Source organism: Cupressus sempervirens, chromosome 7 (genome assembly GCF_028749045.1).
Source record: "Cupressus sempervirens isolate cs-2001-9-10 chromosome 7, ASM2874904v1, whole genome shotgun sequence".
Classification (NCBI taxonomy): Eukaryota; Viridiplantae; Streptophyta; class Pinopsida; order Cupressales; family Cupressaceae; genus Cupressus; species Cupressus sempervirens.
In genome coordinates this window covers 477,707,382-477,779,470 of record NC_143124.1, presented here as the reverse complement: position 1 = coordinate 477,779,470, position 72,089 = coordinate 477,707,382, and the positions used below count along the sequence as shown (strand labels likewise).

At 33.5% G+C, this 72,089-nt stretch overlaps 1 long non-coding RNA gene across 2 annotated transcripts; it reads right to left on the bottom strand.

Moving 5' to 3' along the window:
* Positions 1 to 27,994: 27,994 nt before the first annotated feature.
* LOC149547619 (uncharacterized) lies at positions 27,995 to 67,750 on the bottom strand. 2 transcript variants are annotated; one of them, XR_016354413.1, is made up of 3 exons: positions 67,386 to 67,750; positions 66,885 to 66,982; positions 27,995 to 28,288 (listed from the first exon to the last, which is right to left on the bottom strand). It is a non-coding gene; the product is annotated as an uncharacterized LOC149547619 (long non-coding RNA). The 2 variants fall into 2 exon arrangements; XR_016354412.1 differs by lacking the exon at positions 27,995 to 28,288 and having other exon boundaries at positions 66,596 to 66,982.
* Between the last annotated feature and the right edge of the window lie 4,339 nt (positions 67,751 to 72,089).

Here is a 72,089-nt window from a genome sequence, read left to right as displayed (position 1 = left end):
AGATTATAGGATCTCCCCATGATGATACACTAGGGTGGATGAAACCCTTGTCTAGAAGTTCATGTAGCTTCATATTTAATTTATACATCTCTATGGAGGTCATGCAATAAGGAATTTTTGATTGTATTTCTACTCTTGGCACAAGATCAATGGAAAAATTAAACTCCCTTTTAGGGGGTAGTTAAGGTAGATCATCTGGAAATACATCCCCAAATTCCTGCAAAATGGAATAATCCTCTAAATTAGGTGGTATTTCTTCCATGTCCTTGACATGTGCCATATATAATTGACATTCCTTTCTCCTTCCTTTCTTTAATTGTATAGCAAGGATTTGTCTTAGTTCAAGTGGTAATTTGACACCATTTACTATCACTGAGTGACCCGTGTCATCAAGGCATTCAATTACCTTATCGTGATAGTTAACTAAGGTTTTATGTTCACTTAACCAATTGATGCATATGATGACATCATATGAGCCAAAAGGCACTACATATAGGTTGACCTCTATTTGGAAGCTAGGGAGTTCCAACTCACTACAAAATAAGCATTTCTCTACCTTACACTCAGTCCTATTACCATATTCTATAGTCTAAGGTTCAACCATATAACCATACCTAATAAGTATCTTAGCTACTAACTTAGGGTCTACAAAGCATTTAGTAGCACTAGTATCTATAATAATTGAAATAGGGTAACCAAAATGTGTACCAATCATTTGTGTGGGAGTGACTTGATAATATGTTTGTCTATGATTAACTACAACATGAATGTGATGCTAAGCTAGAAAATACCTTCTGTCATACCACTAAGGGCATTTAGCTTGACAAAGTGGTTACTACCACAAACAAAACGTATCATCCTAGAACCTCTCTTGTCATCATTCTTGTTCTAATCATCTGTGTTGTTTCCATTTCTTCCATTCCTATCCCTATTGTTTCTGTTGTTTTGGTTCATGTCGTTGTTCCATTTTTCTTTGTTCTTATTCCTATCGGAATTCTCTTATGTATTTTCCTTTATGTTTCTAATTTTTTGTTTCTTTCTACTTCCTTTTTGTTTGTCATCCTGATATTCCCTGTTATACTAGTATGATTTGTTATCTTGATACTTCCTCTTGTAGTTATAGTTAAAGGATTTAGATGAGGTTGCATCCTTCAATCTTTGCTCCTATTTAAGAGCCTTATAGAGTACAAAATATATGGTCTTAGGCTCCAACATTTTGACCTCACTGTACATCTCAAGTCGCAAACCCATGATAAAATTCTAGGTTCTAAATAGTTCATCATGCTAGTATTGAGGAACATACTTCACTAGGTGACAAAAACATTCATGGTATTGTGTTATGTTCACATTTATCTGAACTAGCTTGTAGAAGTCTGATGAATTTTTGTCATAGAACAGCTGAGGTAACCACCTTTTCCAAAATAGTTGTGAAATTTCTTCCCAAGTTACTTCAAAGTGTTGAAGTTTCTTTTTGGCCATCATGTTTTTCCACCACATTGATGCCTCACCCATCAACTAAAATGTGGCCCAAACTACTCTAGATTTTCCAGTATAGTTTTGAACAAGGAAATATTTTTCCATACTAGTAATCCATGCTTATGCATCCTCCCCAGAAGATCTACCATGAAATGTGGGTGGGGTGACTTTCTTGAGATATTTGCTCAAGTCAGCCACAATCTGCACCTTGTCAGTATTAATTTGAGCAATTTGACGGTCAACTTCCTATCATGCCCAAAAATTGAGGCAAAAACAAACTAGTAAATATTTTTATAAAAGTAATAGAGACTATATTTAATACATACTAACATTGAATGTGTTGTGAAAAGATGACAACAAGATTAGTTTCGAGTTATAAGGTTTCACAATTAGTTTAAAGAGCTCAAAGGTTTCAATCTTTGATTATAATCTCGATTAGGATAAAGGTAAGTTATTACTGATAGAGGATTTCATTCTTTGTTTCAAGAGTTAGACAACCATTTGAACTTCGATTACATTTCACATAGATATAGGGTCGGTATTCTAACACACTACATGGGTTCAAAACCCTAGGTTCTAATGCTATAGGAGCTCCTCAGATGGGTTGAGTAAATTGGTTGATTAAACCATAGTTAAAGTATGACATCATACTCAAGAGGCAATTTATATTTCATATCAAAACATCATTCGATCCATAAGTTTCCTTAGGTTGATACGATACCTTAAATTCATTTCATTATACTAGTTCAAAAGCTTCCAGTCCCGTAGACCCAAGTTGTGGTCTTTTGTTGGACATTAATAAAATTATCCTTATCCTCGGCGAACTAGTTCTACATCTTTAGGAAGTTGACCTTTTCCTTGAATACTTGATCTTTATTATAATCATAACCTATCTAAAACTATTTAAAACATTAAATATTTATCATTAAACTATTTACGACATCTAACTCATCTTCGATCATAACCTGACTCATCTTGTCAAGTTATCTAGTCAATTCTAACTCATAACACATCCTATCCTTTAATACTAATCTTTTCACTAACAACCTTCCAAATAGAAAATTCTAATTAAATTTAGATGCATAACTTCTAATACTAAATTTATTACATAAATATTTAGAATCTAAAACAAAACTACTAATCATTAAATTCCCAATTAAATTAATTTCATTCCTATCCATTACTTACTACTAAGACAATGCTTGTCAAATAACAATCATTATTATCCCCTAGCATCAAACTTTAAACCCATAAATACAATTATAAATATCACACACATGACCAAAAACCCCTTTCCAATCTCTCTCTACACACACATAGCAATTCAAATCACCAAGAAGAACTAACCTAAACACTCATTATAACTATACCCAGCTCACTAACCATATACAACTTACTACTATAAATCTTGACAATAATCTTATTATTCAAACATAAAACGAAACTAAACCTTAAATAACTACTTTTCTATGTATCCATGACACTTTATACACCTAAACAAAGAAATACTAACCTCAAACTATCTCCTCAATTCCTACCCAATACAAATGGGCCACTTGGCCACTAAACAACCAACTTCCCAAGTACAGTGCGCACTTCCCAAGGGTGATTTACGCTGATCAAGGTCTACAGAAAGTATGTATGCATGTGGGAAAAAGAGGAAAGGTCGAAAAGTTTTAACATAAAGAAAAAAACTTACCAAGTCTCCATTAAATGGTGAGGTGGAGTGCATTGTTGTTTGTTGTTTCCAACGCAAAAGTGAGGAGGTGGGCACTGGCTAAATAGCCAAAAATATGCACCTCTTTGATTATCGTGTCGCATGTTCCATTTTCCTCCTCGCATGTAACCATTTGATCATGCATACATGCATTCCGGTACTCTTGTCCGCACACATCTGACATGCTATTAATATGGCAGCAACCAAGCCTGCTGTTAATAATTTTAGGTTTTAATATTATTTCATTTTCATTTAATATTTAATTTAACTTGATGAGAAAAATGTTTAAGATAACAATTTTATGTTTTATATTTATAAATATTTAAAATGTTGATTTTATAATATGTTATATAATTTTTTATAATATATAATTTTATTTTTCATATTTCATTTCTTAATTTTATTTTACACAATTAATCATTTGATATCTTTCATTTTCAAAAATTAATTATTTACATTTTTTATATTTAGTTTTAGATTATTATTTTATCTTGAAAAAACTATAAGAAGAATTATTATTTTTTAAACTTTTAAATGATTTTATTTTGATATGTAAAAGAAATACATTGTAGGTTTCATAGTTTTTACTACAGTAACAAGAAAATATACATATAAAAACTATAATAAAACATTTGTTTATGTAACAAATAAATCATGAAAAATGGTAAAAAAAAAATAGTAATATACAATTTAAAATTTGAATTTAAAATATTAAAGAATTTTTTTTTTTAAAATCAATACTTTAAAAAAAAATATTAATCTTGTTATGATTTAAAGTTTCATTATTTTATCTTAAAAATATATATTTTTATATCATATTTACTAAAGAAGTAAAAAACTATGATAAAATATTTGTTTAAGAAATCATTGAAATAGTAAAAAAATTATTAATATACAAATTTAAATTTATTAATTTTTTTAATTATAAATATTAAAAAAAGATTAATCTTGTTATGATTTAAGTTTCATTATTTTATCTTAAAATTTAAATTTTTTTAATATCATATTTACTAAGAAACTAAGTAAATTAGAAGTGAAAGTTTAAAATATAAGAATATTAACAAGTTGTAAGTATCAATATCTATACATAAGAACATGATTCTTAATCTTGCCCCTTTCAATTTACAAACATAGACATTATAATGGACTTTCTTTAGAAACTTTTTTTATAAATGTGAAATTTACATCTCAAAATAAAATAAATCTATTGTCAAATGTAAAATTTATCTATAATTTTTTTTTTAAAAATACTATTATAAAATAATGAATTTTAAAATAAAATGTTAGTATGAAAATGAGAATAAAAAATAAATGCAAATACTAGATCTTTAAAATTTAAAAATTTGATATAAAAATATGTATTATTAAAAATTATATAACTATTATAAAATTAAGAAATTAAAATAATTTTTAAATAAACAATAGAAAAATATTATATTAAATATGAAACAAAAACTAAACAATATTTTTGTTGTTGATTTATTTTTGTTTTAAAAAACTTTTATAAGTTTAACATGATTTAATTTTAGTAAAGTAAAATTAAAAAAATGATATGCATGCATGAGAGTAATTTTCCTCCTCGCATGTAACCATTTGATCATTGATTTGATTTTAAAGGTTATAATATAAATAATTTTGTTTTAAAATACTAAAATTGTTAATATATTTTATATTTATACTTTAGCATTGGTTTGCTATTGATGACATATTAGATCAGACTATCAATTCTACAATCCCAGTCGTCTGGTGTACGAATATGTATGTATGGCCATAAAATTACATGTGATGAGGAAAATGGAACATGCTATAGGAAAATCTAAAGGGTGCAAATTTTTAGCTATTTAGCCAGTGCTAAGGAGGTGGAGTAGGCTATGGGGGGGGGGAGAGAGAATCAAGTTGAAGGGGGTTTGGGAAAGAGGATTGTCCTATCAATCATAAATGTCCTTCAAACTAGGCAAAATAAAACAAGAAGAATAGCACCTCAAAGTCAATGTGTGTGTGTGTGTGTGTCAGGGCTTGCATGTGTTTTGGGTGGGAAGTAACTACCTTGTGTGGGATTGGAGCACTAGTCACTAGGAGGGGACTTAAGGGAAGTGTTGGGGAGAGTGCCCACCAAACAACTTTCCCACTCATGAGTTCCTACAACATATTTTTGTTTGCCCAAGCCTTATGTGAGTAAGACTAGCATGAGTTTCTAGTGACTGGGGGTGTGGGCCCCACGTGGGTCACATGCCACTCCCATAACTTGCCCCCTTTGTTTTTTAACATTTAAAATTTATGTTTGATGATTTTTTTTTTTTTTTGGTTGGGGGGGGGAGGGGGACTATTATAAATTATTTTGCATTTATGTTTGATTTTCTTGTTGGGTTCTATGATACAATTAAAAATTTGAAATAATTATAAGAATATTCTTTGCAATTTCACTTTTAATGGAAACACTATTTACCCATACATTTTGGAGAGCAATTGTGCTCTTCTAGAAAATGTATGGGAAATATGCATGTTTTGAGGGGCTTTCTCTTGCTTTCTTTATATTCTTTCCTAGATAGCATTGTCATCAACTTTTGGATTTGTAGGTATTGAGAAGGGCATAAGGATAATAAAAGTTTGCTATGCACTATTTAATTTTAAAGGAATTAGATAATCAATTTCAACTTTTATCTCTCTTTTTTTAATACATTTTTCTTTTCTTCAAACTTGGGTTTTCTCATGGATTAATTTACACTGTATTTGTTTATTTTCTTATAGTTAAGGGGTGATATAATGCAATTTTACAAATGTTTTCAATTAGGAATATAGTTTGTCATTTTAAGCATTGAATTCTCTAGGTAAGTAAAGTGCAATATAGTTGAATGTGTAATTTTGAATATTGAAACTTTAACAAGAACTTATAGAGAAGTCTATATATACATTTCACTTGACTTTCCTTTGTCCACAACCATGACTTTATCAATATCAATTCTATTTGCATTCATGATTGAATCTAAGGATTGCAATAGGTTAAATTATGAAATAATCTAGCATGTTGACACTATGTCATTCCAATGCATCTAAAGCAAAAATAGAAGTGCATTCAATTTGAAATCTTATCACCATTTTATACAATTTCTCATAAAATAATCATCTTTCTTCTCATTGAAAATGAAATCAATAACATAGAATACATTTCGATAGATCATAATGAAGGTATGAATCCTTTCTCTCAACACATTAATACAATGATGCAACAAGAGAGATGAGGCAAGGGAGGAGCCTCAAAACATGACATCAAGAACACCATTGATCCAATCCAAGATTTCTCCCCTATTCGAATCCATCAAAAAATTTCAAACACACACAAGGTACCATGGAGAGCTCACCTCCCAACCAAGGCCTCAATGTGAGGCCACATGTTGAGCTTAGGAGAATGAGTAATTGACCAGGTGACAATTAGATACACTCACATGACACACTCAATAAAAATATCCCATCCAAGGTATGCACAACAAGTTCTGTATTAAACCAAGACTAGGGAGAAGGTGGATTTCTCCAGGTAGGAGATGTCAATCGCGAACAAAAATCATATCCCTCTTCTAAGGCTAATAAATCACAGTAAACTTTCATTCTTTCTCTCCTTATTTTTTCAAACAAAATCAGTTTGTATTAATAAGGGCCAATAACACCTTACTTTCTCCATGTCCTCATCATGAGGAGAGACTCTGCACTAACCCAGTCCAACTAAAGTCCTCCTACTATACATGACCACTTCTACCCTATTCAAGGGTGAGTAATGCCAAAAGACCCTTCATGGATTCCCCAACAAAACCAAAAGGAAAATATGAAAGGAAAGAAAATAGAAAACTCACAAACACATAATACACACATGCAAGAGATTTACATAAGCAAGCAATGAACAATGCATGAAGAACGTGGTCATGGAGAATCCTACCTTCACAAAGGTTATGACAATGGAGTTTTGAGATGAGCTAAATCCTTCTTCCACTTCAATTCAAAGTTTGACTTCTCTAAATGTGGAGAATGGGTCAACAACCTTCAACTCTCAAAATGACCACTAAATAGACTTCTAAATTCATCCACCCAAAATAACAATAAATCCAAACTTAACTTAAGCCTTATATGGTCTTCCTACTTGTTCCTACCGTGAAGACAACATTTTAGGACATGGAGATGATCAATTTTCGTGCTAAAGGGAAAATGAGATATTTAAGGGGTCATAAAAGTCAACAAAAGGATCTAGAAGGGTGGAAAAGGTTCCCAACCCATACACATACCCCTTGGGCACTTGAATTACATTAAATGTGGCCTCTAGTATCATTTTAGGACCTATACAAGTGACTTGAAATAGTCGACCTTTTAAAACCCTAAGGATGTGACCTTTCCACTAAATCTTAAGTAGAGTAATTAATCTAGGTTACTAACTAATCAGTTTTAGATCAACAGATTACTTTGCTAACCCTAAATTGACATGTCAACACACATATGCATATAACGAGTGTTAGGTGACACTATATGATTTAATTTTAAATAACATTCAATATGTCACAAAATACAAAATGATACACACACATTCAAATTATGATAAAAATAAAACACTTGACAATGAGGTTCAAATCACTTTATTGGATTCAACGTTAGTCTTATAGTTTGTACATAGGGTCAATTATTGATTCTCTAATAATTTCCATGGTTAATTATCATGCACACTCAATTTGAATATTAGTAATTTGATAACATCACATTCATATGTTTAAACCAAATTGCATAATCACATTGATCAAAATATTAAACTTTCATTTAAATAACCTTTTTTCTTTTTTTTGCACACATATTTGATTATCACAAACCTCATATTTGCACCATCATAACATATTCATCAATTCAAACTAAAATACTAAAATAATCATTGTAATGTATACATATACCTAAAACATCATAAACATCATCATAATAGGGTGGAACATCTCATATCATTGTTAGTACAAATCAATGTTTAAAAAGTCAAACAATGTAGTAAGTTTCGAATCACAAAGTATCAAAATATGAATGTATCAATTGATCTCAAATTTCCACGAGGACACCTAAACCATAAAATGTTAATTCATATCCACCATCATAATTATTATACATTAGATAGCCATAATTTATCATGATTTCCTCTACATGGTTTCTATCAAGAACAACATAATTTCCCCATAACATCGCCTTGTTGTTCTCATATATCCATTCAAATCTCCTATGAAGAATTTTAAAGAGAAATTTATATTCAAATAAGTACATATGAGGAGGGGTCTTACATCCTCCCCCACTCGCCTTTGACTTGCTCCTGGAAGTCACACAACTAAAACATTCGTCCTATGCTAGATCTTGTCTAAACTTATACCAAAATTTACTCCTATAAAAGGAATGATTAATAATTCACATACATACTCAGGGGTGAGAACATAATTACCTAATTATCCTCACTAAAAGAAAGTTTAACCCATACTCCAACGTGGGTACATTTCCTAGGGTTAGACACTTCCTAAAACATATCTAGGTCACATATATATAATTCTAAATTGGTATAATATACTTAGAGAGTCTCTCATAATAATAATACCATAAGGTGTTATGAATTCCACATACTAACTCATCAAGGTAACAGTTGTATGATACTCTCTCAAATAGAGTTTCCTTAAAATGCAACTTGGATCTTCATTCAAGGTTAATCAATTTTTCTCTAGAGTTTTATTGTGCGTTGCATCCTTGTTAGGACACCAAATAAGTCCATCGCTACACATGCATCTAAAAGTTCATTAGGTTCACTTGTAACCTTAACTAGTTGTATGTTGGGCTGCAATCCATTACTCATAACAGTCAATAGATAATCACTAGTCCTATTCTCGAAGTCCTGGGAGAGAGTGGGGCACAAATACTCTCATTAATAACCCCATACCCTAATGATATACATCCACTTGATTGTCAAGAATATCTTTGGTAGGCCCATCATATGTCACTTTGCCAACAAAATTCATAAAATATTGTCTTGAAATTTAAATTCAGAATTAGGGATGAAACATCCAACGCAAAAGTCTGAAACAAAGAAATAAAGAGTGGCCACAGTAGTAAAATTCTAATAAAGAAATAAAGACACGTCCTAGAGGCAAAATATAATCCTCAATAATAAATTTGGCTAAACACCCCCACATTACATTGTTGGCAAGAAGAAAAGAATTTTAAAATACCAAAATTTGAAAATAAAAAAATAAGGAAATAAATCCAGTTACTTACAAAATTTACATTACTGACATAATGCGACTGTACTAGGGTCACTAAGGGAAAAGATAAATCTTAAGTCTTCCAAATACATTACAGGGATCTTGCATTGAAATTAGATTGTTGTCTAAAGACCATATTGCTCAAATTATGATTGATCCCACATACTATCTACATAGCTATCTTAATCAACATCTCCCTACAATTAGGGTTTACTATACTAAGGGGTGTGTCTTGACTATAAACTCCATTGTAGAGTGCAAATGTGAGGATAACCACAATGTGTTCCATTCCATCCTCTTGTTGTTAAAGGGGTCTCCTTTTGAAGTACCTAAACATGTGGGGACATTACTGACAATAGAGTTGTACTCTGAGTGGTAGCTATAATACCAAGCCCTTATCCTCAATTCACTATAATTGCATGGTAGGGAATCTACCCACAATCTTTCTTAGGTCAAAATTAACCACAATACACCAATTGAAGTTGTCCTTATCAATCTCACCAAATTTGGTATGAGCCTATATATATATATATATATATATATATATATATATATATATATATATATATATATATATATATATATAATACCAAGCCCTTATCCTTAATTCACTATAATTGCATGGTAGGGAATCTACCCACAATCTTTCTTAGGTCAAAATTAACCACAATACACCAATTGAAGTTGTCCTTATCAATCTCACCAAATTTGGTATGAGCATATATATATATATATCCATGTCTTGTATTATTTTATTATTTACACAATTATCATACAAGAATGCATAGAATGTTGCTTTTCTTATCTATAATCTAATATTTCACATCTCCTAGTCTTAAATGACTTATGTATAAATCCTTAGGTTGTAGGTTTGCAACTAGGTAGCTATAAAACTATTAAGAGGATGTTATCAATGTTTACTTATTCATTCTAACAACTATCTCATCACAAGAGGTATAGGTCATCATCATTGTTCTTATCATGCCTCGGGACTTGAAATCCCCTTATTACTTATCTTTGAAACGTAAACCTTTATTTCACATTAGATTGATAATATCATCAAAACTTTACTTTCTCAATATTGTAGGGTTATAATTGATCCAATGATTTCAACACTAGGGTCTAAGAGTATACACTTGGTAGTTTATAATTTAGTATCAATAATGCTTGTACACTAAGCCTACTAATATAATCGATGCACATAACCCTGACTTAGAAGTTTATTGTCATGCCCAAAAAAAAATCTGCTAAGCAAAATACAACTTTTTTTTTTTTTTTTTTTAAAATATTATTATTATTATTAGCTCTTGAGTTTGTTTTCTTTTATTAGCGTTACATCCGCTGCATTCAACTTTAACTCTATTGTGCAAGACTACTAGGTTAATTCATGATTAGTTATAATTATTTAATTTTATATTGTTTACTTGCTAACTTTATTTCCATTATTTAATACATGTGTCCTTATGACATAGAGCTTACCATTGATAATTTAAGTACGTCTTATGAACACTCGAAGATAGTGTTCGGCTACTTGGCAAGATAGTCTTTTAATCAAGTCTACTAAAGCTTCATTATGGTCAATTGATTTAGTGAAATTAATATATTGGAATATTGTTATTAAAATAATGATACAAGTTTATATACATATATTATTATTATTATTATTATTACTATTATATATATATATATATATATATTTCTTTAAGGATAATGTAGATTTCAAATCATAATATAACTTATATTATCTCTAAAAGCACAATATTACTCCCATATAACACTTAACCCTTACATTCCACTACAACATGACTTAATAACAAATAATTTAAACACCAATAAATTATTATTATTTTCTTGAAAACCCCAAATGATCTATTTGAATTAACACCAAGTTTGTTAACAAGTGATTTAATATTAAATAAGTTAAGCACTAAATTTAACAAACATGAATTAATAACAAAAATATTACACTAACATGTTTTCCTACCAAGTCTCCTTTCATTAACCCACCCCACATTAATACCAATTTTCTAGGTGTCATTTCATCCATGGTGTGGCGCTCAACGAAAGGTGAATCTGACATGGAGTCAGAGTTATATCCCATTAATCACATTAAATTATCTTACGAACCTCAAGCTGCCCCTTCTTAACACATTCTCCCAAGCTCCTACTCAACTCCCACTATCCTAGACTCTACCTAGTGCCCAACTCCCATTTATGCTTTCCACGCCCTCCCTTCAGCTTTAGCGCTCATGTGAAAGGAGTGGGCAGCAGGAGTCTTGGGCGGCAAAAATAATGAGGAGGCATACGGGGTGTAGGGGCACGACAGATCTCTGCACGCCTTGGGCTGAGTGCTAGGTACAAAGGCGTTATGGGGGAGTGGTTGCACATGCTGTGCAATATGTTTTGTGTCACGAGTCAATTCTAGTTTTATTTTAATTTATGTTTGTTGTTTCCCCTTTTTTTATTTTACATATTTTTCTTTGTTTGATGTGACTTAACTATAAAGCCCATGTCGCGGTTTGTAATGAATAGAAGTTAATAGTTAATGTGGCCCCCAACTAGCACATTGGTCTTATTGTTCAAATTTTTATTCTATTATTTTATATAAATTTCCTTCCTCCTGTGATCCCATCAAGGTCATGGTTATATATATATATATATATATATAGTTTTTATTTGAACTAAGCATGATGGTGACTTGATAAGTCACATGGTTCTTATGAGACTCATTTTGCAACTTTAGGCTAGGTGTTTATTAGGTTTAAGTATTTACCCTAGGATATAAAGATTACTTTATTCTTATTTAGAGTGCTAGATTCCAGAGTATATTCTGGTTATTATTTTATTACACTGTATTGTGGGGAAAAGGAATTATTTCCTTTCCATACATTTTCTAGAGAGGTGAAATGCTCACCTACAACATGCCCATGAAGGTTTATTCTAAGTGTTTTCTCTTCTTGAACTAATTCTTTTGTGTTTGTTCAGCCCATTTATGGAATTGTAAGTAAATATGTATGTGGATAGTGTGGTATTGCCTTCTAAACTAAAATTATTAAATTTAAACCCCAATGAATAAATGATGAGACATATAAAATGAAACTATCACACATGGAGATTTTATTCCTAATTATGAAATGCTCAACATATATCTCATCATTGCTACTAATATGTTTTGAATCTTATCAACTCTATTCTTAGCATTCTTCTACATGACATTTATACATTACATATCTACAATTACATCAAGGGGGAAGAACCACATATAACCTTATTCATAATGCATGAAATTTAACATGGAAGATTTTATTGCAAGTAAAAATATATACATACAATCTTTCAAGCCTTCCTATCACAATTTCAAATGGTAACAATGGTATCAATATATTTTACAGCTCATACTAATCTTTCATAACTCACAAAACTTCAGATGATCATTTCTTTGCAAGTAATATATATGCAAAACTTCTTAAAACCCTTCCCTCTACATATTCAATGGTAACAATGACACAATCTCATTACATCACATTGAGTCAACAAAAAGACTTCCACAAAGAGAACCACTTCCACTTGAGAAAATATGAACATTGAACTTCCTTTGCACACTTGGATTTTCTCCGCTTGGACAAGGGGGAAAACCTTATTACCTCATGGCATGTATCTTCACAAAACCTGCACACAAACACAAAATAGGAACCATGGAGGCTCACCTCCCAACCTAGGCTTCTATGAAGCCACCCATTGAGCAGGGGAAACAAGAACCAAACAGGTTACACACATACTTCACCAACCTCTACATAAAAACACATCACAAACACAATCAAAACCCTCCCATAGCTTGCACAATTATTCACCATTGGAATCATAAAACGTTGTGTGAAGGTGGGCTCTTCAAGGAGGAGGAATTTATAACAACATATATATCATATTGCCAATGCATTTTGCCTCTCAAGGCCACCACAACATAAACAACATATTGCCACTACATTGCCTCTCAAGGCCTTCAAACAACCATCTTCTCCTCATCCACCAAACCTCCTTATACCTCCCAAACAACAAGATTCATGGCCATGATGGAGCCCATGTTCCATGATAATAGCAAACCTCATCATGAGGTAAAAGAAAAAGATTTCTTTTCTCACCTACAATGTCAAGCCCAACTTGTGCCCTTCACCCAAGGCTTCTCTGCCCTCCCAAGGGTGAGTGAAGCCTTCACACCCATAATCACAATCAACACCCACATTCAAACAAGAACAACAGCAAAACAAATGAAGAAAAACAAAAAAAAAACCAAGAAAGGATCTCCAAAAGCACAAAACACATTCACTTTCCATTCCAACAAAAACAAAACCAAGAAGGTGAACCAAGAAATTTACAAGAACATCACACATTTTCACATTGTCACAATACATAATCAATGCTCATAATGCAACAAGAACACCACACTTTCACACAATACCCAAAAATCCATATCACAAGATTTACAATGCAAATGCATACTCTATTAATGAACTCTCACACTTGCAGATTTGTTTAACCATGCTAAAAGCAAGAAATGAGAAAGAAACAAGTTTTGAGACACCAACCTTGGTCCAAGCTATGGTAAGGATAGTTGTAGTAGAGCTCCCTTAATCTCCCTCCAAAACCTAACAATCTCTAAAATTAGAGAGTGGGTAGACACCCCACTAGTTTGGCCAAGACCCTCTAATAAATCCTTTTGACTAACTTATTTTAGCAAAAACACTAAGCCACTACTTCTTACAAACTTGTCTCCTCTAACTTTTCTATTTTTGACTAAGTGGGAACATGGGGAAAACACATATGACAACTCCAAATTCGAATTGATGGAAGAATGCATGGGTAAAGGGGCTCCCTAGGCTATCTAGGTACTCACATGATCAAACTTAGGTCCCTAACATGATGTACTATCATATGGGTAACTTATTTTCACCTAAAAGACACTTTGGGATCACCTAATGACCCCTCAAAACCCTAGTCAAGTCCAAATTCGAATTTATTATGATTGAGACCCATCCTTCCCTTGTCAAGTGGGTTTAAATTACTTATTAATAGGGTAATTAGTTTTAGGGTAAATTGCCACCATGGTCCAACCCAAAATGACACATCAATCACATATAAAATTCACAAGTGTCAAGTGACACATAAAGCACATTCAACTTACCATGACACACTCCTAATGCACCTAACTTATGATTAAACATTTCCTCATGCAAACAAAGTTACATTACAAAAAACACATTTTCACAATGAGGCTTTTTTTGAATCTTCCAAAGATTCGCCTTGGTTAAACTGTGTTCACATAGGTTTGGAACTTGTTTCCCCCCCAAAGTATCCATGGTTCCACTTCCTGCACATTCAACTCGAGCATCAGTAGTCCAAGGAGGTTATATGAATAAATATCATAAATGCCTATAATTTCAGTCGTTACATAATCTTATTAACATAATTCAAATAAATTTCCTTTCCCAATCATTTCAAGTAAATCATTCAAAATGTTAAAATATCAGGATCTACATATCAAAATCAAGTCAACATATGTCTATGTATCATAACTCATCATAATCGAATTAACATTTATCTGCATACCACATTAAATCTTAAATCATCATTATCAAATTAACATTTATCCGCACTTACATCATAAGCCATTGTAGTCAAATTATCATTTATCTACGTATCATAGGTCATCATATTATAATCTAATTTTATCATGTCATTAAGTTGCATCCATATGCGTTCGATCATTCCATTCACAATATAAGTTTTGTTGTGCATATCATAGAAGCAGAACACTACTGTAAGTGTCAAAATCAAGTGATAAAGTAAGCCATTGTCCTACTAGATCTTGAATAATGTCAAATATCCAAATACCAAATATAAATAATGAATTACAAGCATTTCTACAATTTAGCCTCTATCAAAGTAATAGAAAAGGTCTAGTTCATGAACAGAATCATTAATTATATAATTTAGGCCTTAATGTGCAAACATAAATGTGGATCATCAAAATGTAGATATTAAAATACCAAACTAAAAGTACCACAATGCAATTATGTCACCTATACTAGGGCGGATTGGGTGAGGTCTCACATTTATGTGTTCTATCTTACCAGTTTAACACTATATGTTACATACTTCTCACCATTTAATTATTCTCTTACCATCATATTTGGATAAATTCATTACTTGATTAGAGTTCTATTCCTCATAGTAGACTGATATATTCCTATTCTTTGTGTGTTCCTAGCTAACTAGCTTTTTTAATAGCTTCTCATGTTAGTAATCCTATCATTCGAGATTTCCAAAGGTTAATTGCATATTTCAATTGCACTCTTATTTTCTTTCTGAGGATCAATGGAACAATACATTTCAATCCATAATAGGTTAGAGGTATCTCAATTGCTTGATAACATGGTATACTTGTCAAGTGTTACCTTCCTATTCACTCACAATTTATTTTTAACTTATTCACTATTTTAATCAGAAGGTACAAAATTAAATTATGAAGATCGTAGGTTTCCTTTACTTATGTTGTAATGTCTAAATCAATACTAGTCTACTTGATCAACTCCATACTCAATATGAACTACAATTCTCCATGAGTGATCAGGTCAGGCATAATCTAATTTCTACTAAAGATGATGTAAACACTTTTCCTTTGAATACTAGGTTATTTACTCATTTCCACTCACATGATTGGAAGATGTTTTAGGGTCCTTAACTTAGTTTTCCCTCCAAGCTGATTGTGTTCAATATAATTTTGAATTCTTTATGAGATCATAATCTACCTTAATACAAATATAACATTCTTGCATCTAATCAATTGTTTTAAGTCATTTAAGATTGGATTATATGTTCATGGTTGACCATATACAATCGTTAATAGTAATTCAAAGTTTTGATTAGGTTTACTCATCAATATCATTGTTTACAAATAATACATTAGCTTCTTAAAATTATGCAAGGAGAAATCCCTACTTCATATAGTAACATTTAAATGTCCACGCTTAATCATAGACCCATTTTTGCCCAAGTGTTATGAAATTGGGATCTGATACCAAAATGTCATGCCCAAAAATTGGGGAAAAAATACACCAACAATTTTTTATAAAAGTAATAGACTATATTTAATACATACTAACATCGAATGTGTTGTGAAAAGATGATGACAAGATTAGTTTAAGTTATAAGGTTTCACAATTAGTTTAAAGAGCTCAACAGTTTTGATCTTTGATTATAATTTCGATTAGGATAAAGGTAAGTTGTGGTACTCATAGAGGATTTCAAAATTTGTTTCAAGAGTTAGAAAACCATTTGAAGTTTTATTACATTTCACATGGATATAGGGTCATTATTCTAACACTCTGCATGGGTTTGAAACCCTAGGTTCTAATGCTACAGGAACACCTAGGATAGGTTGAGTAAATTGGTTGATTAAACCATAGTTAAAGTATGACATCATGCTCGAGAGGTAATTTATATTTAATTTCACAATATTATTTGATCCATAGCATAAGTTTCCTTAGGTTGATACAATACCTTAAATTCATTTCATTATACTAGTTCAAAACCCTCAGGGAACTAGTTCTGCATCTTTAGGAAGTTCCCCATTTTCCTGAATAATTGATCTTGATTATAATCATAACCTATCTAAAACTAATTAAAACATTAAATATTTATTGTGATGTCTTCTACATGATTTATATCAAGAGCAACAACATTTCCCCATACCATTGCCTTGTTGTGCTCATATATCCATTCAAATCTCCTATGAAGGATTAAACAAAGAATTTCACATTTAAATAAGTACATATGATGTGTTGGAAATATAAGAGGAGTAACTAAGAGGGGAGGGGTGAATCAATTACCACTAAAATAAATCCCAAATTGCTTAGATGTTAGTACAAAAAAAAAACTCTGAAAACTATATACTGTTGAAGCTTGGTAAACACACATAAAATGTTGTAACTCGGTAAATACTGAATAAGCTTGGTAAACTTAACATGCAAATCTGTAAATGTTATCTATGATTACCATTACTAAACTTAGTTGAAAACACATAAAATAAAATAGCATGAACATAATTGACACCAGGATTTAACATGGAAACCCAATTTGGGAAAACCACCAATTGAAAGTAGTTATTGTTTTTTACTCTTTTGAAGTGAGCTCTATTAGGAGCCAACCCTATTAAAGGTTACAAAACACACTGTTAGGTGTGACTCTGTTAGAGGATTTAATCACCCCATTAGGAGTGGCCTTGTTAGAGGTCTTAAGACAATTCAACAGAACTGCTACCTTGTTAGAGGATTTACAAATAGTTGTTAAGCCAACTCTGTTAAGAGATTTAGATTGCTACTACAATGGTTATAGAGTAACAATGAGATGACCTGATTTGAATGCAACTAAATTTCTGATTACAAATCTTAATTCTGGATTGTATACTTGATCCTTCCTAATTGAATATATCCTTTCAGCTCCACAAAGATATCATGTTTATCCTTTAATTTCACTTCCTCTCTTCATTATTAAATCTTCAATATGCTCACAACTTCACACTTGCACACTTTGAATCCACAACTTGACCTTATAAGTTGTATATGAGCCAAAGTGTAGAAACTTGGGTTGTGAAGATTGGCTTGGTGAGGTTCTTATACTTGACATCCAATGTCAATGCTCAACATCATCATGCACTTGGTAGACATAGAAGCACGGTCCATACTAATCACTTTCAAGTAGTCTTGAACTTGGTTTGCACTGGTGACTTGACGAATACTATGAAACTCGATTCTCACTACATAGCTTGGTCAACACTATCACTATGAGCTCGGTTAACATTAGAGATCCTTTGGTAACCTAGTGAGCTCAGTTAACATTGGTTCCATCCAAATTTTCTTCAATAACTAAGTGATCTTAGTTAACACTCATCTTTTACAGACTCACCTTTGACGCCCGAGTGAACTCGATAGATATTGACTTCTAAACTTGGCAAACTTAGGAACACTCGGTAGACATAGAAAACTATCTCCACTACCCGAGTGAGCTCGACATACACTAATTGAAACATATATGACATTTTTTTAACATCAAGGACAATACAAAATTAATCAATTGTATCCAAAAATGATGAGGGGTCTTACACTTCCACCTTTTGTTCTTCCTCTAACCTCCTAAGTGCCTCAACCAACCAATCATCCTCATACTTCTTCCTTTGGTTCTCCTGCTGCTTGTGCAAGGCTTCTAAGCATTGATCTTCATCATGCTTTTGTGCCTCTTGTTTAGTGTGTCTATCTCAAGCCTCATGCTCTAAGGTATCCATTCTTTGGCCTTGTCACTATAAAAAATTCCCCTCCTAAGTCAACTATGCCAATATCTAATCCAACATCTCATTAGGTTCATTAGCTCATGCACCACTACTAGATCCACACCTATGGTTAGCTCTTGTGGCCATGTTGATAATTCAAACACCTACACACATTGGTGCATGTTAGCACAGTAGCCCAAGGCTTGGGGTTTAAACATTTCTCTGATACCATATGTAAGTATTGTCCTAATCAAAATATGACACATGATACAAATGTGTGAAGTTGATGAAGGAGCATCCTGGGTGTAAGAGCAATCTTGCATCACCCAAAGCTATTTTTCATTTTAGTCTTTTCTATTTTAATAAGGACTAGTAGATAGGGTGGTTACTATTTATGGAAACTTTCTATTTTTAGTAAGTTTATCATATGAGCTTGGAATGTTCTCATTTTCTACATGAAAGTTTAATTTAGAGTTGTAAGCCTACCATAAAAATCTCATTGCTTTAGCTTAAGTATCAAAGAAGTTATTGCAGATTTTTGGTAGAAATATTTGCAAAAAAATCTTCATACTCACTGTTGGAGGCCTTAGAGTGCCCGAATGAGATCTGAAAACTCAATAGAAGGACACTTGAGTAATTACGAGCCTGTAGATCATGAGCTGGCATTTTCAAAAAGTGGTTATAATAGCCAATCGAAGCAACAAATCATGAGTTATGGCCTTTCAAAGTTGGGCTACTCAAAATATATAAAATAATTGTCAAAGATGTATTTGGTTGACTCTATATGTATTATTAGGGTTTGTCGGCCCTAGGTATTAAGTTTCAATGTCTAGAACTTTCCTAGGTGGCATGAAATTGACTATTTAAGAAAGACCCAAACATTGTCTAGGACAACTCTAGGAAGTAGTTAGCAGCTTAGTCTAGCAGATTACTATAATGAAGGTACCCATGTGGGTTAGCATATTGTACTTGTGAATTCTATAATTCTGCATTTGCGGTGCAAATAAGAAGTCCATATTTTGTTCTTGCAGTTGCTATTGTTTCTTTGTTTCTATTATGTGTTTATGGTATTAAGGGGAGCACCCTTCATCAAGTGTTGTTAGAGCTAGAGTTTTTGAGTGTGTGGATAGATTGTTGATTGTGAGGCAGTTCACACCAAGACCATGGTTTGGGCTAAGCATGTAGATAGATCATCAATTGTGAGGCAGTTTTCAATAGGGTTTCAATAGAAGCACAAAAATGCCTCCACGAAGAGAGTATAGTGGAAAAGTTGTAGGTGTTACACCTAAGGGTTTCCTAGCCCTCCAAAGAAAGATGCAAGCATTAGAAGAACAAATGCATAGATGAATAAATCTTCTTGTAAGAGACGAAAGTGAGGATGAGGACGAAGTAGAAGAAAATGTTGGAGCAGAGGCCATTCTAAATCTAGAGGAAGAGAGGCTTTTTAGGGACATCTCCAAGATTGGAAAAAGACCTAAGTTTGAAGTTCCCACATTTTTAGGAAATCTTAATCCAAAGAAGTTGATTTATTGGATCAATGAGCTAGAGGAGTACTTTGAGTATGAAGGTATTGAAGATCCTGATAGAGTCAAGTTTGCAAGGGAAAAACTAAAGGGACATGCAAATATCTGGTGGTAGGAGGTTTAGTTGGAGCAAAATAGAAAGGGAAAGGACAAAATCACTAGATGGGAATGAATGGTAGCTAAATTGAAGTGACAATTCATTCCCATTGATTATGAGCTTGATCTATTGAAGAAAATGCAAGGGTTGAAGCAAGCGAGAAAATATGTTCAAGAGTATACCAAAGAGTTCTATCGAGTTCTCATTAGAACTAGCCATGTAGAAGCTGATAAGGAGAAAGTGGCTCATTATCTTTATGGGATAAGACCAAGTAGAGTCTAGTTTAAATGAACAATATTGAGGAGGCCTACCAATTTTCCCTAAAAGTTGAGGAGAAACTAAGCAAGAAATTTGACAACAAGAATAGTGGAAGATGTCAGGGTGGAAGATTTGGCGGATGATCTTATGGAGGTCGTAATGATGATCAAAAGAACAAGGATAAGGCTAGAAGTAACAATCAAAACTAGAGGGGAAAAAATTCCAACCACTTCCATGATTAGAACAATAGAGATCAGAGAGGAAGAGGCAACAGACAAGGATCTGGAATATGAGGCTTTTGTGAGAAATGTTTTCACTATAGAGAAGAAGGGCATAGAGAATTTGAATGTACCCAACGCTAAGGAAGGATAGATTGAACAACAGAAGGCCAGGCTAGAGTTGTACATGTTGATAAAGATGCCAGATCCTCACATTCTGAAGATGTTGAAAGAGAAGTCCTAGTTAACAGAAGAGTCCTACTAAGTGGTGAGAATGAACCTAATCAAACGAGCTTGTTTCGCACAAGGTGTAAATGTGAAGATAAGTGTTGTGATGTGATCATTGATGGTGGGAGTACTAACAATTTAGTGTCAGAAACAATGGTCACCAAGTTGAAGCTAAAGAGATAGAAACACCCACATCCATATCATATTGCTTAGGTGCAAGATGACCACAAGGTCATGATCAATGAGCAGTTCTCAGTGAAGTTCAAGATTGGAAGCTACCAATATGAGGTACTATGTAATATTATACCTATGGACATATGCCATATATTGTTTGGTAGGTCATGATAGTTTGATAGGCATGTTGTACATGACGGGCGAGCAAATACCTACACTCTGACCAAGGATGGAGTGAAATGTAAGTTGACGCCATTGAAGGATAAAGAAGAAAAGGTATATAGTGCTACTAGATATGTTTTCTTGATGGAAAAGAGTTTCTCAAAGATATGAAGCATGAGCATATGTGTTTTTCTATACTTCCAAAAGATAGTAAAGAAGAAGTAGAGGAGTTACTTGCAGAAGTTGTAGATATGTTGGGAGACTTTTCTAACATTATATAAGATAATGTACCTGATGGATTGCCCCTAATGAGGAAGATCAGTTACCAGATGGATTTGGTTCTAGGAGCCACTTTTCCAAACAAGGCAATGCATAGAATGACACCAGTAAAAAGTGAAGAGTTGAATAGGCAAGTTCATGAGTTGTTGCAGAAGGGGTTGATTCAAGAGAGTCTGAGTCCATGTGCTATACCAGTAGTATTAGCACCAAAGAAGAATGGAGAATGGAGGATGTGCATAGATTCTAGAGCTATCAACAATATCACAATCAAGTACAAATTTCAATTGCCAAGGATGGATGATATTATGGACTATTTGAGTGGAGCTGAGTATTTCACAAAGATAGATCTGAAGAGTGGGTACCATCAGATTAGTATCAGAGAAGGTGATGAGTGGAAGTCTACTTTCAAGACAAAAGAAGGATTGTATGCGTGGTTAGTCATGCCTTTTGGGCTAACCAATGCACCAAGCACTTTCATGTGGCTCATGAATGAGGTACTAAAAGATTTTTTGGATAAATTTGTCATTATTTACCTAGATGATATATTGATCTTTACTAAGACATTGGAGGAGCATTTGATTCATATTCACAAGGTGTTTGATAAGTTGAGAGAAGAAAAGTTGTTGATAAACCTAAAGAAATGTAGTTTTGTAAAGAAGGAGTTGGGGTACTTGGGAGTTGGTGTCTCAGTAGAAGGTCTAAAAATGGACCCAGAGAAAGTGAAGGCTATCCTTGAATGGCCTACTCCAAGGAGTGCAACAGAGGTAAGATCTTTTTATGGACTGGCTAGTTTTTATAGAAAGTTCATAAGAGATTTTAGCAATATTTGTTGACCCTTGACTAAAACAATAAGAGGGAATGGGAAAGAATTAAGTGGATTGTAGGAGTAGATAAGAGTTTTAGTTTGTTGAAATAGAAGGTTATTGAGCAACCTATTTTAGCACTTACTGATTTTAACAAGGTGTTTCAAGTAGACTATGATGCTAGTGGTACTACAATAGGAGTTGTTATGAGCCAAGAAGGTAGACCTGTGGCATATTTTAGTGAGAAGTTGAATGATGCAAAAAGAAAATATTCTATTTATGATCCAGAATTTTATGCTATAGTTCAAGCATTGAAGAAGTGGAGACACTATCTTCTTCCTAAGGAGTTTGTTTTGTATACTAATCATCAAGCTTTGCAATATTTGAATAGTCAAGGAAAATTGAACCAAAGGCATTTCAAGTGGGTTGAATTTTTGTAGAGTTATACCTTTTTTTTGAAACACAAGAGTGAAAAGTCTAACAGAGTTGCAGATGTTCTTAGTAGAAGACAACTTTTGTTGACAGAAATGTAGATAGGGATGGTTGGGTTCAAGGAACTCAGTACTTTCTAGCCAGATGATCCTAATTTTGGTGAAGCGTAGAAGGCTTGTACATAAACTGTTACACTTGACAAGACAAAGTGGTTGGATTTCATGATTTAGGATAGTATGTTGTTTAAAGGAAGCTAGTTGTGCATTCCTAGAAGTTCAGTGAGAGAGAATCTCGTCAAGGAGAAGCATAGTGGAGGATTGGCTGGACATTTTGGTAGAGATAAAACCATAGCTTTGGTTGCTAAGAATTAATACTAGCCACAGTTGTAGCAAGATCTGAAGAAGTTTGTATAGAGTTGCAGAGCATGTCAGATGGCAAAAGGAATAAAGCAGAATATAGTGTTGTATCAGCCATTACCTGTACCAGAGAAGCCATGGGAGGATGTCAGCATGGATTTTGTTCTTGGATTAGCAAGGACACAGTGTAGACATGATTTTATTTTTGTGGTGGTTGACAGGTTTTCAAAGATGGCACATTTTATTCCTTGCAAGAAGACTAGTGATGTTGTTCATGTGGTAGAGTTGTTTTTTAGAGAAGTGGTGAGACTACATGGTCTGCCAAAGAGTATAGTTGCAGATCGAGATACTAAATTTGATGGGTATTTTTGGTGTATATTATGGAAGAAGTTGAAGATAGATTTAAAGTTCAATTCATCACATCGTCCATAGAGTGATGGATAGACAGAAGTTGTGATCGCAGTTTGGGAAATTTACTGAGATGTTTGGTTGGAGACAAACCAAAAGGATGGGATATGATTTTACCATAGGTAGAATTTGCATATAATAATTCTATGAATAGGAGTACTAGTAAATCACCATTCCATATTATATATGGGAGTAGTCCTAGAAATGCTTCTGAATTGAGGCAGTTGGATAAAGGAGAGATAAGTAGTGCTGAAGCAGAAGAATTTGGTGAACATTTAAAGAACATCCATGAGGAGGTGAATAAGCACATCATAAAGATGAATACACAATATAAGGCTAAGGCAGATGTGAAAATGAGGTATAAGGAATTTCAAATTGGAGATGAAGTCACGATTCATTTGAGAAAGGAGCATTTTCTAGTGGGTACATATAATAATATGAAGATGAAGAAGTTTGGACCATGCAAGATAGTGAAAAGACATGATTCTAGAAATGTGTATGAAGTGGAGTTGTCTATTGAATTGAATATTTCCCCATTATTTAACATTTTAGATTTGATAGATTATTATGAAGGAGGTGATGGAGATGAAGTTACAGAAGTGTAGTGGAGTATTCCAGTAGCTAGTTTGGCTACAAAGGAGATTGAGGAGATACTAGACAATCATGTTGGCAAAAGTACTAAGAAAAGATCATATGAGGAATATCTGGTCAAATGGAAAAGGAGGCCAGTTGAAGATTCATCATGGCTAGCAAAGGAGGACGTTAACCATCTTGGTTTTCCTCTGAACAAATGAGACATGATGAGGTCACTTCTCAAATTACCCTAGGTGTCTGATGTAGGAGCATCCTTGATGTAAGAGCAATCTTGCATCAATAAAAAATATTTCTTCATTTTAGTCTTTTCTATTTTAATAAGGACTAGTAGACAGGGTTTTTACTATTTATGGGAACTTTGCTATTTTTAGTAAGTTTTTCATACGAGCTCAGAATATTCTCATTTTCTACATGAAGGTTCATTTTAGAGTTGTAAGCCTAGCATAAAAATCTCATTGCTCCAACTTAATTATTAGAGAATTTATTACAGATTTTTGGTAGAAAAATATTCATGCTCACCATTGGAGGCCTTAGAGTGCCCAGATGAGGTCCAAAAACTCGATGGAAGAGCACTTTCATGATTTTGAGCTTGTAGATCACCAGCTGCCATTTTTGAAAAGTGGTTATAATAGCCAATTAGAGCAATGGTTTGTGAGTTATGACCTTTCAAATTTGGGCTACCAAAAATATCTAAAATAATTGTCAAAGATGTATTTGGCGGACTCTATATGTATTGTTAGGGTTTGTTGGCCCTAGGCATTAAGTTTCAATGTCTAGAACCTTCTCGAGCAGCATGAAATTTTCTATTTAAGAAAGATTCAAACATTACCTTAGACAACTCTAGGTGGTAGTTCACATCTTAGTCTAGCATATTATTGTAATGAAGGCACCCATGTGGGTTAGCATATTGTACTTATGAATTCTATAATTCTACATTTGCGATGCAAATAAGAAGTCCATATTTTGTTCTCGCATTTGTTGTTTTTTCTTTGTTTCTATTATGTGTTTATGGTATTAAGGGGAGCACCCTTCATTTGAAGTGTGAAAAGATAAAATAAAACCCTAGTTAAAAATTTAATATTCATTAGGCATTAACCATGATCAGGATTAACAATTCATTAATCAAACAAGTACATAATTACATTATCTCAAATGTTGATCTACACATCATACATCCATCAAAATGTAAATTAAACAATTTCAATGAGACCATTTAGATATATTATTCATTCATATAATTACATCATAACGATCATCTAAAGATGATTATACAATCCATCAAAATAGATTTCATAAGAAAAAACCTCGTCATGTGTCCTTTTATGTGACCTGGTCTCCAAAGCCATTAGATGTCATCCATCTACTATCTAAGATGGTAGTGTAGCCCAGGTACTTTTACTAGACCAACTACTGAGTGTTTACTCCCCTAGGGTTCTTCCTGACATGAAGAATGCCTAGACCCTGGCATGAGAATCCTAGCTTCTTGGAACAAGATGGATCAAATGGATCCAATGCAGTCATGAAACATACTACATCCACACATAAGCCTAGTAGTCTAATCATAGAATGTGGCAAGGAAAAGAAAACAGTAATACACATCTACTCAAATGTAGTGAAAACAATAACTAAAGCATATCTACTCATATGTAACATCTAAGCATTTCTATTCATATGTGAAAAGAAAGTAAGCATACCAACACATATGCTTTAAAAATATAAACAACATAATAAAATATAGTAAAATAAATGGCTTGGCCAAGAACTTGGTTGCTAGATTGAATTGAAAAGGAGAAACTAAATGCAAAGTATCCATATGTCAACACTTAAGGGTAGAGAGAAATAAAAATTCTTGAATCCATCTCTAACCCTCCCATATATTGCCACATTGCACCCAACCATAAGGAAGATAAAACTCACACATTCACAATGAAGTAGGATCCAAAAAAGAATAACATAGGTATATGGTATTATTGTCTCAAAGAAAAACAAATATACTCATCTATTTTTAGCATAGCATTATACTTCATGGGAACATTCTTCTAGAACTAGGAATTCCATTCATCCTTGCATTTTAACTAACCATTCTTCCATATATCCTAGTACTAAGGTCATCATTTTTGGTAAGTGTATGGAATTGGTTGTTAAAAGAACAAATTTATTCCAAAACATTAGAAGTTTTTTCAAGCAATATTGAAGTTAAATCAATCATTTCATCAAATTTAAGCTGTGTATATTGTCAAACATTTAAACATCTAGAATTTGACACAAGATATTGTGGATCTCTAACAAGACATTCAATGCAGTGTTAATGCTTAAACTGAAAAAGGGAACTAAGTCTTCCTAACACAAGTCAACATGCATCACCTTTGAAGATTCATGTTTTGGTTAATAATGTTGTCACTACCCCTGATCAACACTCATGCTGCAAGTAGTAACTTTAATTTAGCTCAAAAATATAATTGTAAATACAACAAAATGATGAAGTTAAAGATATCAACCTCTAAAAACTTCATGCAAAACAATTTTTCTTGAATGTTTGACAACATTGGTCTAGCATATCAAATCATGTGGGTTTAGGTATTCTAAGAACATTACTCAACATTTCAAGGATGAGAATAACTTATGGTTGTATTATGGAATCATTCATCATTGTAATCATATAGTTTCTTTTACTTTGGTGGTAAAAGGTGACACACTTGCCATTCATATCTAAAGGGGTTCTATCTACTATTAAGGAAATTCATCTAAGGCACATTCTAAGAAGAGATGCAAATTAATACCTTGAAGGCATGATAACAAGAAGTGGCCATCCCCATTTTCTCACTACAGTTATATGACCTCTATTTGGGTAGATTCCAAGATGTGTTTGTATAGAAAGAGGAAGCAGCTGAGCTGAAACTCCTTACTCTTCAACGATAATATCACAACCTATCACTACTCCTAAGTACACTGCCTATTGAAGATTTACCAATTTGAGGTTTATCAAAATTTGACCAGTTTTGGGTGAAAATACATGTTCTTTAGATTCTACAGATCAACCATTACAAATGCTCAACTTGTATATGAAGAAATGATTAAATGTGAATGAAATCGCCAGAAATTTCATGAAAACAATAAAAAGAACATATCTACATTTTGAAATGGTAAAAATGATTCAATAGGAGGACATCCAAAAGGTCCTAACTATTCCATTTAAAATATACACTTCTCAAAACATAAATATTGCCACAATTAAACTTTGTAGGGCCAACTAAGTTCTTTGCATATTGATTCTATAGAGGTTTGGATTATCTACCAACTATTAATTTGAAAGAAAGCTAATGTAATCACAATCCTATAAGTTGTATGGAAAAATCTTGGAAAAAAAAAAGAAATTCACACGATACATCTTTATCACAACTTCTATTTTGTAATGGATTTGGAAATACATATAAAGAGGAACCTCTATATTGTCATAACAAAAATATTCTCTGTTAAATGCACACTTGCCTTCCTCCAACCTTCATCCTCCTTCAATGCTTCTCTTTCCCTAGTCAAGATAGTTTTTTAAAGAAAACCAAAACTAAAATGAACCCCAATCCCCATCCACTCAACTTCCTCCTTGTTTTTAGTGCCATATTCCCTATTTCTTTTTGGATAAAAAATTATAACAATTTTATAATCTTCTTACATGTACAAGTCATAACTATTGTTTATTTGGATATATTTATATAAATCTTGTTACCAAAGTAATAAATTGAATTCTAATATCAAGAGTTTTGAATACCTTTCAATTTTATTCTCCAACTTTAAATTTAAATCCATAATTAATTTATTATTAATAAGATTAAGGAGGAATAAAATAGAAATAACATTAAATCAATATATAAGTTCCTAAGTGGTGTGTGGGCTACAAAAGGCTATCCAACCATCCCCTTTTGAGAGGCTAACCCTCTCTGCCTCAACCACACCCCCATCTTCGTTGAACCTACATCCACTTAGACACTGACAAAAAATGAGTCAGTATCCATCATAGTCCAACATGTATACATAAATATCATATCATAAATAACACAACATCAGTGTAAATAACAAGTATGATAGTATCCATAACTACATCATCATCATGAAATAATTTATTAACATAATCACATTAGCATTTATCTACAACATTCCCATGACATATCAATATATTAGTAACCATTTAATTCACACTAATTTACATATCATAACACAAATTAGATTAATAAACTTAATCTTTTCTATAATCCACGTTCAAAACAAAGGTTGACTAATTCAAAGTCGACCTGATTGCCACATAAGAAAGAAGTCTAAGAAGGTTGAAAAATGAGACGTGACATCTTGGAATGTAGATTGATGTATGGGATATGAGCAGGAAGATCGGCTTTCTTTTCATAGTGCATATTGTGCTTACAAAGGAGGTGATGGGGTTTTGCGTTTAATCCAAGTCAATGTCTCAAATCAACTAATGTTGGGAGATTTTTTGATATGATATAAATATCACTACAAATATATCATGTGTATGTCTCAATGTTTAGGATAGTGCCACTATTTCTCTTGGCAGATCGGCAGTGACATGACTTGGAGACTTCATCGATGACCACGTGCAAGAAAATATATTGCCGCAAACTGTTGTCCCATGTTGTCACCACAAATTAGTGTGTCAATCCAAACTAGTTCAAATTAGTTGGAAATGAATGTCGATCACTGTACTTGTGATTAATGACAAAGAATGTTGTAAAATGGCGTTGAGGGTGCCAAGGGGAGATCTTACTTAGTGTCAGGTTGGCAGTGGGGGTGTGGGAATTTTAATCTCATATCCTCCATAGCACTGAAAATAACCTCTTTATAAAATGAATTCCGCCACTCATAAACAAAGAGTCACTGTGGGTTTTCCGTCGCAGTTTCAAGGATGATGAGTTTGAAGTTAGTATTTAGATCTTTGTGGTCTGTTGTCTGTACATGATAGCTTGTTATAGAGGATGACATAGCCATAGACGATAATTTGGCGGAAAAAAATTAGTTTGCCTCAAATTGTAGAATAATAAAATAATGATAGAAAAATAGTTGGATCTGAATTTTTTCTTTCAAGTTTGATTTCTAAAAAACAATTTACTCAAATTTACTTTTATTCAATATAGGAAAGTTTATAGTTAATTTTTTGGAAACAACCATCTTGATGCAATCATGGCCCTTCAAACGATGAAGCAAAATGGTCTCCAATGGTTATGTAAAGAAACACTCATTTGGTTCTAATATTGTGCAAGAATCTGCCTCAAGCTTCATACAATCTAAGAATTTGACTAAGAAAATGAATGAAACACAATTCCAACAACTAGAAGCTCAAGAGATAACAAAGAAAAATGATGATGGATTAATTAAGTCAATAATTAAAAAGAGTACAGTTCTAAATAGCCTATTGCCTAATTAGTTTACAAAGTAGATGCACCTCTATATATAGCCATGCACGATAACTAGGAATGATGCAAGTGACAACCTACCAATTAGAAAAGGTGTAATCACATGTCTACTAAAGGTGGATCATCTTCTATTGTGTAACAAAGTATGTGCAACAATGAGAAGATGATAATTTTATAAGAACACAAAGTTGAAGCTCAAAAACAATGAGTTATGAGACAATAACTATGTGCTAAAATATAATGCAAACTCCTAATCGTCTCACTGAAAACTAATATGAAAATGCATTATCCTATGTAAACTTAAGTAAAATTTAATTAGTAATATTTTTTTAGGGGTAAAATGGAAGCACTTTAATAAGATGTAGGCTTTCACTTTACGCACTAAAGAATTCAAAATATGTGTAGGGTGTAATACCCCTATAATTGTAACAATTATGAGTAGAGTTTAGAGATAGTATAAGTACACTTGAGATATGTTGAGAGATAAGGTTACTTCTAGTACTCTTTGATTCAAAACTTTCTTAGGTAAAAACTCAAAATTACATTCAGCTAGGGTTACTAGTGTTAGATAATTAAGGGGGTGAGGGGGTGGGGGGAATTAGTTATGTCTAGTTATTCTACAGGATCCCTTCAAACACTTTAGTACCAATACAAACTTCATAAAATCTAATATTAATTACTCACTAACCTCATTCAACTTCACAATTAACACTTATAATAAATCTACTTCAAACTGTAAACTCATTGTTTATGTTATTACCGAGTATCATAAATTAACTTAGCTTTTATCAAGTTGTGGTAATAAGTAAATAACATAAAAATTAACTTGCAACACAAAATAATTCACACATTTTTCACCATGATTTGACATGGAAACCATGTAAAGGGAAAAATCACCTAGGAATGACAACCCAAAAATTTCACTCTTCAAAAGTGTGCTCTACTAGGAGCCAACCTTGTTAAAGGATTTACACCAAAATATCATCTAGAGTTTGTTCACCCCTTGATCCTATCAAAAGAGTGGCACATTTTAAAGGACTTATAAATACCACAAATTGATATTACTATATAGGATTTCACAGACTTATTAGGTCAACTTGGTTAAGAGATTTTTCTACAACAATGGTAAGAAAGTAATTGTTCAAATGATTTGTTAGGTTTAGCACTACTTTTATTGTTCACATCTTTGTTCTTCTATGTCTTCTTCCTTCCGATCTCTTACTGACTAATTCACACCTTCTCACTTTCACTTTTTATGTAACTCTTCTTTGATCTTCTCTCTGCTCTTCTTGGTTCTCCTTGTCTCTTTTAGCTTCTTCTTCTCCTTCAAAAATTTACATCCATTCAACATTCAACTAGAAACCAAACAATTTCTCAAGCATCTCCTTAAATAGTAATCTCTTTGCTTCTAGATTCTTCCAAGTTTTGCTACTTAACCACATCTACAAATCTTAGATTCATTGCATTTTGACACTTACAAAATACAAATTTTATTGAACTTTGTGCTCATCCTTATCTTGTTTAAATCAACATTATCAAATCTTCATTCTATTTTTCTAGCTATAGATCTTGTAACTAACTTTGACTTTAGCCTTTGAACACCTTGAACATTCTTTATTTTTATCATCAGTTAGCCTCAGATTCCATTTTCCTTAACTTGTTCTTCCATCTCATACTTTGTGAACATAACATTTCACTCAGGAAATACATCAATCAGTCATCAACATAAAACTCATTACTCTGTCATCAACATAATTTCTTCATATTATCTTCATCAGCCAAATCCTCTTCATTAATCAAATGATATGACACTCTAATGAATTAGCATAATTTCTAATCAACTAAACCTTGACATCAATGACAACATAACATTTGATATGAATCTTTTACCTACATTCATAGCATTATCAATTAGGGATAACAATCTTCCCCTTTGGCATTAATGACAACACATAACATATGATTTTACATTACAAAACATTATATAAAATAATCAAATGTATACATTGACAACAATACAACTATTGACTTCAATTTGGTTCTCTTGAATAAATGTTACCATTAGGTGTACTTGGTCTGTATCTTCATTAGAGGCAAACTTCAATATTTCTCCCCCTTATGATATGATCTATGTATGTTTTGACTTATCTTCCCTTTGCATAGCATTCACTTCTTTTTCTGATTCTTTTCATCTTCATCCCTTTGACAGAAATCTAGTCTTCATTCTTATTTTCCATAATCTACTGCTGCCACACTCTCCCTATTTTTCTTTTCCTTTTTCCTTACTCTCTCCTTTTAGGCATACTCTTCCTTAATTCATATTCTCCTTATAGATTCTCTCCCCCTTTTCCAACAATTCCAAAGGTAACTATAAGTTCCAATGTGAAACTTATTAAACCTTGTAGTTATACCTTGTACCTTGCATGTATGATTTACATCAATTTTCATTACAATCATCTTCACAACTCTACGAAACTCCTAAATAGCAAACCCTTGCATCAACTCCACAAAGATATTTATGTTCATCCATAAATTGATGCAACATGCATATTCACTTAGTGAAATTTGGATAGGGGAAGGACCCTCAACTTACCTCTTAGATACTCAAAAGCATCCTTAGGCAATGGCTTAGCAAATATGACTATAATCTGCTCTTTGGACTTCACATATTCAAGCCTTACTTGTTTCTCTTGTACTTTATCCCTCAAGTAGTGATACTTAATTGATAGATTCTTTATCTTTGCATGCATCACTAGATTCTATGATATATTTATTGCACTAGCGTTTTTACAATAAATAGTAATAGAGCCGATTATCTCCTCTTGTATACCTTCCAATAGTTTCTTAATCCAAGTAATATTTGAACAATTGATTGCAACATAAACATACTCAGCTTCAAAAATAGGTTGTGAAATGTAGCTCTATTTCTTTCTTAATCATGTTATCAACCATTCTCCTAAAAAGAAAGGTCTATTACTTTTTCTTTTTCTATCATCAACATTACTAGCCCAGGCTCCATCAGTATAAACTTTAAGAGTAAAGTCATCATCTTGTTTATACCATAGCCAAAAATCTTCAATTCCTTTTAGATATATGAATATCCTCTTGACAATAGTCATGTGTATTTCCTTAAGATTAGAGGAGAACCTTGCGACCATACCAACACCATGTCCTGGTCTACTGTGTACAACATACTATAATTTACCAATGATTGAGCTAGGGTACTTAAGAGAAGCCACTCTACACATCTATCCTATATACCTTGCTAGCATGAATCCCAATGGTATACTTTTGGGGGAGTATCCTAAGCATTTCTAGAACACTTGGAGAGATTGTTAGTATGATTGACATGTTGCATTCACGACTGTGTTTGTCATTAATGTCAACATAATATTGTTTCTATGAAGATTGGCAGAGTACAAGACACAGAACAAGGTTGTATGAACATAGTATTGATAATAAGGTCAAGCACAATTAAGGGTGTGTCCCACATTGTCTCCTAGTAAGTGGTTAACTATGCATGAAGAGAGTTGAAGACATGTAAAAGATATGACTGACTTATAGAGGACAGTATACAAACATAGTACCTAAGAAACAGTTTCTAATATTTGGATTACATCTCCTAAGAGAGATAGAAGCAGTATGAATACACTTAGACAGTCACAGAAGACAATCTAATGATGACATTAGCAAGTACACAAGGTTAGAGTTCACACATGTGATAATTTGTAAAGACTATGAGCCAACAGTGTTGTGTAATTATAAAATAATTAGTTAGCTTAAAGAGGTCCTATTATAATTAATTGGAAAAGTCTCAAGGCCTACTGAAGGAATTATTTTGAGGATATGGTATAAAGGAAGGTTATTTTCCTTGTGATGAAATGTGTGATTGATATATGTAGTGTGAATTGAGGAAGTAATATGTGAAGTTAGTAAATGCATGTAAGTGATCTGAGAGATTATTTGGATGCGAGATTTGTGATCTAGTATTGAGATGAGAAGAGGATAGAGGAGCTGAAGATTATTTTATTTCTCTTATTCTTCAAGGAATAAGATAGAGACCAGTTGGACTATGAGTTTCGTGGTCTTTCCCTTGAATCTATTTGGACAGTGGGTTTATCTACCTTCTACAACTCCTAATAGGGTTGGAATCTCCTAATAGGGATTCAAAGTCTCCTAATAGGGACTGATATCTACTAATTTTATTTCATTGTCTCCTAACAGAGTCCATCCTCTTACAAGGAACTTTTATATTACTCCATCATTTTGTGGGTACCATCCCCACCAGAGTTTTCCATCTAATCGAGGGTTTCCCTAGTTAAAATATATGGTGTTATTGTGTATGAGTATCTTGTTATAGTTGTTGATTATATTTTTCACATGTTTAAGGATTAATAAGGTTGATAAATATTTTAATACTTGGATAATTGATTCACCCCCCATCTCAATTATTTTGGTGGTCTTTTCTTTCTAAAAATTGGTTTTAGAGCATCAAGTCCTAGAAGAAAAATGTTAACATCTTTGCGAGATCAATGGTGGGTCACTTTAGAAAAGAAATTTTGAAGTTTGATGAAGTTAATTTTGATATTTAGAAGATGGAGTTCCTTGGTGAGATATTAGAATTATGTATAAAACAAAAGATTGAGTTTCCAGATCTAGAATCTTTTTTCTTGCATACAAAAGAATAGAAGCACAAGTAAAGACAAATCTAGATCTGAAGAAGAGAAGAAGATCAAAGAAGGGATTGATATGCTTATGAAAAGAGCGCTAGAAGGTATTAAACAAAAAAAAAAAAAATTGACATGTAAAGAATTTGGTCATTTTTGTCCAAATGTCCTAAGAGACTAAGGAAAACTAGAAATAATTCACTTTCTAATAATGATGAAGAATTTAAAACAAGTATGGAAAGATTCTTGAATGATAGTGATGATAAAGATAATGATCTTGAATTGGTTGAGAAAGAGAAAGTATGAGAAGAAACAACTTTAGTAACTATTATTGAAGGCTAATTAAGAGAATATTGAAGTTCTCTTTTTGACTAACAATGATTTTCATAATGATGCTCAAATTGTTGAACATAGAGATGAACAAAGATCAAAATCGAGAGAAGAAATAAGAGTTGAGGTAGAAAATCCTACACTAAATAAGAACTTGGTGAATAATCATCCTAATGAATAAATCATTGGAAGTAAAGAGAAAGGAGTGATGACAAGAAATATAGTATATGTGAAATTATGTTTGATTTCTCAAGTTGAACCTAAGAGTGTAGATGAGGCATAAAAGGATGATCATTGGATTCAAGCAATGTAGGAAGAATTATCTTAGATTGTGAAGAATGAGACATGGGAATTGGTTCTTAAACCTAGAAACAAGAATGTTTTAGGAACTAATGGGTATTTAGAAATAAGATAAATGAACAAGGTGAAGTTGTGAGGAATAAAGAAATATTGGTATGCAAAGGATACTTACAGAAAGACGGTATAAATTATGAAGAGACATTTATCCTGATTCCCTATTGCTAGAATGGAAGCAGTAAGAATGTTCTTCACTTATGCAACAAATAAGAAGTTTAAAGTGTATCAGACGGATGTAAAGTCAATAGTTCTAAATGGAGAACTTGAAGAAGAAGTCTATATTGAGAAACCTGATGGATTTCCTTTGACAAAATAAAATGATATGGTATGTAGATTGATGAAATTATTTTATGGTGTAAAACAAGCTTCTAGAGCCTAGTATACAACATTGGACAAATATTTGGCAAAGATAGGATTCACTAAAGGTACGATAGATAGACGTAATTTGTATTTGCAAGAAATTGAGAATGGATTATTGATCATTCTAATATTCATTGATGATAGAAAGAGCAATAGTGGTGGAGCATTTTTCCTTGGAGGAAGACTGGTTTCTTGGTTAGGAAAGAAACATGGTCATATTTCACAAAGTACAACATAAGTAGAGCATGTAGCAAAAACAAACAATTGCAATCAAATCATGTGGATAAGTAGATGTTAAAGGAGAATGGAATATAATTTTCAGAACATGTTATCATACATTGTTATAACACAAGTATAGTGAGTATGTCTAAAAATCTTGTGTTGCATTATAAGACTAAGCATATATCAATTAAGAATCATGTTTTGAGAGAGAAAGTTGTAGAGAAAGAAATTAGATTGGAGTATGTAAGTACTAAAGAGAATATTGCAGATATCTTTACGAAGGCCTTTCTTAAAGATATATTTCAGTATTTGTGAGGTATGCTTGGGGTTATGAAACTACCTACTTCTTAATAGATGATGAAGAGAGAGCATCATTCCCATTGTACATAACACTATTATTTGGACTAAATGTTGATGCTTCCTTTATGGGGAGTATCTGAGATGAGTAGATTCATCAAGGACTCTTGATAGATGGCTTCAAATAGTGTCATTGGACACTTGAGCTGGTTGAGGACTTGGAGAAAATGATTGACATAATCAAGCCTTTGTCATTGATGTCAATAGGGGAGAAGTATACATGAAAAAAATCTCATATGAATGAGGGAGAATTGTCTCCTATGAATGGGGAGAGATTGCATGAAAAAATCCTATGTATGTATGAGGGATACATGTTTTAATGGACAATAGTGATTAATATCAATGGGAGAAACATTGAATTGAATGGGGGAGAAGTTGTGAACAACTGATGTCAATCCTAAGAATGAGAACAAACTAGATAGAGTAGTGTTCTAGTGGATTTCAGATTTGATTAATGAAGAGGATTTGTGATGAAGGGTGCTCCCCTTAATACCTCAAACACATAACATGAATAATGAAGTAACAATAATTTGCAAGAACAAAATATGAGCTTCTTATAATCTTCACAAATGAGAAATTATAGAATCTACAATTACAATATGCTAACCCTCATGGGTGCCTTCATTATAGTAATGTGCAAGACAAAGCTACGAACTATCACCCAAAGCTATCTTAGAATTTGTTCAGACATTTCTTAAGTAGGCAATTTTATGCCGTCTGAGAAGGTTCTAGACACTCAAACTTAATACCTAAGACCAAAATACCCTAAAAATATGTATAGAGTTGGCCAAATACATTTTTGACATTTATTTTGGAAGTTTTGGTCAGCCCAACTTTGGAAGGCCATAAGTCACGAACCGTTGCTCCGATTGGCTATTATAACCACTTTTCAAAATCGTCAATTCCTGATCTACATTTTTAGATTTGTGCAAGCACCCATTTGTTGAGATTTTGAGCCTCATCTAAGAATTTTTAGGCCTTCAACTATGAGCCTAAAGTTTATATACCAAAATTACAAACCGAAATTCTACATCAGACACTTGAGGTAATTTGAGAAGTGACCCCATCATGTCTCATGTATTTAGTGGAAAACCAAGATAGTTAACCTCCTCCTTTTCTAGCCATGATGAATCTTCTACTTGTCTCCCTTTGCATTTGACTAGGTATTCTTCATAAGTTCTATTCCTTGTACTTTTTCCAACATGACTATCTAGTATCTCCTCAATCTCTTTTTTAGCTGAACTAGCTACTGGAGTACTCCATTGCACTTCTGCAACTTCATCTCCATCACTTTCTTCATAATACTCTGTCAAATATGAAATGTTAAATACTGGTGAAATATTCAATTTAGCAGGCAACTCCACTTCATATCCATTTCCAAAATCATGCCTTTTCACTATCTTACATGATCTAAACTTCTTCATCTTCAACTTATTATATGTACCCACTAGAAAAAACTCCTTTCTCAAATGAACCATGACTTCATCTCCAATATGGAATTCATTATACCCTCTTCTCACATCTACCTTAGCCTTGTACTTTGTATTCATCTTTATAATGTGCTTCCTTGCCTCCTCATTGATATTCTTCAAATGTTCAACAATTTCTTCTGCTTCAGTACTATTTATCTCTCCTTTATCCAACTACCTTAATTCAGAAGCATTTTTGGGACTACTTCGATATACAATATAGAATGGTTATTTACCAATACTCCTATTGAAAAAATTATTATATGCAAATTATGCCTATGGTAAAATCAGATCCCATCCTTTTGGTTTATCTCCAAACAAACATCTCAACAAGTTTCCCAAATTGGGATTCACAACTTCCATCTGTTCATCAATCTATAGATGATGTGATGAACTAAACTTCAAATCTATCTTTAATTTCTTCCACTATGTATACCAGAAATATCCAACAAATTTGGTATTTGGATCTGAAACTATACTCTTTGGAAAACCATGTAGTCTCACAACTTCTCTAAAGAACAACTCTACCATGTGAACATCATCACTAGTCTTCTTGTAGAGAATGAAATGTGACATCTTTGAAAATCTATCAACCACCACAAAAATAGAATCATGCCCTCTTTGAGTTCTTGGTAATCCAAGAATGAAATCCATCTTGACATCCTTCCATAACTTCCCTAGTATAGGTAATGGGTGATACAATCCTGTATTTTTCTTCACTCCTTTTGCCATTTGATATACTCTACAACTCTAGACAAAATTCTTCACATCTTGCTGCAATTATGGCCAGTAATTATTATTAGCAACTAAATAAATAGTCTCTCTCCAAAAGTGTCCAACCAATCCTCCACTATGCTTTTCCTTGATGAGATTCTCTCTCTTTGGAATTCTTGGAATACACAATTGGCTCTCTTTGAACAACATACCATCTTGGATTATGAAATCCAACCACTTTATCCTGTCAAGAGTAATAGGTTCTATAAAAGCCTTCCACGCTTCACCAAAATCAGGATCCTCTCCATAAAATTACTGAATTCATTGAACCCAACCACCTCAATATGCATCTCTTTCAGCAAAATTTATCTTCTACTAAGAGCATTTACAACTTAGTTAGACTTCACTCTCATGTTTCAAAACAAATGTATAACTCTACAAAAACTCAAGCCACTTTGAATTCCTTTGTTTTAATTTTCCTTGACTATTCAAATATTTCAAATCTTGATGATCAATATACAAAAAAAAACTCCTTAAGAAGAAGATAGTGTTTGCACTTCTTCAATGCCTAAACTATAGCATAAAATTCCTGATCATAAACATAATATTTTCTTTTTGCATCATTCAATTTCTCATTAAAATAAGCAATAGGTCTACCTTCTTGGCTTAAAAAAACTCCTATTGTAGTACCACTAGCATCAAAATTTACTTAAAACACATTGTTAAAATTTGGAAGTGCTAAAATAGGTTGCTATGTAACTTTCTATTTCAACAGATTAAAACTCTTTTCTACTCCTACAATGCACTTAAATTTTTTCCTATCCCCTCTCATTGTTTCAGTCAAGTGTCCACAAATACTACTAAAACCTCTTATAAAATTTATGTGAAAACTAGCTAGTCCATGAAAATATCTTACCTCTATAACACTCTTTGGAGTAGGCCATTCAAGGATAGCCTTCACTTTCTCTGAGTCCATTTTCAAACCTTCTACTGAGACTTCAAATCACTGAACTACCTCAGTCAGTGATTTGTCCACACTCAGGAACTCCAACTCTAATACCACTTGATGAAGGGTGCTCTCCTTAATACCTCAAATACATAACAAGAACAGAGAATTAACAAAAATTTGAGATAGTAAAAAATGGGCTTCTTATTATCACCGCAAATGTGAAATTACAGAATCCAAAATTACAATATGCTAACCCTCATAGGTGCCTTCATTACAATAATGTGCAAGACAAAGCTACAAACTATTTCTCAAAGTTGTCCTAGACAATGTTCAGGCATTTCTTAAATAGGAAATTTTATGTTGCTTGAGATGGTTCTAGACACTCAAACTTAATACCTAAGGCTGAAAAACCCTAAAAATACATATAGAGTTAGCCAAATAATTTTTTTTACATTTATTTTTAAAGTTTTGTTCAGCCCAACTTCGAAAGGCCATAACTCTCTAACTGTTGCTCCAATTGGCTATTTTAACCACTTTTTAGAATCCTCAACTCCTAATCTAGAGTCTTCGATCTGTGTAAGCACCCACCCATCATGTTTTTAGGCCTCATCCCAACATGTTTAGGCCTTTAACGGTGAGCACGGGGTTTATATACGATAATTAAAAACAAAGAATTTTACAATAAAACCATGAATACACATGATATGACACTAAGCCTCAATTGGTAGGTTGATATATCTAAGAGAAACATTTTGAGCTCGTATGACTAACTTTATAAGTACAAATCCTCCATAGACAAAAACTTTGCATTAAGGAAAATCTTATTTAAACAACTACAATGAAATATTTTTGGTTGAAACAAGATTTCTCTTACACCCAAGATCCTCCTGCATCATTTTGTTAAGAAGAGAACAACAGAAACAACAACAACAACAACAACAAAGTTTGTTTTGGCATTCTTGGTGTAGAGCTATAATTCTATATGCTTAAGGAACACAATGTTAGAAAGAAAGCTTTCAAACACATAAAATTGAGCCACACTTATGATAAGACAAAGAAAGCAATTAAGGAATGCAAACCACAAGGAGGAAACACTCCATGCTTTCTTGATTTTGTAGTTGTGTCCTTTGATGTAGATGTATGCTCAATTGCTTCAATGTTGGAGATGGATCATGGAAAATTGGTAGCTTTGTGAGCTCTCAATTTGGCATTATGAGGGTATGGTTGATGGCTTTGTTTCTCAAAATGGCATTATGACTTTGCATGAAGGATTGTGTTTTTCAAACTAGCATGATAACTTTACGAAATGGATTGTGTGTTAAAATGGCTTGGGAGGGGATTCCTTAAATAGGCAAAAGGGCTTGAGGGATCGATGGCTAGGATGGAAGGAAAGGAGAAAGCTTAAGGAGGGTTCGGACTGAATGAGAAGGGAGCACATGGATTGTGCTTGTCTACAGCCAATCAGGAGGTGACACATGTCATAGGGTGGTTGGTTAGAGTAAGAGGGGTTGAGGGGTCAACAAAGGAGGCTCAAAGGTCATAAAGACCCTCATAATGGCTTGTAAGAGAAATAAATGGGCTTGTAAGAGTCATTTATGGCTTGTAAGAGCATTTATGGCTTGGTGGTTGGGATATTTTGAGGGGATAGACTTTGGCTTGGCTTAGGAAAGTCTTAAGCTCATTTAAGATTGTGCAAATGATTAGGGGATGGGTTAGGATTATATTAGGGATGTTAGATATGTGCAAGTGGATGGTATTGATGAGGGTGGGTGAGTTAGTGGCTAAGCTTAGTTAGTATGGGTGAATGGGTTGGATTAGGGGTTAGGATAAGGTTTAGGAAGGCTTTTGGATTTTAGATATTTTATTAAATATTTTATTTAATAAAATGGGGAGTATGGAATTAAATTGAATAGATTTGATGATTTATTCAATTTAATAGGGGAAGAGGGATTTAATTGATAAATTGATTTTATCAATTGGACTATAGTTAATCAAATAAATTAATTAACTAGGGGATGATGATTAATTAATTAAATAGTAAATATTTAATCAATAATGTCCTAGGAGATGACTAAATATGATTACTTATTGATGTAATCAGATTTAGGTGTCTACATTTTGCCCCTCTTTGACATAGTGTTGAAGCAACACTATTTCAAAGAAGTTCAAACATACACGACGCGAAGAAGACTTTTTAAAGCAATATAGTTGCCCCATTTTTGAATAGAAGAGGAGAGAATGGATTGCATGATGCCCTCTCAAGAAGGTGGCAGGGAGAGAAGGCGAGGCTCGATAGCTTCTTGAAAAGTACAAGAAAATGAGAGTGAGAAGAAGGATGGAGAGTGGCTAAGAGAGGAGGGGAGAAAGCGCATACGCTCACTATGGGAGAATGAGACAAAGGAAAACCATGTGCACAAGGATAACCAAGGGCTGAGAATGGGAGGGTAGGGTTGGGGAGAGTATGATTCTAGGATGAAGATCAATGATAAGTAAGATTATGATTGATATAGGAGCTACGATTATGATGGATTCAAGAGCTATGATTATGATTGATAAAGGAGATATGATTATGATTGATGAAGGAGCTATGATTATGATTTGATGCAAGAGCTATGATTATGATGAATGCAAGGTTGAATATGATGGGATTGAGAGATTGGTTGGATCATGATAGCAGGATTGATTGGATGGGATGCGTGGATAGGATGGGATGTTTGGATAGGATATGAGGCTTTGATAGGAGGGAAGTATGAAGTAATCCATTTAAGCTTGAACGTGGGGGTGTTCCAAAGGGGAGCACCACCATGTAATTGAGCATTTATTTTGATATAGGAATATTGGGTATATGCCAAGGTTACCAAGAACATCAAGGCCTTTGTACCAATATTTCATAAGACTGGCATGAAACAAACACGCAAGGGTTGCCCCAGCATCACACATGAATCTTGGAAGAGTTAGAGTGGGAACGATATTGGGGAACCCACAAGCAGAAAAAAAAAGAAAAGATGAAAGACTTGATCAAGGCCTTGCACTTGAATTGCCCCATTTGTAGCACACCATGATATAAAAGATCGTGGTGACCTTGAGGAGGGAACAACCCAAATCACTTGAAAGAGATACTTTAAGAATCATGCTAGAAATCCTGAAAAGAAAATAAATTGAAAGAAAATGTAAACCCATAAAAATTTAACCTTTTGCCAAAGAGATCGGTAGGACTGGATACTGATGGACCAAGATCAGACGAGAGGAAGGATGCATCCTACAAGGATCTATCGGTAATATCGAGGACTAGGATGAGCTGGGCAATCGAAACTTTTAGGAAAACATTTTGATGACAAGAGATCTCGTACAAGGATTCACTAAAGCACTTAACCAAGAGAACTGCAATTTGTGATCAAGCAGGAACTGACGCGAAGAGATGAGAGGTATACAATGGGACTAAGATAAGGACCAATGGGCAAGGAATAGATAGCTGATAGATCAAAGGATGTACAAGGGATTACCAGACAAAAGCATAGCATGATAGGATAGTGACAAGAAAGATAAAGATGAAGAGATAGTGGAAGATAGTGGATGAAAAGCTCAAAAGGAGAAGATGGTTTGTGAAAAGCTTAAGATAGTGGGAGTCAGAAGCTTAGGATGAGGAGATAGCAGATGAAAAGCTCAGGATGAGAGGATAGTGAATGGAAGCTCAGGATGAGGGATAACTAAGGGCTAGATACCAATGACAAGGGATGTACCAGGTGATGGAAAGATGGAGATAATGCTGGGAGATGCAAGGATAGATGAAAAAGGGAACAATGGATAGAGGGATTTGGGTAGAGGAATGCAAAAAGATAAGGATGGAAAGATGGACATGACACGGTCTCCAAGGAATAGAGTGCTCCCAGTTATAATATGCTATTCAAGATGATTTTTTATGGGGGATGCGGTAGGATTGAATATTGGTCAACAAGAGGATGAGGGAGATAGATGGAAGGTAGGATGTGAAAGGTTAATGAGGTAGAGGATAAGGAGGATGGGTGGATGAGGACAAGGGAGGGATTGGATGGATGAAAGAATGGGTAGATAAAGGATAGGTGGATACAAACTTTGATGAAAAATGGATGTCAAAGGGATGACCAAAAGCATGTATCTAGTGGTGGACTTTATTTCTATCAAGAGCCAAAGGAGGATGGTGTGTGAAATGGATAGGATGTGGTTGGTATGGTGGGATGAGATGGGGATGATGGGTGATGGAACATGCCCCCAAGTGTACAGAGCATTTGGATGGAGAGATTTACGCATGATGCTTGTTTGCCAAGTTTTCACCATGGTACTTGTCTAAGGTGCCTAAATTGCCAAGTTTTCACCATTGGATGATTTTTTTGTTTTTATTTTTATTTTTTTATTTTTATTTTATTTTTTTGACCTTTTTTTTTTCTTAAATATGATTATGATAAAGATATGACAATAAAACCTACAGAAAACTAGTTAGAATAAAAACATGCACCAGAAAATGTAAGAAATTTGAACCAAGCAGTTAGAACAACAAACCCACAAGTTTAAGCAGTGATCCCACAGGCACGGTAAAAGGTTGCAGGAACGCGACACAGAATTGTTAAAAAAGATAGGAAATGGAGCTGCGGGTTAAAAGGTTGCAGAGCGATCTCGCGAAACAATGTTCCTGCAAGCAGATTTTTGAGCATTCCTGAAGGCAAATTCCTCAGCGGGTTTGAGAGGTCAACAAAAAGAATTAGTTTGTAGGTTAATGATGGCATTCTCAAGGTGAATGTTGCGATCTTGTAAGCACGGGAATGTGGGAAAATGTCGCAGGAATGCGACACAGGACCGGTGAAAAAAATGCAAGAAATGAGGCCGCAGGTTAAAAGACACAGTGCGATCTTGCAAGAAAGCGATCCCACAGGTAGATTTTTGAGCGTTCCCACAGGAAAATTCCTCAGCAGGTTTGAGAGGTCAACAAAAAGAATTAGTTTGCAAGTTAATGATGGCATTCCTGCAAGTGAATGTTGCGATCTCGTCGGTTGTTCTAGCATTTTCGCGAAAGAAACATTGGCGAGAATGCAGAGATATTTTGGGATATGTTAAAGCAACTTCTTGGGATGAACTGCAAACTCGCAGTTGCGAGTTCCGTTCCCGCTGACTAATAGCCTCATTCTTGCGATCGCGAGATCATGTTCTTGTGATCGTGAGGATGGAAAAAACCAAGTTTTTCGAGAGTTGACTATATTAAACTACTTAGAGGGTTGTGTGCGCATTCCTATGGCAGTCAATTGTACCCTTCAATCAAAAACCACAAGACAAAGACACAAAAGTTAAAGCATAAAACGTTAGTCTTCCATGGTTAGCCAAAACATGAAAAAGCATGTAAAACTAGCATTAATGAAGATTAAAATGACCCTTGTGGGGTCCCACCGAGCGTGCCAAAATGTAGAACAAGATTTAGTGTGCAAAGAACATTGACAATAAGGAAAAAATTCACAAAATAAAACTATATTCCCATATAAGATTAGACAAAAGAAGGTGTAAGAGAGTGCAAACTAAGAGCAAGATCACTCCAAGAGCCTCTTTGATTTTGTAGATGCATCCTTTGATGTAGATGTATGCTCAATACTATTGCTCAAGCTTCAATGAAAAATATGGATCAAAGTGGATTTGTGGATGGATTTTTCCATTATGATGGTATTTTGATAGTCCTTAAGCTCTCAAAATAGCATCATAACATTAGCATGGAAGTGGATGATTGAAATAGGTATGAGTTTGGCTTTTCAAAATGGCATGGTAACTTTACTTGATGGATTGTGATTAAAATGGCTTGGGAGGGGATTCCTTAAATAAGAAAAAGGGCTTGAGGGATCGATGGCTAGGATGGAAGGAAAGGAGAGAGCTTAAGGAGGGCTCAGACTAAATGAGAAGGGAGCACATGGATTGTGCTTGTCTACAGCCAATCAGGAGGTGACACATGTCACAGGGTGGTTGGTTAGAACAAGAGGGGTTGAGGGGTCAACAAAGGAGGCTCAAAGCTCATAAAGACCCTCATAATGGCTTGTAAGAGCAATAAATGGGCTTGTAAGAGTCATTTATGGCTTGTAAGAGCATTTATGGCTTGGTGGTTGGGATATTTTGAGGGGATAGACTTTGGCTTGGCTTAGGAAAGTCTTAAGCTCATTTAGGATTGTGCAAATGATTAGGGGATGGGTAGGCTTGGGTTAGGATTATATTAGGGATGTTAGAGATGTGCAAGTGGATGGTATTGGTGAGGGTGGGTGAGTTAGTGGCTAAGCTTAGTTAGTATGGGTGAATGGGTCGGATTAGGGGTTAGGATAAGGTTTACGAAGGCTTTTGGATTTTAGATATTTTATTAAATGTTTTATTTAATAAAATGGGGAGCATGGAATTAAATTGAATAGATTTGATGATTTATTCAATTTAATAGGGGAAGAGGAATTTAATTGATAAATTGATTTTGGGTGATCATTTGATTTTATCAATTGGACTATAGTTAATCAAATAAATTAATTAACTAGGGTATGACGATTAATTAATTAAATAGTAAATATTTAATCAGTAATGTCCTAGGAGATGATTAAATATGATTAATTATTGATGTAATCAGATTTAGGTGTCTACATGTCATGTCCCCTTTTCAAATAATTAAAAAAGAAAATCTTTGCTAAGGTAGGCGGGCCCAAGAAAGTGAAGTTTCGGAAAAAGGGGGTTAATCTTTGGAAACCGTTGGACTAATAAATGAAAATTATTATTAAAATAAGTTTCATTAACCTCTCTTGGACGTGAGTTACAGTTATGCCCTCTTTTAAGGGGTTTGGAGGCATTTTGGGCTCATTCCAGAACTTGATTTTTGCTCATTCTTTGTTATTCTTCAGAGGCTGCCAAACCTATGGAGAAGGAGACCCAAGAACGGGAGTTTGCAGGTTTCCAGGGAGACCCCAGAATGGGAGTTTGCAGGTTTCCAGGAAGGCTAAGGATGGGAGTTTGAAGCCATTCCATGTGCATGCTCATACAGAGTTTGCCTTTGTGCTGAACAGTGCAGATTTGTGAGTTTTCGGGTGTATTTTTGTGAGAGTTTGGTGTTTCCGGTTGAGTATTTCATATCAGTTTTGGTTGCTGCTGTATTTTATACTTTAAGCTGTTAAAATAGATCTGAATATATATATTGGGACGTGATTAAACTTCTGATATAGATTATTAGTGTTCTTGTGGTGTTTCCGGGCATATTTTGTGCTATTTCGGGAGCCCGATGAGCATAGTTTTGGTCCTACATTTTCGAGCTGTTGTGTAAAGGCTATACAGATCTGGAAATGTCAATTTGTAGGCTGTTATGCTGCTGAAAGTTCTGTAAAAATTTCCATTTTCAAATTCATTAATAATTTGTGAAGTTGTGAAGCTTTTAGCACTATTTTCAACATACCCGATTTGGGGTTTCTTGAGGAATTTGGTGGATCTTTGGGATATTAGCTGTTTGATTTTAAAGATCTGATTAGAGGTTGGAAATATCATGAAAAATCAGAAAAGGGACATTTCAGTGGTATCAGAGCCATGATCTTGCCAGCCTGAGGGTTTGTAGAAGTTGCAGGTCAGTTTTGACAACTACCCAGATCTTGCATGTTAGTTTTGACAACTACCCAGATCTTGCATGTCAATTTTGATAACTACCCAAATCTTGCATGTCAAAATTTATGTTTGCATTCTACTTCTAATCATATGAATGTTAGTTCTTGGTGAATTTGGTGGTTGCATGTTGCTTCTAATCAGTTGCATGTCAAAATTTATGGTTGCATGCAACTAAGTGAAAGAGAAAAAAGATATTTGCAGCGAGAAAAGAATAAAGAAATTTTGATCAAACCTCCAGTTGAAAGTAAAAGTAGAAAATCCAAGGAAGGGAAAAGTATGGCTGATCCAGATAAGATGGCAAAGAAATTCTTCCAAGACATCCAAAATACTCAGAAGCAAACAGTGGATAGTTTGGCAAAAACTAGAGAGGCTTTGCGAATATTGACAGAAAAACTACAAGGGGTTGCATCTATTAATGAGAAAGGGAGCACTTCAGAGGAGCCAAGAAATCTGAAATCCACACCATCTAAATCAACCAAAACTATTTTCTTGCCTGCAGATGAGCCACCAGTACCAAATCCAGCCATTAATCCTATGGAAGAGGTTACAGGTAACTTGATTACATTAAGAGCTACTTATAATGGCTTAGATGATGACTTTCGTAGTTCAGTTCCTTTTAGAGAATATGTGGATATGATGAACACTTTGATGCCCAAGAAAGAGTACAGAAGGGAGCATGACATAAGTGGAAGAGAGCTCAAAAATAAAATAAGCAAGTTTATAGCACCTACTTTTGATGGAACAAATAAAATTTCAGCTAGAGCATGACTACAAAAATTACAGACCTTCTTCACACTTAACCCCATGAAGGAGAGTGATGTTGTTCAAATTGCAAGTCTACACTTGGAAGATGCAGCCTATGATTGGTGGTATCATGGAATGACTACTCAAGGTCATGATCAGGTAACTACATTTGATGATTTTAGTCAAAGAGTGATAGATAGATTTGACCTCAAGGATGATGATTATGAGGATGTTGTTGTGCATGATGGTGAGATACCTGGTGTAGATGAGCAGACATTGAGCATTCATGACTTTTTTGAGAGAGAGTACCAGGCACAGTTAGATGCTTCGTCACATGAGGTTGAGGCTAGTAGTACTTCACATGATTTATCCCGCCAGCTGAAGGTGTGTGAAGACAGTATTGTCACTACATTATCTCATCATGACAGGTATGTGGAGTTAGTTGGTATTGGTCATATTACTCAAGTCAGGATTTTGCTTGAGTTACCAGCTAATTCTAGTTTACGGATATGGACTCGAGATTGTTATATTGGCATTTGGGATTCAGTTGACTAGAGATCTTTAACACTTTTTGGTAGCAGTGTTTGTTTGGGTGCTATCATGGATTTGATTAGAAGATTACATGGTGTTGTCTTTTCTTGTGCCAGTATCTTGTCTGATGTTGGTATTAGTTTTTATACACCAATGTTGGGCTTTGTTCATATATCCAGTCGGCCATACTTGCTGGAATGTGTTGATGATATTTCATATTTGGCAGTGTGTATAGATGAGTCCCAGGATCACATTGGCATTGATGACATCCAAAAGGATGCAATGGGCAATTTTGAAGACTTAGTTTCCTTGGGTATAGAGGAGTTGGACAGCAATGCTAATGTTTTTGATACTCCGTATGTTGATATGAGCTTTAGATTTGATTCACAGGATATGGATGGTAATACTCTAGAGACTAGTAACTTTGAGGACACTCCTTCAGACAGTGCATCAGAGGAGGTTTGTAGGAGATAGTCAAGCCAGTGCCATCATGTGTCTAATCAGTTGAGAGTTAGTGACCAAGACATTTCTATCACTTGCCAACATTTTGATGCTGCTCGTCAGTTGTTAGCAGTTTATGGATGGGGTTCTCCTACTAGTGATGAGTAGGGAGGAAGTTATCTTTCCTTGACAGAGATCCACTCTTTATGGGAGGCTATTCGAATTTTGAGACAGAATTATATGCAGTTGGTAGCCGACAGAGATTATCTTATGGAGTGGGGCAGTACAGTATGTGATGCATTGTTGGCCAAGGAAGATGAGGTGAGTGATCTTACTGAGCAGCTTGAGGTGACTTCTGAGATTCTTGAGAGTACACAATTGGCTCTCAAGGAGTCACAGTTTCATTTGGCTAAGGTGACCATGGAGTTAGAGCGGCTACAGTCTTTACCTGATTCTATATAGTCACAAGCTATGGTGTTTGGTGATCCGAGGATGTCCATGGCCGAGATTGTTAGAGACAGTGGAGATGGGGATGCATCCATCCTTGATACTAACATTGGCATATCAGGTTCATTCCCACTAGAGTCAGGTTCAATTGAGTTGGGTGTTGTAGCAGATTTTTGTGGTGTGCCTAACATGGTGGTGACCTCTAGTACTAATGGCACGAAGACTAGAGATGTTGTATCAAAGACCATGTGTGATGTTGGTCAGCTGATAGTTGGCATGGTTCCTACTAGTAATACTACTCCCTTCGCAATGTCTTTAGAGGTAGTAGTCAGTTCCAACTTGGTTAATGATCGATTGCAGTTAGTTACATCTGGATTGCAGTCTAAGCCACTAACTGAGATTGGTGCATTCTATCGGCATTACACTGTGAGGTATGCTCATCTATCTACCTTTGATGACCATGTTGATGAGATGATGGTACAGAGATGTACTTTGGTTCATAGTGCTTATCATCAGTTATGGGATAGTTTGATGCCTCGGGATGAGATTTTTGATGGGCATGACATGGTGATAGGTCCTGCAATTGACAGGTTGATAATACATGACTTAGAGCAGGATTTTTGGAGTGATGCTTTAGCAGGTGTTGTTATTGATTCTACTCCTTTGGCTATGACATCTCTTGACTTAGCTGGTGATCAGTGGGTTATATCACTTCTTCATGGTGAGCTGTTGACTGAGGTTGGTTTTTTTTATCAACATTATATTGCAGGGTATGTACATCAGTTAGCATTTGATCCCTGTGCTGAGGAGTTGATGGCAGACAAATTTGGTTTGGATTCCATTTCTTACTCGTTATCTTGTAATGTCTTTTCACCATCAGCAGTGTATGGGAGTTATGGTTATGAGATAGTGGCCGATGATTTGCAGAGTTGTGTTGACTGTAGGAGTTGTACAGTGTGTGGATTCTCCATACTTGGTATAGTTTCATTCGAGAGGGTTCACCATTGTTGCAGAGTTGGATTGTACATTCCATATAGGCCAGTGGGATGCGTTGATGGTATTTACTGTGTTGGTAGTTTGATTTGTCCACTTTACTTGGGTTCTGATGTTCTAAGAGTTTGTGCCTCATGGGTTTTTGATTGTGGTAGTGGTGATTTTGGAGTTTGGTTGAGCTATAATTGTCAATTTGATTATGGATTCCTCTTGGTCATATTGCAGAGGATATTACAGGAGCCTGTGTTAATTGGTAGTAGTATAGTTCATGACTACATTTGGGATCCAGGTGGATTGATTGGTTTATTGTTCAGCCATTGCTTGAGGACAAGCAATGATTGGGATGGGAGGACTTGTCATGTCCCCTTTTCAAATAATTAAAAAAGAAAATCTTTGCTAAGGCAGGCGGGCCCAAGAAAGTGAAGTTTCAGAAAAAGGGGGTTAATCTTTGGAAACCGTTGGACTAATAAATGAAAATTATTATTAAAATAAGTTTCATTAACCTCTCTTGGATGTGAGTTACAGTTATGCCCTCTTTTAAGGGGTTTGGAGGCATTTTGGGCTCATTCCAGAACTTGATTTTTGCTCATTCTTTGTTATTCTTCAGAGGCTGCCAAACCTGTGGAGAAGGAGACCCAAGAACGGGAGTTTGCAGGTTTCCAGGGAGACCCAAGAACGAGAGTTTGCAGGTTTCCAGGAAGGCTAAGGACGGGAGTTTGAAGCCATTCCATGTGCATGCTCATATAGAGTTTGCCTTTGTGCTGAACAGTGCAGATTTGCGAGTTTCCGGGTGTATTTTTGTGAGAGTTTGGTGTTTCCGGTTGAGTATTTCATATCAGTTTTGGTTGCTGCTGTATTTTATACTTTAAGCTGTTAAAATAGATCTGAATATATATATTGGGATGTGATTAAACTTCTGAGATAGATTATTAGTGTTCTTGTGGTGTTTTCGAGCATATTTTGTGCTATTTCGGGAGCCCGATGAGCATAGTTTTGGTCCTACATTTTCGAGCTGTTGTGTAAAGGCTATACGGATCTGGAAATGTCAATTTGTAGGCTGTTATGCTGCTGAAAGTTCTGTAAAAATTTCAATTTTCAGATTCATTAATAATTTGTGAAGTTGTGAAGCTTTTAGCACTATTTTCAACATACCCGATTTGGGGTTTCTTGAGGAATTTGGTGGATCTTTGGGATATTAGCTATTTGATTTTAAAGATCTGATTAGAGGTTGGAAATATCATGAAAAATCAGAAAAGGGACATTTCACTACACTTGGAACTTAGATGTTTTTCATCTATGTTGCCATCAATGCAAAAGGGGGAGATTGTTACCATGAATGTTGATGGTGTTCCTTTGGGGGAGTATTTTAAGCATTTCTAGAACACTTGGAGATATTGTTAGCATGACTGACATGTTACATTCATGACTGTGTTTGTTATTCATGTCAACATAGCATTGTTTATGTGAAGATTGAGACTACAAGATACATAACAATGTTGTACAGACTTAGTATTGATGATAAGGTCAGGAATAGTTATGGATGTGTTCCAGATTGTGTCTCGATGAAGTGGTTAAGTGTGCATGAAGAGAGTCAAAGACATGTATAAGATATGACTAAGTTACAGAGGATAGTATACAAACAGAGTACCTAAGAAGCTATTTTTGATGTTAGGATTGTATCTCCTAATGGTACACAAACAAACATTTATTCTTTCCATTATTTATTCATTGATGCATCCATACCCTAATTCATTCATACATAAATACCTTTATACATACATGCATATGCAGATATAGGTACATATGTATGCATACATAAATACATGGATGCATGGATCTATACATAAATTCACACAATCATACCTTCACACATCCAAACTTTCCTTCATCCATGCCTTCTTATGTATCTAATAGATACATTCATTAATGCCTTCATACATTGGTTCATTAACAAATTCATTCACATTAGACCTCCATTCATCCATCATTCTTAAATTCACCCATACATACAAACAATCATTCATACATACAAATGTTCATTCACACCTTCTTATATTTGTATATACATACATTCATGCGTACCTTTGTTCATACATACTTTCAAAAACATATGTATACATAATTAATGCTTACATGCATTCATGCATAAACATGTACACACATTTGTATGTACATGCATGTATAGATCTATTTACACATGCATATCTAGCTACCTATCGATCTATACATACATGCATCCATATACACACACACATTCATTCACTCAAAACATATTAACATTCACAATACATGAATATATGTATAGTTACATGAATCCATATTTGTATTAACAAATATATGTATGCATACATATATTTCAATATGCATGTGTTCATGTACATAAATACCTAAGAAACAATTTTTGAAGTTAGGATTGTATCTCCTAATAGTACACAAACAAACATTTATTCTTTCCATTATTCATTCATTGATGCATCCATACCCTAATTCATTCATACATAAATATCATCATACATACATGCATATGTAGATATGCATACACAAGTATGCATACATAAATACATGGGTGCACGGATCTGTATATAAATTCATACAATCATACCTTCACACATACAAACTGTCATTCATCCATTCCTTCTTACATCTGATAGATACATTCATCAATTCCTTCATACATTGGTTCATTAATAACTTCATTCACACCTTCATGCCTTCATTCACCCATACATACAAACATTCATTCATTCATACAAATATTCATTCACACCTTATATTTGTACATACATACATTCATTCGTACCTTTCTTCATCCATAATTTCATATACACACATACATAATTCATGCTTACTACACACACATTTTTACATGCATGAATAGATCCATTTACACATGCATATCTAGCTACCTATATATCTATACATACATGCATCCATATACACATACACACATTCATTCACTCAAAATATATTAACATTCACACATACATGAATGCATGTATAGATACATGAATCCATATTTGTATGAACAAATGTATGTATGCATACATATATTTCAATATGCATGTCATGTTCATGTACATAAACACATAAATGCATGGATTTTCCCATGCATTCACTTATTCAATCATATCTTCATACATTCATTCATTCAATCATACATGTATACATATATTCATTCATCCATACCTTCATACATACATTCACACCTTTATTCATTCTTTCCTTCTTGCATTAATGGACACATACATTCATTCATTCATACATACCTTCATATCTTCATTCTACATACCTTCTCATATATATATATATATATATTCATTGATTGATAATGTATTTGTAATTTTACATGCATGCATGCATAGATACATGCACATATGCGTATCTAGCTACCTATCTATCTATATGCATATGAATCCATAAATAGATACCTCCATACATTCATTCATCCTTGTATAAACTTTTTCATCCATGTCTTCATTTATTCAATCATTAATCCACACCTCCCTACATATGAACATTCATACATTCATACCTTCATTTATTCATCCATACATTCATACCTTTATTCATTCACAACTTCTTACATTCATACATTTATTCATACACATATTAATACCTTAGTGTACACATTCATCCATAGATCTATTTTCTCACTCATGCCTTCAAATATACATTCATTCATCCATACAGTCATACATACCTTGACATTTAATCATCTAGTCATTCATGCTTTCATACATACATTTATTCATACATGTCTTGATACCTTCATTCACTCATTCATCCATATATACAAACACTCATCCATGCATTCATACCTTTATAAATAGATTCATGCATCCATTCAATCATACTTGAATTCATCCATTCATTCATTTATACCTTCATTTGTTCTTTCATTCATCCATACATTAAAAAATACCAACATTCATTCATTCCTTCATACATTTTTTCATTCTTTATAGTACATTTATATACATTCATTCATCCATTCAATCATACCTTTATTTATCCATTCCTTCATATATTTAGTCATTCATTTATACACACAAGCATTTATCCATGCAAACAAGCATATTTCATCAATATATTAATACGTACCAACATTTATTTAATTCATCATACATTCATCCATCCATAACTTCACATATTCTTTCATAGCCTCATACATCATTTATTCATTCATATATTTATTCATCCATATGTATGTACATGTATGCATTCATAGATACATGTACACATCCATATATGCATAACTTCATACATTTATTCATCCTTCTAGACACTTTTTATCCATGCCTTCATTCATTCAATCATTCCTTCATGCATACAAACATTCATTCATCTGTACCTTCTTACTACAATAAATACATGCATTTGTCCATACCTGTAATGCCCTACCTAGAGATCCTTGGAAACAAGGATGAAATACAAGCCATAATTTTTTTTTTACAAGTATGAATGCACATGACAACATCATACAGGGATCACAATGATCGCAATGGAAGACTTCACCAGAATCCCAACAACCAACGAATCTCTGAATGTCACTACCAAATTGACACAAGCAAACAAAAGTCAACAATGACCACACACATGATGAGGGCTCAAAGAGATGATCACTCATCAACAAAACACCAAGCTGGGGTAAAATGCAGAATCCTAAAATTTGGCTAAGCCTGAAATCCTAAAGCCCTGAAAATTGGCTAAGTCTAGATTTTTGAAGCCCTAAAATTTCCTAGAATCTTTATCTTATCTCAGAGAGGTCTGAAACCTATCTCAAAAGATTTGTCTCATATATTATAATATATCTTAAGTATAAGGAATTACTTAAATGATATATTTTAAACCCCCTAGAAAGACTATTTTGAACTGGAAAGGTGCAAAATCTGAAAGGGTGTTCAAAACCAACTTTCAAAACTTCTTCAGCCAAGCCTAATTGCCCCCTGTTTCTCATGCAAGAAAGTGCACTGGTCTCGAGTTTTGCATGAGACCTTGCATCACTTTGCGCAAGAAAGTGCATGGCTTCATGCAAAGATTCATTACACACTGCACGAGGACTTGCATTCTTGTACAAGGAACTACCTTTCCATGCGAGAAAACACATCAGCGTGAAAACATAACAAGATTAAAAAGCATAAAAACATGAAAACCTCCACACCAGGGAGTACCGCATCCACATAAATCGAGGAATGAACACTTGAGAGCATAAACAACAAGAAAGAGGAACATCTAACCATCTAAACCAAAACAATAAAGAACATACTAAATGCAACATTACAGTAAACAGAAGTAATATTGCAATGTATAGAAATAACGTCACAATAACTAAACAACCAAACTAAGTACGCGGTTCCTCCCAACCATCAATAGCATCATAAGACCATCATGGATCCTAGTCATCGCCCGTGCGTAACATCCCAAGCCATCGATCCGATCATCGGTACTTTCATAATAGGGATGTCACTATTGAACATGCTACCAACATAAGCATAAGAAAATCTAACATGCTATTAGTAAAGCATCAGATAATCCTACAAATAGATAACATCACTTATTACATGCTGAACATCATAATAAGGAAATCTAACATGCTAAACCAATAAGCAATAGATACTCTAATACAACAATACACATCATCTAGGCATATGCTAAACATCATAATATGGGAATGCGTCAAATAAACTAACATTATCTAAACATGATATCCAAGCATTCCAATGAAAGCATAAATCACCAGGAAGCATACTCTAGAACCCGAAGCATCAAGTGAAAACATCCAGCAATGGTTGCACTAGGAAAAGATCGTCTTTGTACACTGATCTCTAGCAGTGGTATACGTAGCTACACCTCCCAACCATGTGGCACCCATAGGTCCACACCTACCATGCTGATAGAGATAATGATCCAACCAAAAACACACAAAACAACATCCATGGCTAACACTTATGCCAGACAATATGATGGCTGTAACTAAGAACCTAAGACAATGCAAGGAGTACATGTCTTTGTTAGACACTCGATAGGTTACCAAGTAGGGGCTGACATCATGGAGTGTCACTTGGCATCAAAAAACCTAAGCTTGGACTTGTGTAGATTCAACATCCCTCAATGGAAAGACTCTAGCACCCCACATTTTTATTATCTTAAGTTTTTATTACCAATCACACATTGTTTTAGTTATTGCTTATATAAAGCTCCCTCTGCCAACCCACGGCGCCATGATCGTCAAGCTACGAGATAGAAGCCCCCTCCATATGCTACCCTACCCTACCCATGCTCACCCTACGAGAAGTGCTCGTGGACATGCATACTCCCATCCCAACCCCAATGATCATAACATTCAGAAGTACCCCAAAAGATCGAGCCTTGCAAGTGACCTGAAAAATGTATGCGAACATACTTGTGTGTGGTGCACCACCATCATGAAGATCAAAACACAAGAATAGGATGAGAACATGATGCAAAAGATAACACCCAACTAAAAGCAACACAGGAAGGATGGATTCTACACAAATCCCAATGATGCAACAAGACCAAACATCATGAGCTCACTCAATCGGCCTCAATCTGGGAGCATAGATTCTACACAAATCTTAGTGTCCATGAAACAAAACAAAGGTCCAAAAGAAACCATAAAACTAGGTATAAAATCACTCAACCAACCATAGTGTCAGGAGTACGGATGCAAAACGTGTCAGGAGTATGGATGCAAAACGCACCCTAATGCAACAAAAAAGTGCAATAGTGGTCTGACTGATATCCAAAAAGATCATCAAGGTCCATGACCTACATTGTTCCAAGAAAACATGAGAAAACAAGGCGGCACACAAAATGAGGTAAAAACTTCAAAATTTGAAAAAATTTCAAAATTAAAACTCATTTGGCCTCTAGGCACAAAAACTCCAAAAATCCAAAAATAAACGAGTTCGAACACTGTATGCAAAAATGGCCAGCATAACGGCATAAAACTTCAAACCATCATCTTGAAAAATAGGGAAATGTTCATACCCATCCAACCGGGTAGAACTAGCATATAGAAATGAAGGGGAACACTAGTTCTCAACCTCCAAACAAACGGCTACCAAAAATAGAAGCAAAAATGGAGTAGAAACAATAAAAAAAGAAAGCCCTACCTCATAGCCAAAAGGGCAAAACGAGAATCTGAACCATAAAATAAATAGCCCGTAGAAGTAGCTAAAAATCACGGCAATCCAAAGTTTTCTTGAGCTGGATCCAATGAGCCCAACCTCATGATGATCCCATGCCCGTAACTCCCACAACAAATAAAACAATAAATCCTCATGAAGAGGATTTTGGGTTTTACTCTCTAACTTTCTAATTCAAAAAGTAAGAAGTGAGGAATTAAATTCCTTTTTGGATATTTATTCACTTTAGAAGTGAATAATTGATTAGGACAAATAAGTAGCCAACCTATTTAAACTCTGAATCGACCCAAATGAAAATAGGCTATTCCTAGAAATAGGAATTCATCTATGGCAAAGCTGCCAGAAATTAAAATAAATCAAATAAAAAGCCCAAAAACCCAAAAACACAGAAATCTCCTTAACAACTTTTGCGACAATGTGAAACTCTAAATGCATAGACACACTCACTAGTCTAATCACATAATGCAAATGAGTTCGAATTTAATAATCACCTAAAGGTTTAATAAAAAAATTAAAATAAGGATACATTGACCATATAAGGATGACATTGGTAAACTATGAAAGGCTAAATCACTAACTCCATGTACTACTGCCAGGGATATAAATCTTGCACACTAAACAACACGATCAAGTACAATTGCATATAATAACATAGCCAAAGCAATAAATGCATTAAATCACCTAATTTAACCATTTATTAATTTATATTAAAATAATCTATTTACATCACTCACGTTCGCATAAAGCATAACAACAAAGGAATGAAGTAAATAACCATAGCATTAAATCCATCACCTAACATCATCAGAGGTATGTCCAGATACTAGATAACCATATATCATCATAAAACACACTGTCATCTCAAAATGGCATTTTCATGCAATATGATTGACTGAAAAACAAAGCAGTCTAAAATTTATGATACTGAAATCAAAGTATAACATCTGACCCTCAAGCCCTTTCAAATATAAAACATCATATAAGTAACATATATCTATCAACTCAAAATATAACAAGGTAAAAGTCTGCAGCACATAACCAAATAATCCAACATGAACAATCCATTTCTAATTACTTAAGCATTTAATAATGATTGTTTAAACAACATTAAAAAGGCACTTAAAACACATAAGCAACCACAATCATAAACATGACTAACCACTGCTATAGGAACTTAGTCTAGTGTAGCATGGTAATAGTACATAGTGCAATCTCTACACACATCTCAAGGTAATCATGGAACAACTGCATGATACCACATTGATCCTGGTAAGCACTGGCACAAACCTCTGTGAACCATAAATCAGTCAAAAGCATAATCAAAGCAATTGATACAGAAACATAAATCCAAACACCTCAACGGTGTAGACCACTCATGGTCACAATCATGATCCATCACAACAAAAGATCAACAAGGTTGCATCCATCAAAATGACTTACAGAAGTCAAATGGGAGAGGCACTACAATACCTTCATAAATTGGTTCATTCATCCATCCATACATATATTCATACATACATACATTCATCCATACCTTTGTTTATACATACTTTCATAAACACACATCAAAACATACATGTATGCATATGTAGATACATCCATCCATATTTGTATGCACGAATATATGTATGTGTACAATTATTTTGATATTGTGTTCATACATAATTACATAGATGCATGGACTTGCACATACAAGCACTCATTCAATCATATCTTCATACATGCACGCATGCATGCATAGATCCATTTACACATGCATATCTAGCTACTAATCTATCTATGCATACATGCATCCATATCAACATACACACATTCATTCACTAAAAACATACATGTATGCATGTGTAGATACATGCATCCATATTTGTATGCACAAATGTATGTATGTGTACATATATTTCGCTATGCATGTGTTCATACATAATTAAATAGATGCATGGACTTGCACATACAAGCACTCATTCAATTATACCTTCATACATGCATGCATGCATAGATCCATTTACACATGCATATCTAGCTACCGATCTATCTATACATACATGCATCCATATCCACATACACACATTCATTCACTCAAAACATACATGTATGCATGTGTAGATACATGCATCCATATTTGTATGCATGAATGTTTGTATTCATACATATATTTCAATATGCACATGTCCATACATAATTAGATAGATGCATGGACTTTCACATACAAGCACTCATTCAATCATATCTTCATACATTCATTCATTCAATCATACATACATACATACCTTCACACATAGATCCATGCTTCAATTCATTCACACCTTATAGTCATGGACACATATGTGCATTTATTCATAATGTACATTCATATCTTCCTACATGCATCAATATACACATTCATGTGTTGATAATAAATTTGTATTTGTACATGCATCTATTCATAGATACATGTGCACATGCATATTTAGCTACCTATCTATCTAGATGTAAACACACATCTTCATACATTCAATCATTAATCCATACCCCCATAAATGTAAATATTCATTCATACTTTCATTTTTTCATCCATACATTCGTAACTTTATTCATTTAGAACTTCTTACATATACACATTCATTCATACATACCTTTGTACCGTAGTACATAGATTCATTCACACCTTCATACATTGATTCATTGATTCATACTTTGATTCATTGATAGATACATTTTCTCATCCATTCCTTCATTTATACATTCATTCATCCATTCAATCATACCTTCATACATCCATTCATCCATACCTTTATACATCATACATACCTTCATATCATCATACATACATCAATATGCACATTCATGTGTTGATAATAAATTTGTCTCTATACAAGCATGTATCTAGCTACATATCTATTTATAAATACATTCATCCTTATACACATACCTTCATACATTCATCCATTAATCCATACCTCCATACATATGAACATTCATTCATACCTTCATTTCTTCATCCATACATTCGTAACTTTGTTCATTTAGAACTTCTTACAGTCACACATTCATTCATACATACATACCTTCATATCATCATACATGCATCAATATACACATTCATGTGTTGATAATAAATTTGTATTTGTAAAAGCATGCATGCATAGATGCATGTACATATGCATATCTAGCTACATATCTATTTATACATACGTGCATCCTTATACACATACCTTCATACATTCATCCATTAATCCATACCTCCATACATACAAACATTCATTCATACCTTCATTTCTTCATCCATACATTCGTAACTTTGTTCATTTAGAGCTTCTTACATTCACACATTCATTCATACATACCTTCATACCTTAGTACACACATTCATCCATAACTTCATACCTTCATTCATCCACACCTTTATACATTATTTCATACCTTCCATTCATTCATTCATACATACAAACATTCATATATACATTCATGCATATCTTTTTTAATCATTCATTCATTCATACACACATTTATTCATACATGTCTTCATACCTTCATTCATTCTCATTCATTCATCCATACATACGAACATTCATCCACACATTCATACATACATTCATTCATCCATTCAATCACACCCTTATTCATCCATTCCTTCTTACATTCATTCATCCTTACCTTCATACATTCTTTTATAGATGCCTGTACATCTACATATCTAGCTACATATCTATCTATACATACATGCATACATAAAAACATACTTTCCTACATTCAATCATTAATCCATACCTACATACATACAAACATTCATCCATACATTCGTAACTTTGTTCATTCCGAACTTCTTACATTCACACATTCATTCATACATACCTTCATACCTTAGTACACACATTCATCCATACCTTCATACCTTTATTCATCCACACCTTTATACATTATTTCATACCTTCCATTCATTCATTCATTCATACATACAAACATTCATATATTCATTCATGCATATCTTTTTTAATTATTCATTCATACATACGTATATTCATACATGTCTTCATGTCTTCATACCTTCATTTATTCTCATTCATTCATCCATACAGACGAACATCCATCCACACATTCATACATTCATCCATTCAATCACACCCTTATTCATTCATTCCTTCTTACATTCATCCATCCATACCTTCGTACATTCTTTCATGGATGCATGTACATATGCATATCTAGCTACATATCTATCTATGCATACATGCATCTATACACACATACCTTTATACATCCAGTCATTAATCCATACGAACATTCATTCATACCTTCATTTCTTCATCCATACATTTGTAACATTTTTCACTCAGAACTTCTTACATTCACACATTCATTCATACATACCTTCATACCTTAGTACAAACATTCATCCATACATTCATACCTTCATTCATCCACACCTTTATACATTATTTCATACCTTTCATTCATTCATTCATACATACAAACATTCATATATACATTCATGCATATCTTTTTTAATCATTCATTCATACATACATTTATTCATACATATCTTCATAACTTCATTCATTCTCATTCATTCATCCATACATACGAACATTCATCCACACATTCATTCACACCCTTATTCATCCATTCCTTCTTACATTCATTCATCCATACCTTCGTACATTCTTTCATTGATACATATGAACATTCATCCACACATTCATACATACATTCATTCATCCATTCAACCATACCCTTATTCATTCATTCCTTTGTACATTCATTCATCCATACCTTCGTACATTCTTTCATTCATCAATAAGTTAGTACATACCAACACTCATTCATACATTTGATCATTCCTTCATACATTTATTCATTCATTTATACATACAAGCATTCTTCCATACAAATAAACATTCATCCACGTGTTAATAAATACCAACATTGATTCATTCCTTTATATATTCATCCATCTATATAACTTTATACATTCTTCCAAACCTTCATACATTTATTCATCCATACATTCACCATCTTCATCCACTCATTAATACATTCATACCTTCATACTTAGATACCTTGATACCTTCATTCATTCATCCACACATTCATACATTCATACTTACATTCATTCATCCATTACATTCATTCATGCACACCTTCATACATTCATTCATACATCTTCATACTTACAATACCTTGATACCTTCATCCTTACATTCATTCATGTATGCGTTCATGCATTCATTCATTCATCCATACCTATATTCATATATTAGATGCATTCGTCCATGGCTTTATACATACATTCATTTATTCTTTCATGCATCCTTTCCTACAAACATATAAACATTCATTCACACATAACTTCATAGATTCATAAATTAATTCAATCATATAATTATAATGCATGTATTACCACATTCATTCATTTAGTCATGCATTCATTCATACCTTTATACATAAATTTATTCATGTACCCCTACCTTCATACATTCATTTACTCCATCATTCATATTTTCATACATACACACATACATACAAATATCCATTCATTCATAACTTCATAGATTCATATATTAATACAACCATACAATTGTAATGCATGCATTAATGCATTCATTCATTTAGTCATACATTTATCCATGTATTCTCACTTACTCATATATTCCTTCATTCATACCTTCATATATGCATACATCAATGCATGCATGCATATATACTGTTATTCGTTCATTCATCAATACATGCACGCATTCATTAATTCATACATTCCCTCATTTAAACCTTGATGCATACATATATACATTTAATCCTATATTCACTCATACAATCATAAATACGTTCAATCATATAATTATAATACATGTATTACCACATTCATTCATTTAGTTCTGCATTTATTCATACTTTTATACATGAATTTATTCATGCACCCCTACCTTCATACATTGATTTACTCCATCTTTCATATTTTCATACATATATACATACATACAAACATACATTCATTCATAACTTCATAAATTTATTAATTAATACAACTATACAATTATAATGCATTCATTTATCTATGCATTCACTCACTCATATATTCCTTCATTCATACCTTCATATATGCATACATCAATAGATGCATTCATACATACCATCATGAATTCATACATTCCATTCATTCATTCTCTGATTCAAACCTTGATGCATACATTCGTTCATACATAACTTCATACATATATGCATTTAATCCTATATTCACTCATACAATCATAAATACATTCATTATTCATTAGTACTATTGATTGTATCTATAAATGATATATTTACTTTCATTTAATTAGCAAACCACTTTGATTTATTTTCTAAAATATACAATTGGGTAGCGAGATTATTTAAATAAAATAAATGTTTAATAATCTACATTTGATTACAAAAATTATTAATTAAATTAAACTTTATAGAAACAACTAGAAGTAAAAACTACTTTGATTTATTTTCTAAAATATAGAATTGAGTAGCAAGATTATTTAAATAACATAAATTTTAAAAAATATACATTTGATTATGAAAATTATTAAATAAATTAAAGTTTATAAAAACAACTAGAAGTAACATAAAAATAGGACAAGAGTTGGTGGACGGGCAATTATGACCCTCCTAAAAAATATCTTTTATTAATTATAATCATTAGGCAATGCCTATATGCAATTTAGGCATTCACCAGTATATAAATCTGTTTATAATAAGATAAACATATTTTTACATAACAATACTTCTTCATTTGTTTTTAAATCAGTTAAACTATTATGCAAAAAATACTTCTAAGATAAATATAAACATATATCTCAAAAATAAAAATAAATACATTGCACCAAACAAGAACTATCAATCTATTTATATTAAAATCTCTACTACAGATTAAAGTTCAAAAAACTATAAAATAAATAAATAACATACCTATATGAATATGGCCTGGTATATCTGCTTTCTGGAACAAATAAAAACATAAAAACATTCTGAAAAAATAACAACGGTAATGGAAAAAAATTAATATCTAAATTATATTATAATCTTCACATACAATTATATAGAATTTTTAAAAATGTGGTCCTGTATCAATATAATTGCATTTATGGAGGAACCGCATGACTGCTATTCTTGGGAGTCTTAAGCAGATCAATCCATTTTTCAGTTGCATTAAAGCACATCAACAAGAAGACGTAGTTAATTAGAAGATGTAGTTAATCTTATGGAATGGTCTCCAACTATTTGATAATATGAAGTGTTTGATATAAAACAAAGACAGTGTGCACATCTGAAGATGTGGGTTATAGGATGGATTAGTTCGAAGGTCTTAACACTAAAAGCCACACTTCATGTACTTAAGGTGCAAAATATGTCACTGTGGATATTTGAAGTAGACATAGAAGTTGCATGTGAAACATTGAATTGCATCATTTGGGTTTTCTAACAAGCTAGAGGACATAGAGTCAACCTGAGCGTAGGTGCCTTTCAAGAAAAACACATCCATTGTGAAAACACACGAAAAATATACAAATAATGGTGATGTGTTTGACAACATGCCAATTTACAAAGGAGACCCCAATGTGGTAGTTTGGCGGACTACTTGCTAGGTGTGATACCAATCTGGAGCAATGCAGAATGGGAGAGTTTTTGTGTGAAGTAGGTAATTGATGATATGCATAAAAGATTTAAGCATATCTTGAATTCAAACCATAAAAATACGTATTCTTCTATGGCTATGAATATGCAAAGAAAAGTAAAGTTGTGAACTGTTGCCAAAATGTCAAAGAGACCAAAGATGATATAACTTGGTAACATTTTTAGGATCTCGGCAACATATAGTTAGTCAGAACAATTTGAGCAGGAGCAGGGGATGACTTAGCTAGGTGTCTGTGTACTAGGGAATATAGATTATCATTTAAATATTAGCAACTAAGAAATACAGTATAGTATTTTTATATCATGCATTCTGATATAAGCATTAATGTTATCCTTTAAACTCTCTTTCAAATATTTTATTAATTTGAAATGATGAATTGATGGCTTAAAATGTGGATTCAAAAATAAAAGCGTTAGTTCAAAAATTCCAGATCATACACCCAATGGACATCAGAAACCCAATCCCATTGTAGACTCCATCTTTGATTTACAAAATATAATTGAGAGAATTTAATGCAAAAACAAACCAATCCGCCAGAAATCCAATCACATTGCAAACCTCACCCTTCATTCAAACCCCCTGAAAAAACCAATAAATACCTATAATGCATTTAGTCAGATGCCCCATTCTTTGCATAGAACCATGAGCAAAGCTGCAAAACAATGAGAAGCATAATGGTGATGCCCACATGTAATCCATCAGACGTTCTACTCATAGAATAAGGACCACCTCCTCTGTTCCCCGCTGATTTGTTTTGTCTCATAATATTAAGGAAAATACTAATAAAATTTAAAAACACAAAAGAATACAAAGAAAAACATATACAAATTAGCATCCATGCTATTTGTCATACTTTTCAGGACCTCTACATTGATAACTGGTCACATTAAGATGTAAGAGAAAAAGTAAGATAACTTCTTAAAAACAGTTATAGGCTATTTATCATACAAACAGGCACATTTTCTTAGAATCAAATTTTTATAACATTTAAATTTACAGTTTAATGAAGTCAGATTACTATACTTTGCAGGTGGAGGGAACCATAGTTGCACCTCCAGACCCAGCCAATTGGAACAATAAATTAACATGGTTTTATTTTCGTCAACTTCAATAGTTTACTCCAACTAGAAGAGGTACTATTAATGGACAAGAGGAAGTATGGTGGCTTCAATGGCAGACAAAAACTATTCATGTAAATTTATAAGAGCTATTGGTGGATATACAACAGTATAATCTCAAGTAACCTTGAAATATATTAGATTCAATTTTTCTTCTTGTTTTGTGAATGGTGTTTGAAATGCTTCAACTTTTTCAACAATTGTTGGGTCTTATGCCAACTGATTCCTTGTACTCTGGCCTTTTTCACAGTAGGCATATTGTAAAGACACTAATAGACCAACGGTAAATATCAACTTATATATCACCAGTTTTGGTATTAGAATATAATTTATGTTATGGGTTTTTTTTTAGGAAAAATAACTTTTACATAAATGTGCAGGCTATTCAAATCTATGACTGCAAAGAGTTGGTAATAAACAGACTATCAATTGTGAACAACCCTCTCTTTCACGTGACTTTTGAAGATTGTATGGATGTCCAACTGATTTCACTTAAAATTACAGCACCAGCAAACATCCCCAATACTGATGGAATTGACATATTTACGTCCACAAATTTTATCATAAATGATTGCAGCATTGCCACAGGTATATTACATTTGGATCTCTTCTAAATTAAATTCTGAGAAACTCTCTTTGGGGTATAGCAGGATTCAATCTACCCAGCTTATAGTAATATACATTACACAATGGCAATTCTTCTAGAGAGGCAACTGGGTGGAGGCATAAATCTTAACGTAAAAACAACCATCAACTGGCTTGATAAATTCTGCCCTCTAAATGAGATGATACACTTTTTGTAGAGCTCTATAATTTATCCATAATTCAAATTACTTTATAAAGATATTAGATCTCTGATTTGGGAAAGCATCATTATCATCAAAGATAAACTGTGCTAACAAGATTCAATCTCTGAAACTTACTAAATGTTCGTGGGTATCTTAGCTTCTCAAAACAGAGCTCACACCAGAATTAAAAGAATCAAAAGTTACAGAAATTGGCCAGTGTACAATCTACATACCTATTAAGGAAATTCTGAGTGAGAAGCTCATCAACTGCCAACATTAAACCCTCTCAAGAGGGCAGTCATTCTTTCATGTCGCCTTTCTCAATAGATGTCTACAAAAGATCCAGATTAACATGAGAATTCAAGTCTTACAATTACTATTATAGAGAATACAAACACCCGAAATAGAGACAAAAGATCGAAAATAAAAAAGAGGCATGAATTATTAATTAAATCAAACATCAGCATTCCAAATTCATTGAATTCACTGAAAAGGATTGTCGCTTATATTCATTCCCAGCTGAAAACAATTTCGGCTGTTGCAGGCAAAGAAATCCAAAAATTGATGGCATTTTACTGATAATACCTAAAGTGCAATAGGAAGAGCGGACAAATCAGATGACGGGGAAACTTTTTACAGGACAAATAAGAATTTTGTGATTGACCTAACCCTTATTTGAATAAATAAAGAATGAAAAAGAGGTTATATTGACAAGTATGATCAGAAAAACTTACAAATTCTTGAAAACGAAAGGAAAATGCTACTATTTCATGGTCGCATTTCGAAAGTAGATTTCTCGCTGCTACCTACCTCGATGCCGATTGAAAAATGATCACCAACCAGAAAAAACCACACCAAATACCAAAAAAATGCAATTCAATCACAGAATGTACAAAATCTAACATACGAAATCAACAGTCAGGCATGGCCACGCCAATAGCAAACAACAAGTCAAACACACAAAAAAAAAATTAAGAAAATAGAAGCCAAACAATTCACAATCTATTCTACTTCTAAACCACTATTTAAAAGAGGGGAAATCTGCTTTTCTCAACGTGCATTGTTTTGTTTTTTGAAATGGTCATTGCTTTTTTTCCAACGGTCATTGATTTTTTCCTAAACGGCCATGAGAGGGCTGCAGAGCTTGTTTTTTCCCTTCTAATTTTTTTTTTTATCGCTTTGTAAAGTCATTTCAGAGCAGTTAGTATACGCTCCCAACCTAATAGAGAAAAGAGGGGTAAAAATTTATTAAGACAGAAAGGAATACAACAAGGAGAGCTCAACAAGGAGCTCGATCCTGAGCAACAAGATCATCAAATTCTTGCACCATCTCAAAGGACAGTTGCCTCCTATCCCTAATATTCCAACCCGGATCATGACTAGAAGCCCATTTGGCTAAACAATCAGTAGCTCTGTTCCATTCACGAGGAATATACGTGAATCTAATGAACTGAAAAGAGGTAGAGAAGAGAATAATCTGTTTAACAACAGTGGCCAGCTGCCAACTAACATCCTGAAGCTCCTGCGAAGAAAGCATGTTCACCACCACCTGGGAATCATTTACGTTTTTCCTTTTTTTTTTTTTTTTTCATTCTTTATTTTTTTAATTGGTAATTGTAGGCTTCAGAATAGAATAGAAAATTTGATAGTCAATTAGGGCCCGTTTGGCAAGCGGAACACGACTGGAATAGGCATATGTAAATTCTTAAAATTTTGAATTCTTTTTTTGGATGCACCAAATCGGCATTGGAATACAAAAAAAATTGGAATACGTATTCCAATTTTGGCCCAAAAATGGGGTTTGGCAATTCCACCCAAATAGGTGTTATTGGAATATGTATTCCTATTCCACTTTTATTTATTTTAAAAAACATAAATTTTGGGGTCCGCAAATTCTACATCAAATATTGGCTGAACTAAACAAAGAATAAGAATACGTAGCCCCATTTTCTATTCCAGAATACGTATTCCACAATAGCTATTCCTAATCCCCTATTCCTATTCCGCTTGCCAAACGGGCCCTTAGGTGTTAAATTGTTTGCAAAAATGGACACACTATTCACCTTTAAAAAGTTGAAATTGTTCAAACTAAAGAATATATTATCAAGGGTTTAAAAGGAGTTTAGTCTTCTTTTATATGGTATTTTTTATTTAGTTCTTTTCAATACATTTTTCTTTCTTGATTCTATGTAATTTCTTTGTAATATTTTTGTCAAAATTTTATTTGTGAATTTAGGCAAATCGTAAAATAATGATGCTATTTTTTATTAATGACTTGAGATTGGATTGTATTAAATGATTAATTATTTATCATTTGATCACATTAGACAAGATTTCAAACTAAAATTATAAAGTGTCTTTTATGTTTACAATTAGATTTTTGTACACTCTAAAATTATGAAGTGACACAATTTGGAGGGGTCTCTACTACTATATCAAGCAGACTCGTTTGTTTTGTTTCTTATATATATTTTCAATTCCTTCTACTTTTTAGTATCATTCTTGGGGAGTTATTTAGGCATCTTATGATCATGAATTGAGATAAAGTTCTATTTTGGGGGTTCATCGTGTCTTTTGATTTTCATTTCCATCTTTTAGATTTCAAGACAACTTTAGAAAAGTATTTGTCTTGAAAATATGGGATTTTGAAGGTATAAACATTTTCATTTGTTTGAAGAAGAATCTATCATCTCTTCTCCTTCAACTTGAACTAAATGACTATAAACCCCTACTTTACATAAATAATATACTAAATGCCCTTTCATTTCTTGGGTAATAACCAAATAGTTGTGTTGAGGCCTTAGGTCTTCATCTAATAGTGATAATTCTTTGGATGATATTGAGGCTTTTGTTGCCCCATCTTGTATGGACACATTCTTGTAGATAATTATTTTATTCATTTGACATATATTGATTCTCTTTCTACTTTTGTATCTATGAGTTTCAGTGTCACTCCTTCAAGAGATTCTAGCAGGTCAGTGTAACAAGATATTCATCATCCTCTAGACACAAGTAATTGGGATTATTTTATTAACTTCTTTAATGAGTCCTATCTGGTAGAAATGAAAGAGATGATAAAAAATATCCATATTCTCTTTGGTTGTAACTTGAATGGAGTTGTATTATATTCTTTAGATATTATGAGGAGATTGTCATGTTCCTTCTCTACATCATGATTTGTCCTATTTTTTTATTGGTGCAGAGATATATGACAAATATTTGGAGGGACCACTATTGATTTTTCCTCCTTGGTATTCCTTTAAGGGATTGGAAGACATATTACATAATTATGTGCTTCTACCTTTTATCTTGAGAGGAGCAATGTTGTTTGACATAATAGGTTTATCTTCAGCATTCATTGTTTAGATTTTATTGTCATTGCAATAGATTTCACATTGAGGGAGGTTGTATGACCTCTCTTCTTCATTCTTCAAGATAGGAAATTTTCCTCACATGAGATTCTATACTTCTTATCCTCTAGAGACCATATTTCATTATCTTCCTTTATGAGTAAGCTTTTTCCCATAGAGTTTTATTCTCTTCCTTATGAGTTATGTCATACTTGAGTGCACCTTATTAGGATTTTTTTTTAATTAATCTCTTATCACCACCAAAGATGTTCTTGAGTGGGATTTCAATGTAAAAATGTTAATTCACCTTATTTTATGAGTTTTATTTTTCTTGTATAGGCTAATCATGTTGATTTTTATTGCACCAAACGATCAACCTTTTATTTCTTGACAAAACCACTAGATTTATAGAACATGGGAGGTGGTTACCATGCTTCAAATCACCTACGGACCAAGGGTACACACCTTACAAAAATCCTACCAAATTAAGCATGGGGTTTAAACTTGTGACCTAGGCTCTGATACCAATGTTTAGTTTTTGTTGCACCAAAAGTTGAACTAGTTAATTCCCTTGATACAACCACTCGACTAATAAAACATCTATGGTGATTAAACAAGTTACAAACCCGAGAATCATGTTTCATGTGATAGGGAGACGAAGAGGGCATAGCTTACAATAAACATTTCTTAGGAAGAAATCTAGTTAGTGAGGTGGTTATGTCTCAAATCTTGTAAACACTCACCATTTGATTAATGTGTTGCATTCATTCAACTTACACTCTTGAGTGTTTGGTTGGTTTATATTAGTTTATAATACTAGTTGTTCTTGCACATTTCTCAGCTTTCTTTTAACACCATTAGTTATGTGGTAATCAATTTATTTATAAACTTCACTAGTTCTATGTATTCTTTTAAATGTATTCATATTTCTTATGATAGGATGATATCACCTAGCTTAATTTAATTTTTAAAGATTTGTTTTCATCATAAAATTCTCAATTCTCTCTCTAGATTCTCTAGCTTTTGTAAAATTATAATTCAAATGTAATGCAGGGGAAAAAAAATTTCAATCACTATTGCAACACATATACTTCTTTTAAATTATATTCTAAGGTTGTCTTAGAAGTAGTGATTTTATAAATCAATATGCATTATAGTGTCAAAACCATAAGCAAAAATAAAAGGATAGAAGCATACACTAAATGTAACGGTGATCCAATTAGTCCATAAGGCTTCATTTATTTTGAAATTTTAATTTGTTAGGAAAATGGTGTCTCAAAACTTGCATGAATTATCAAACCTCTATAACTCAAACTAAAATTTCATAGGGTGGATCCCTTCGGGGGGTTCTCTATAGTAAGGATCCTCTTGCAAGTAGCACCATCCAAATATTTGGCCTACAAAATTTTGACCCACCTTTTCTTTGGTAATTTGTACATATTCGAAATAAGCTTAGATCCCACATTGTTATCAACCATCTTCCAATCCATCGGACTAGCTCCACCTCCACCTTTCAATTAACAAATCGTGTCCCAAGCCATGTAAGAGATTTTGGGCTACTCTTGAGCTCCATTCCATAGAAATTTATGCATCTTTTATTGAATTTTTTGAATGACATTATACTATGAATTTTGAATCAAGCCATAGAGAAATGATCATGACATATATGATAGATTTAAGAATGAGTATACATCTTACCAAGGTGATCCACCCTTCCATATTCAGTAGACAACCATCAATCAATTCCTTCCAAAATTTTGCCTCACCAGAAAATAGAGGGGTGCCCAAAAATTTACTTGGGAATTGGTTGAGTGTACTCCAAAAAACATGGAAATAGCCCCTTATGATCCCACCTATATGTTGAAAATAAATTTCTAATTTGTTACAATTGATGCATTGTCTAGTGGCTAGACTATATACATTCAAAACTTGTTTCATTGCTCATATATCCTATATTGAAGTGATTCCAAAAAAGTATGTATCATTTGCAAACTAAGAATTGGATGTAGGCTCCAAACCCACCACAACCAATATTTCTTTCCAAAAGGCTTTACTCTCTTTTCCTAGAGATAGTACTCCTCAAAACCT